This window comes from Microchirus variegatus, assembly GCF_963457635.1.
Source record: "Microchirus variegatus genome assembly, chromosome: 13".
In the NCBI taxonomy this organism is placed as follows: Eukaryota; Metazoa; Chordata; class Actinopteri; order Pleuronectiformes; family Soleidae; genus Microchirus; species Microchirus variegatus.
Window position 1 is genome coordinate 12,975,446 of NC_139814.1, and position 60,948 is coordinate 13,036,393.

A 60,948-nucleotide genomic window follows, 5' to 3' on the forward strand; every position below is an offset into this window, starting at 1 on the left:
GACTTTGCTTTACCCGTGACTCACACTGACTGGTGACTTGTAAAGCAGTTGTTTTCAGTGGAACTGAATCATTAGACTCAGTTAATGAAAAAGATTTGTTCACATAATTCTTCAGTACTTTCTGTGTGACCGGAACACAGTCACTGAACTGAACTACGGCTGAGGGGGTGGAATTCATCTCGCCATCGCCAGCTTTCAGCAGTGTTCAGCAGATTTTAGACATGTCTGTGCTAAATGTTGGAGTTTAACGCATGTTTTCAGGAATTTTAAGTCTCTTTAACTGATCTTTTGTTCTGTTTGGTTCTTGTGTCGGGCGTCGCGCTCGTGCCTCTTCCTGTGATGACACACTCAGTCTGATGACGTCACATGTAGTATCGGCTCAGCTCGCTAGATACCAACTTCATTTGTGGACCATTTCATACATCCATCCATCTATTATCTCTTATTATCTACTGCTTTATCCTCCACCACAGGGTCGCAGGGGGTGCTGTGCCTATCTCAGCTGACATTGGGCAAAAGGCGGGGTACACCCTGGACAGTTTGCCGGTCCATCACAGAGCCACATATAGAGACAAACAACCATTCACTCACACTCTCACACCTACAAGCAATTTAGAGAATTTAGACCAATTCACCTAATCCCCATATTGCATGTTTTTGGACTGTGGGAGGAAGCCGGAGAAAACCCACGCACACATGGGGAGAACATGCAAACTCCTTGCAGAAAGGCTCGAACCCAGGAACCCGGCTCTTCTTGCTGCAAAGGCAAGAGTGCTAACCACTACACCAACCGTGGGCCCTTGACCATTTCATGTAATTAAAAAAAAAAAAAAAAAAAAAGTTCAGTTAGTGCTGATCCAGCAGTTTTTGAAGTATTAATACACACATACACAACATAAATTGATAAAGATGATGAAGTTTGGAGTGACAATTGAAACATGAAACGCAGCAGACAGTTATTCCGCTGTTAATTATCTCTTCCAACGTTTTACATGCTGTTAATTTGTATTTCCAGCGACGCTGTGATGTGAAATGTTATCGCTGCCTGGATCATTTTCACGAGGAACGTTTACTGGAGTGACACCGGGCTTCGCATCCAGTGTTTGTTAGTTGAGTCAACATGAGCACTCTGCTGAGGTTTGGGAGAAGAGATCATGGTTTCACTTAAATGTTAACGAGCACATTGCGCTCGGAGTCGCGCAGTGAACGTTTGATGTGCTGAAACAAGACGTTGTTTGCTTGATTCTAAGTGACATGCATCCCAACAATTTAATAATGATGTTCATCCTAAGAGTTTGTTTCATTTAATGACAGATAGTGTGTGTTATGTCGGTCCCTCATTAAATGTTATTTAGGCTGATTTCAAACACTTTTTTACTCTTAACTGTTGCTTTGCTTGTGTCAGAAGTTGAGAGATGTTCAACTACAAGAGTCACAGCTCTTGAATAAGGTTGTTTTCTCTATCATTTGTGTTTGTTGGATCGCACCGCCATCACTTAAGCATCATTAGTAACTTTTGCTACGTACTTCACCATGACAGACACTGCTCTGCAAACCTGTGATCGCTATACCTCCAGCTTCAAATGTCAGACCCACCTATCATCAAGCGTTGATGTGACGCACAAACACGTAAAAGATACATAAAACCTGTCCCACGCTAGAGGATTTTCAAATCTGACTTGATTTAAAAAAAAAAACGTGGGAGACCACAGACAAAGCGAACTTTGTAACCGATCAATGTTTTAATTCTGAGAAAGCACAGACTACATTGATCCAGTCAAGGACCACACACTTAGGGATGTCAGTGAGGAGATTCCAAGGATTTGGGATCTCACAGAAACCCGCGTGATTTAACGTGACTTCAGAATGTAAACAGACATGGAGTTGGACTGACTGTGTTGTGTGAGCGATGTTTTGTTGCCGAGAAACGCAAAAAAAGCTGTGGATGAAGTTCAAGAAGACGGAATCGACTCGCGGCAACATCCTTTTTCCCCGACAACTCGCTATCATTGGTTATTGCTTAGTTCTGGTCACGCCCCCCTCAGATGATCGATGTTTAGTCGTGTAAATATCAAACATGTTTAATACTTACAATATGAGTCTGATTCTTCCGATGACGCTAAAATCTCGTCTGTTAATCCCTTGCATTACAGGATAATTTTGTCAGATAATCCGCCCACGATTGTCGGAACGGCCAGATCGGGACCGAAATCTGGCCAATTATTCTTGAGTGTGGGGCAGGTATTAGGTAATATACAATTGACGCTTTTCCATTACATTGTGCCGGCACAGCTCAACTCACCTCAGCACTGCACGCTTTTTTGTGGGGGCTTTTTCATTAGTGATAGTACGTGGTAGTTTTTTTTTAGTACCTGCGCTGATGAGGTTCCAAGCGAGCTGAGCCGATACTATGCGTGATGTCGTCAAACTGCCGTCCACTGATTGGTCAGAGAGTGTCGTCACAGGAAGAGGCTTGAGCGCAACGAACAATGCGGAGTCGTAGATCAGTTAAAAAGTAGTGCTGGTCACGTTAACGGCTAAAGTAACGCTAAACTTTAAACACAGAGGCACACATACGCAGTACGCCGCTACGTTGGTTATTTGTAGCGCTTTTTGTTTAATAAACAGACCGCTCCAGTTCGACTTTAGGTGTGGTAACGTCGCTAAACTAGCTAACGGAGCTAACTGGTAAGCGGTGCCTGGACTCCGGTACCACAGCACGTAAACATGATGTCTTTCTGGTCAGTTGTCATAGAAACGTGCCATGCGTTAACGTTGATGCCGTTAATGAACACCGTTAATGTGGCCGGCACTATTAAAAAGACTTAAAAATCCTTAAAACTTGAGTTTAATCTCCAACATTTAGCGTGGAAATGTCTCAAATCGGAATATTTAACACAAGGACTGGTGTATTTAGCGACAGCACTGCTGAAAACGTGCTCAAACTGCTCAATCGTGAGTAAAATCACAACCTTTTTAGCCGTAGTTCAGTTCAGTGACTGTGTCACCGTTCTTTGGTCATGCAGGAATTACGGAACTAATCTTTTTAATTAACTGATTCTAACAACTGCGTTAGAAGTCACTAGTTGCGTGTTTGTCGCGCTACTTTCATGCAGCCGTGCTGTGATGACTTCCACTTCGGAAAAAACCAACCAAACCGCGTAGAGTCGAGCCGTGCCGTGCCGGGACCATGTCGTGGCATTAGCGAAGTGATGTATGCATGGACACGAGTACGAGATGGTCGTGATCTGCGAGCGCGTTTGAAGCATGATCACACTGTTCTGGATCGCCCGTTGTGTGTCACACACATCATGTCCTCGCTCTCCTCACCACTCCCACACCAAATTCAATACTTTCTTTCTTCTAATCACACACATGCAATCGTTATGATTTGGCGTGCGTGTTCCTCTCTTTGTCTCTCTCTCTCTGTTCCCCTTTAACTTTGCTTTGAGTGCTTCTCGCTTCTTTATTTCTAACCCCCCCCCACCACCACCACCACCACGCCCCCCGTCTCCGTGTCTTTGTCTCTCCTCTCTGTCTCGCTCCCACACTCCTCACACACAACAAACACACCACCACCCTCTTAACTTCTGCCCAGCTCATAATGCCGTGCCTCATGAGAAGTATGCATCAATAACCACAACAGTGCTCTCGCACACATGCAAACATACACAGCGAGGAACCCGCTGTCGCCCCGAAACACGCTCCCAAATATTCATGAGAATCACTTAAAAAAGCTACAAAGCAAATATGTTTGGTGAAAGGCAGACATTAAAATCTGGGGTCTGGAGTCGCTGCAGCAATGTCACAACTTTGATTTCCACGGAACCTCATTCTGTCAAGTGCCTTTGATTCCCCCGCTCCCTCTTCTCTTTCATTCCCTTTGTTTCGTAAGCGTAGTCTGTCATTAAAAATTATCGAATACCCCTGGACCTGATCACCGTGAAGGCCTCAGGTTTCTGTAGCGTCAGCGCCGAGCGCTCCGGCTGCCCCGACAAAGCCTTTCCTGTGCCTGTGAAAAATCCAGCCTCGGTCTATTTCCATCCGCAGGGTCAACAAACATAGCGTAGAAAGTGCCTGATGCAAACATAAACAACATGTTTTCATATGGCATGGTCCAGAATACCGCAAGGCCCTCGACAAATAACGAAAATAGACGTTTCTGCAATCAAAACATCTCGAGGAGCAGAGCATGTGCACTCTTGGGAAGGATGTGTCCCTTTGTGTAAGCGCTGTGTTTGTGTTTGCAGGGCAAAACACACACACACACACACACACACACACACACACACTTGTGAGCAGCGTGTGTTTTGTGTGTGACACAAAATCACATTGACATTTAACCTATTTTTGTTGTATTTGCTGAAATGAAGACACTAAATCGACTCATTTACCTGCTCACCATGAGGTTTCGGTGGCTGCTCATTGCTTCCTGTTCAGGCCGTGCTCCAGTTTCCTGTTCGCTATGAACTACTTCCTGGTGACAGAAAGCTTACTGGGAGTTTTGTGGGACATGTTTTTTTTATTTTGTGTTTGTTCTGAACCAGGGGTCTGCAAACCTGTGGCTCTTTAGCTCCTTGTAGCTTTTCTATTATTATATTGTTTACATCTCTTTTAATCATGCAGTCTTTCCAGGATCCAGGATTTTGTAGTCTTTTTAACATATTTATCTTTTATTTTCATACTTATATATATATATATATACTCTCTGTTTTCTCTATGAAAACCTGTAATTGTTGAAACTCTCAATTGCAATTGAATTTGAATTATTTAGAGATCAGGATGAGTGAAAGTGAACATTTTGTGCGTCACGTCCAACGTCTGTGTCGAATGTGATTTTGAAAACCAACCCGAACCTGAGAAAAATTGTGTTTGAAATACGGGGAAGCCATTTGGAGTTCTTGTCCGTCTTTGGAATTCACATATTTACTGTACGCCAGGCACGTTTTCTCAATCATGAACAACATAAATATTGCCAAATATTGCTTTATTTATTTCATACAGTGGAGTATTAGGGCCAAACTGAAAAGAACAAAATATTTGGTCTTTTGAGAACAAAACAATGTTTAAAAAAAGTCGTAATATCGTAACATTATGAAAAATAAAGTCATGATATTATGAGGAAAAAGGTAACATGACAAGAATTTTGTTGATTTTCCACAAACAATGGAATGCCTCAGTAATTCAGTGTTTAATTTCCTTATTGTAGTTCTTATATTTATCTATCTATAGTATATTTGTATAAAGATCTGTTATTATCCTAATTTTATTTTGGTGGAGAGGCGACAAAAATGGCTCTTTTCATACGAAAAAGGTTAGAGACTCCAAACGTCATCTTATCATAATCTGTATTTTTACACTATCGTTATTGTTTCATTCTGTTTCGCTGATCATTCTCAGCAGAGTCGTAATAACCACAGAGAATTGTTGACATTTGAAAAAGAAAAAATCTCTTCTGACACGAATTCTGGAAAACACAAGCATCATGTAGTGCGGTCATCCCACAGGCTGCTCTGATTTATTTAGAAGAGTGGGGGGAAAAACAAAAGCTAACAGTTAAATTATTGCCAAAAGTACAAATCCATCACAGTTTACACACTCAGGTTTGAGCTCCTCCATCATCACTCGTGCACAGGAGGGAATTATTACACTTTCTAACCTCGTATCGGTTTCACTCCTGTTGGTGAGAACTGTTTGTGTTCCTCGTCTTGTCACCGTGTTCCCGGCAGTTACAAACAGACGGACGGACGTTCACCTTCAAGTGCAAACGTTTGAAACATTTCAACAAATGTATGACGCAGCTGCTTTAACCGGAGAGATTAGAGCCGCTGTGAAAGTGAAAGTTCTAAATAATCACGTCGCGTTAAAACGCTGAAGACAAACTTTATTACAGGAGATGAAAACATCTGCAGACTAACTTTGCTTCACATGCTCATACAGATGCAGGTGGAGTTATGTGTGTGTGTGTGTGTGTGTGTGTATGATGGTTATTCGTGTGTGTGTGTGTGTGTGTGTGTGTGTGTGTGTGTGTGTGTGTGTGTGTAATCCATTCCAGCCGTCTCCCCTCCTTTCCTCTCTCTCAGTCACAGGCCTGGGAAGCTGTCGTGGGGGGGATCTCTCAGAGCGTTGCAGTGTGTCTGTGTGTGTGTGTGTGTGTGTGTGTGTGTGTGTGTTTGTGTGTGTGTGTGTGTGTGTGTGTTTGTCTAGCAGACAGCTGTGTGGACGGCCGGGAGCAGCCGTTACAGCAGGGACACCCACCCACACACACACACACACACACACACACACACACACACACACACACACACACACACACACACACACACACACACACACACACACACACACACACACACACACAGGTTCATGCAGCTGTCCTTTTAAGGACTCGTATTGATTTAAATTCATTTGGACAGCCTATAATCAAAGTGTTAACCCTAACCTTGAACCATAACCAGTTACTGCCTAATCCTAACCTTAACCTAACCACAATTCAAATGTTAGCCCTAAAGTTTCTCAGAAATTAGGTTTCTTAGGTTCTGGTCTCCGTGAGGACTACTCAGAGTTTATGCCGGAAAATGACCCTAACTCTAACCTAAAGAGGGGACAAATATAGGGAAACACACACACACGTTTGCATAGCATTCGTTGTGAGGACGCTCATAGACATTTTCCAGCCCTTTATCGGAACCTTAACCATCACAACTAAATGCCTAATCCTAACCTTTAACCTTGACCCTAACCTAAACCTAATTCTAACCTTAATCCTTAAAACCAGGTATATACACTTTTTTTTGGTCCTCACAAGGATCCCCATACAAGAACACGCACGCACACAAACACACAGTCGTCCATCCCATCATACTCTCACCACTTTCTTCTTCTCAGTAAAGAGCGATGTCAGCTGTGTTTGTGTGTGTATGTGTGTGTGTGTGTGTGGGCGACAGAGGTGGGGGTCCAACCACCACCAGACGGTAAAGCGGCAGCAGTGACCTCTTTACCAGTGCTGCCTGTCCGTGTGTGTGTGTGTCCGTGTGTGTGTGTGTTGGCCGACACACAGTCACATTACATGGTTGACTAAGTGTTCATGTACCATATAGCATCTTGAGCATGTCAACGTGCCTGCGTGTGTTTATCTTTACATCTGTGTGTGCGGGGGCTGAGTCAAGACAAGTGATGTGGAAAAAAAACAAAAAAAACAAGACCAAGAGGTTTGAGCAAGAAGAATGGAGGACGCAGTCAAAAAGTAAATGTATGTCTTGCAGCTTTCCGTCATAGTGGTCAAACAGTCCGATTGTGCAAAAAACGTATGACTCGGCCCCTCAATCCATTTCATGTGGCCCACCCCTTGATATCAACGTGTTTTATAATATCGAGTTATTTCTGTATATTTTTATTTATGAATAGATCAAAAATACTGTTCCATATCAAAACAAACACTTTTATTTTAAAATTATGTGAAATATCGTAGTATATATAGTATTCGTTTCTTTTTTGTCTTTTTTCTCAAAAAGTGACCTTTTTTTCCACTTGACCGGCCTCCTACTGACCAAACTAGACACTCAGCGACCCTGAGGTCATTTAAGTTTGAGTCTTAAATCAATATTTCTGTCTGGTTGTTCAGTTGTAAGTTGATTTGCGGTCATGTTTAGCTGCGTTATTGCATTGTGATGACATTGTTAAACTCCAACTTCTACCACTTTATCCTCCACGTGAGGGTTGCAGAGGGGAGGGCGTTGGTGCCAATTATTGTTATTTATTTATCTTGTTTTGCTTTTTATTTCTGACCGCCAATTCTGATTTCAAATCTGATTTGTGTCACTTTAGTATGTGGTCCTAGATCAGACATATATCCAGTATAAGGCTATAGGTGAGAACAGTCAGATCAGAATCCATGTGGCTTTTTGTCACTAACTTTGTCATTAACCTGCACGGCAAAATCAAACAACAGTGGAGGGGAGTGTCATTATCTAGAGCAGTGGTTGTCAAACTCTTTATACCAATTACCATCTGAGAAAATATTGAGCTCTAGAATGTTAAAATAGGCCGAGGAAAAGTTAGCTACGGACTTTTCGCAGGATTTATTCCCATAAAGATAATTTGATAATTCTCTCCTCATCCTCCTCTTCAGACACTGGTAAAGTGAAATTAGATTAAGATGGAGGGAGAGATAAGGTGACTCTAATTATCAATATTAGTATTATTTTTTGTGATTTGTTTCATTTTCTTCACAAAATTCCGATCACATACCCTGGTAGATGCAGTAGAACAGTTTCCCGAACCACAGTTTGGGAAACCAAGAAGCTAGAGCTAAATTTCCACTCACAAATGTGCTGTGATAGCTTCCATTCCTGAATATCCGCTTTAGGGGGAGGAGTTCAGTAAATCTACATCTTATCACATCTTACATCGTCACTGTTTTAGTGCTGAGTGATGTCACAAATATGATGTTTTGTGTTGGTGATAACGATGCGTGTAAAAAGGTGTTTATAACATGTGTTGTTACACATGTGAACCATGAAATCCGCTGTGTCATGAAACTAATTTGAATCAGATTTCAGAATCAGAACAATGTGGCCTATACGTCTGTGAGACGATTCAACACTGAGGCGGTGTTTCTCTGCTCCAGCTATTGCTCGGTGTGGGAGTCTGTGGGACAGAGGGAAGAGCTCGACCCCAGTGTTAGTGCTGGTCCGGCCATGGGGACCCAGTAAAAACAGAGCTGTCAGTAGCACTCCTGACTGTTAGGCTGTGTGTCAACCCACAGACCAAATAAACAGCAATCAGTGCAGCACTAACCACTTACACACACACACACAAACTGAAATCACTGCAGCCCCACACAAAGCACAGAGGATCAGCGTGCATGCACGTGTGCGCTCGCACAAACACACACACACACACACACACACACACACATGCATCCATCCATGCTCACAAATACATACACACGTCACTCACAAGTCCAAAAGCAAACACGGCAGGGAAGTCTGTCTAATTAATGTTTTGAATCTGGCCTCTGAGTGATGTAATGACAACACGTATGTCACGCTCTTCCCTCTCTCTCTCTGTCTCTCCGTCTCAGTCTTCCCACAGAGCTGGATTTGACTCGACCGAAGCACAAACTTACACCGTGTTTCGCCGTTGAGCGCGTCACGTGTTGTGTAAACACGTGACGCGCTCTCCTCTGTGTTTTCTGCTGTGTCATATTATTGTACGAAGAAAAGCCTTCTGTATGTATAAATCACAGGAGCTCATTTCTATAACTGATGATGAGCTCGAGGCATCATGTAGAAATTACAGTGCGCTTGTTTTGTTTCTCTAATTGAAAACAGTGAGATTTGAAAAAAAAAATTGGATATACTGTTGAAGTGATTCAAGAACTGTTAGCATTGTTACGTCCACCACCAGCGCTGTGTTTTTGGCATTGTTTGTCTGTTTGTGAGCTGCATAACTTGAAAAGTTAAGAATGGATTTACATAAGATTTGGGGAGATTGTAGGTTATTGTCCATGGATGAAATGACCAGATTATGGTGTTAATACGGAGATAGATCTGGATTCAGGATGTCTCGTGAGATGGCAAATTTATTTGGATTTATTTATATAGTGCAATTCATTGCAAAGGGATTTTAAGGAAGCAATTGAAAATGTATAAAAACAGTCAAACGTATGGAGAACATGATGTGCATATGAAGCATTGAAGATGGGGGGTGTAGTGACACTGTGGGAAATTGAATCTTTCAGATATGATGTTGAGCAAATAAAATGTAAGCATCAAATGTATGTATTACATTATATTGTCTCTTGCCGTACAATTACATCCACAGTTTAATCGAGCTAAGGCCTTAGTCAGACTAAGACAGGCAATCGGACAACGTCTGACTCCGCCTTCGTAGGTGGCGCTGTATCTCTCTATAAGGTAGTGTGCATTGAATCAGTTTCCTGTTGACCTACCAGTTATACATGTTGATCGTGATACAAATTAGATGGAGCATGGCTCTTGTGTTTGTTGTCTTGTCTGAAGCAAGACCCTGTAGTCTCCTACTTCCGGGTCAAAGACCAGGGAGGACATTTTGGTGCGTGCGCAAAATGCCAAGTCCGACTCTAGTCCGATTAAGTGTATACATGCAGGAATAATCGGACTATGAATCACATTATCTAGGTATGTTAGTCCGACCAAGACTGGCTCGATTTTAGTCGGACTAACGTGTTTACATGACATTAAGAAAACTGTGTTATTGTCTTAGTCTGACTAAAATAGGACTTGCAGATGAATCCACTGAGTCCTGCGCCCCTTGTATTATACAGTCCTAAATATTGCAGAACTTCATTATTTCTTTCTAAGGCAATAATGTGACACCTTCGGTTACCATCACCCTCCTTCGCAGCACAGATTCATGGCAGCGCTTCAAAAGCTATGATGAAAACTGTTATAATTTGTTTTTTTTCTTTTGCACTTGAGACCTCAAGGAATTTCTGGACAGGGTGTGCCACATTTCCACACAGGCCCCATGCACAGCGGCGGGATCAGACATCACAAGTCCCAACTACTGTAATTCATCCGATTGTTTCGCAAATGTCTGCTCAAAGCCTCCGAGAGGGAAGAGACAGACAAAAAAGCTCCCAAGATCCCTCTGTGATTGAATAAGCACAAAGAGGGATTGGTTTTGTCGCTGCCATAACGAGCCTGCAGATATGACTGAAGTGGTCGCACAGCAGACACACAGACAGGCCAGAGAGAGCGAGAGAACGAGGGAGATGTAAGAAGAATAACAGATGCTGGAGATGAAAGAGCAGCCAGGCCTTCACTGGAGGGGTCTGTCTCACAGATACACACACACACACACACACACGGAAACGCACACACACACAAAACACAAAAATAAACTCTTCCCATGTGTCTTTTGTTCTCCTTAACAAACACACTTCTCTTGTTATTTAGGTTTTAAAGGTGCTGTAATTGATTTATTTAGACGATGTCATTACGTTGTCGTAGCTTGAAGAAAACAATATTCACAGTGTACAGGACATAGGGTTTATGCACACGATGCACGGAACATCATAGGAACACTGAGGTCTCTTGAACGACTCCCCTCGTAACCACTTTACAGCTTTCAATTTGATGTCATGATCTTCCTCATCAGATTAAGTTACTTTTGCATGTTAAGTGTAATATAAAAGATCTACTTTTTATTTTGTTTTAAAAATTCGAAGCCAAAATGTAGAGAATATCAAATATAGGAATAAATAGACGCTGCAAAAAAAAAGGAACTCAGATAAGAGAGAGATTTAACTATAACTTTGACAACTTTTTAGTCAATTTCTCATGCGTACATTTGTGCTTTTGGTTTCATAAAAGGCCAAAATAAGTGTTTCTCAAAGCTGTGGAGTTGCACATTAATGCCAACATGTGGTTATTACGGTAATTTTACCTGCGCTGTTGCGAGTCACAATGTTTGTGAGAGAGGAAAGATTTGGAAAAAATGCATGTGCATAGTTTCCATTTTTGGGCCTGTTTTTACACATACAAAGACTCAATTTTGTTTTAATTGTAAATGTGTTTTATAGTGTTTTTATATATATATATATATATATATATATATATATATATATATAGGGTTAGTGCAAGTGCCACTGAGGCCAAGTGCAAAATCTGTTCATGTACAGCTTTTCGTTTTTCTTCATTTTACATTGTTAATACACTAGTTTCACATGGAGTAAATTGTAAATAACCGCCAGAAATTGGAAGTTATTCTGGTAAAAAAGAGTTAAAAAGTTAAAAAGGTCACTTTTACATTTTACTAAGCCAAAATACGGAGAATATCAAATATAGGAATATATAGACAATGCAAAAAAAAAAAACTCAGATAACAGAGATTTAACTATAACCTCAACACATTTTTAGTCAATTTGTCATGTGTACATTTGTGTTTTTGGTTTTATAAAAGCCAGAATAAAAGATGCTGAACATTGCTTTTATACAGACATAAATAATTTTTTACTCTAATAGACAAAAAAAGTAGAATATTTCCCACTGAAATGTAAAGGTCAAGGCCTACGATGGGGCTGGATTTAGCTATTTAGACTATGAGAAATGTTAATCTGGGCATTACACATGCTTAGCGTCTTCCTTCCCCCGGAGACAGTGAAAGCGTAAAAGTCATCTCAGCTCATCCTTTTCCCTGCATCGTCACTGCTGCTGCTGCTGCTGCTGCTGCTGCTGCTGCAGACAGACAGACAGGCAGACAGGGCACCCTGGTCACGGCACGACAGGGCCAACCACTGGGATCTACCATTTCCGCTGGTGTGTCTCCCGTCGCGGTCGCTCCACTCCTACACACAGACAACAACCGCACACATAAATACACACCACTGGTCCCCGCTGCAGAGATCAATTTCACAGGATCACACAGCGAGCTCTGGTTCCCATGCACTCCTCACGCGCTCTGCAGACGTAGACGGTTCCTTCACACAACCTGACTCCTGACCCGCCGTCATTACCGGGGTCAGAGGAGCAGCAGCCCCTCACTGCAGCAGCTCACTCCCAAGACTACAGAGACACTGACAGCTTCTTTTTTGGGGGGGGTTCCATTTTTTTTTTTTTTAGGCCAAATGTCAAACGTTAAAACATGTTTCAACTGTTAAGGCTCGTTATCAAATTAGCGTGTAAAGACGAGTGATTAGGCGCCTGTGTGCGTTAGGAGTGTGTCTCTCTCCGTGTGTGTGTCTGCATATTTGACGATTTCTTGAAACCAATGTTGTTTTCCGTCTCACATTGAGACATACCTTCACATCATGCACAGAGATCACACTGCAGCCATATCAAAGGAGCCCGATTCGCTCTGTCTCACAGCACAAACCATTAACTACTTGTGCTACTCGTGACTCCTGTCACATGCCGGCAGGTTTTTTTTTTCTTCTTTCTTTAATCCCTTATAATCTGGTTCTACGTGCTCTTCACCAGTAGATATGTTAGTACTGGACACAATTCACTGCACAGTTATGTGTATATATGGTGTTTGACTTTGTTATTTAGTTGCATTTCTGTACTTGTCCTAGTGTATAAGCACTATTGGGAGATTAATTTGTTACATGAAGTTTGTCCAACTCTGCTTTGTTAGATAATATTAGACATTTCTGATTTGACCCATTAGGTCAGAAACACATCGTTAGCTGTCATTCCCATCCATTAACGTCATAAGATTTAAAGGTCCCATATTATGCATAATCAACTTTTTAATCATTTAAATTTTGGACTCTGGAGGCCCTACCAGTCGGCAAAGTGTGAAAAAAGATGACTCACTCATGTTTTTGTGGTCCTCCTCAGTCTAAGTACAGGAGATAAAACGCGATGTTGAATTCCGCACTCACTGGGACGTCACAATGCGATAAATTCCTGGAATTGTCTCGCGGAGCTCCGCTTTGTCCGCAAAACATGCGAGAGCACTGACGAGGGCAACGGTATCCGAAAACCGGAAGTCCACGAAAAGTTCTATTCTTGGCTCCACAGTGCAGCACAGAGTCCTACACAAACTTCCAGCCTCAGAGGATTTATCTGTCCAGTGGATAAATGTTATATATGACGCCAATGTGCCTGCTAGAGCCTGCAAATGATCACTTTTCCAAATGCTGACTGCTGTTAGCTCCCAGTAGCCTCTGTCGTTGATGTAATTTCCTGTTCCTTAAGTCTCGTTTTACTTTTTTAAGGTGGAGCTAACGAGATACTACAAAATAGAGTGTTTTGAATAAGGCTGTTTTGGCAGGGTGATTGAACTGCTGTGGTGCTTGTAGGGAATGTATGTGAATGAACTCATATATGGGGTAGTAATTCATCTCCCACTCACATTAGTCCAACTAAAACTGAACTTTTCAAATACCTTTTAACTTATTATGGCCCTGGTATATTTCTGGTGCGTCACATATCGCGGACCCTGGTATACTTATGCGTCAGGGTCCTGTAGTACCCCACTTCCCCGTTGGGTGGTGGTACAAGTCTGGATGCAGGGAATGGGACGCATTCCTACCAAAGAAGAAGAGAACGATGCTTCATCTCCCTGAGACACGCCTGGTTCGAGCGGCTCACAGCTGAAAGGTCCGTTGTGTAGAGGAGTCGTGGTGTCAGCCGGTTCAAGGGTCACCAGGTCGCGGCTCAGATGACTATCCTTGGCGACTACTTCTGTTGTTGTTGAAATGTTTTTTCTGCTTGGTGAACGGGGTTGATAACACTAATTCATGTCATGTGCACGATGCGCATTGCGTATACCAGGGCCTTTAGTCTGACTTTGAGAAATTCTGTTTCTTAAAGCAAAACAACATGAGGCGACGGTAGCTTAGTGGTAAACGACCTGTCTTTCAACCTGAAGGTGGTGGTTTCATTCCCGGCGCCACGTGTCCTTGGGCAAGCCCCGCGTTGCTCCTGACGGCTGTGCTGGCAGCGTGTGAATGGGTTTGAAAGATGAGTGATAGAAGATGTATGAAAGTGTGATTGAATGGGTGACTATATAGAGACAAGAAAAAGACTAGAAAATCACTCAATAAATACAGACCATTTACCAATTCTTTCTTTTTTTTCTCCTGTCATGTAAATGTCCTGACTGTTCTCCAAAGCCACTGAGCCACTTTAAGTTTGACTGGGTCAATCTAAATAATTACCTCAAGCTCAGATGAAAGTTAAATAACTGCCTTTGTTCTCTATGATTTTTTTTTTCATGTACCGGCCACCCACCAGGAGTTTCACTGACTCCAGGAATGAGTCACACCCAAAACCCCCCCCAACGGCCAGTCCACTTCCCACTTCATCTCCAGATTAAAAGTCAGACAGCGCTGATCATGACACCCTGTGAATACTCACCAGCAGGTACGTCTGCCTTTGTGAGTGCAACAAATGGGGGGAGTCTGTCTGTTCTGTCTGTCATCCACCTGTTTAATTCATATATCAAATTCACCAGACTGAGGATTAAAGGACCATTTCAGAGATCAGAGACGTGCAGATGAGGGAGGAGGAAAAACGAGGTCCTATTCAGATCCGAGTTACTACGAGTTTCCTGTCGACACTGTTCATGCATATTGTTAAAAATCTATACCAGGTTGTCTATTGTAAACAAAATAAATAATTGTAAACTAAAATACTCGCACTAACACACCTACGCACAAAAATGTGCTCATTGAAATCCGTTCAAATCCCTATTTTTGATGCGTTGTGAGAAAAACTTGGCAATTTAAGCGTTAAAAACTTTAACAATTAATTAATATTTGATATGTTTGATGGTTTAAAACTTTAAAAAAATAAATAAAACAAATACAAATGTATACAATTTTTATGACCACATTTTGGTGCTTTAGGTGTGTTAACGTGAGTATTTTATGAAATCTGACATTGCAAACAAATGCTAATCGTTCACATACGCCAGGCTGCAATAACAAAACCTAAAATAATTTGCAGTTTGCATGAAGTATATCGGAAATAATTAATTGAGTGTGTTTTTTAGAACATACAATCAAGGTGCATCAGGACAGAACTTGCCAATTTAATTGTTTAAAAGATTTTTTTTTTTTTTTAAATGTATGATGAGGACTGATGCTGTGTTTAAAAAAATGTATAGAATTTTTAAAAAGTGGGTGAAAAATCTACTCCATCTCCGTCTCCGTCTCTCTGTCCTAAAGACAACATTCTGCTGTCTTCGCGGTGTAGTTTGACTCCTTCACTCTGCGTCGCTGAGTGATGGAGAGACGGGAGAGAGGGAGGCCCTCCAACATATCCCATAGGGAGAGAGGACAGAGACGAGTGTCAGTGGGTCAACTTTGACACATCCTTCACTTCCTCAATACACACACACTGTGAGACGCCTTCTGTGTTTAACCCTGTGCCAAAAGACGAGAAAAACACAAGTCAAGAGGGGTGGAGGAGAAGACCCGTCGACTCTCAGGGCAACTGATGGTGACAGACGAGGCCAAACAATGAAACCATGTCCCCCCCACCTTTGTAAAGAACAACACTATAGTATCCCTCTCTCCTTCACACACACACACACACACACACACACACACACACACACACACACACACACACACACACAGCGTCCCCTCCTGAAGACACACACATTCAAAAACACAATGTTAGTCTCTCTGTCTCCCACACCACCCAGTCTCTCTCTCTCTCTCTCTCTCTGTGTGTGTCTTTCTAAGGCACAATGGTCGGGTGTCACACATGTCTGGTGCATATTTAGCCATCGCTTCCTCTCCCTGTCAGGGGAAACAAAGTTAGTCCTTCCTCGGGGCTCACACGGCTCTATTTATAAACAATAACAAGGCTCGCCCTCCGCAGGGTTTCACCAGAGAGCGACCCAAACGTATTGTTTTGAGCGGACGAACATCTGTCTGTGGCTAACCTGCAGACGCCGCACAGCTCACTGTCTCAAACGTGACTCACGTCTTTCAAGACTCGGTTTAGCAACAAAAAAAAAAAGCCAAGAGTAAGCATGTTACATGGGAGGTATTTCCACACTCAAAAATGTGTTTTGTTTATCGCTGCTACTCGACTTGTGCAGGGCGATTTTTTTTTTGTGCTGCGTCTGCAGAGTTTGAGCCAAGAAAGCAGTTTTCATGTTAAGCTGCTGCAGAGAACGATGCATGTGCTTGTTTAAATATAATATAAGAGCTATGACACAGCATGCTGCACATGCAACCTAGCCAAATAAAAACTTAAAGGGCTGTTTCACCCATTTTTTTCACTTGGTCAAGTGAAGGATAAATGCTGCTGCTGTTTCAATTCTGGAATATTATTTATTTACTTATTGAGGATTTTTTTCCTTTGAAGGAAGTGACATTGACTTTCGACTAATAGTCTTTTTTTTCTTTCTTCAATCTTAAATTCATCTATTGTTTTTGGAATGTGACATGTGTCTCTGAAAATTTGTTTAAAAAAAAAAACTGGTGAAGTGCCCCTTTAATATAAACTTTATTTCTGTAGCACATTTTAAAGCAACCTCCACTGACCAACTATCTCTACATACAATACAAACACACAAAAAAAGCTGAGTATGTAGAGAGAGAGAGAACAGGTGAATCTTCAGGAGTTATTTTATAATAAAATTCCATGGTCTGAGTCGCTCTCACATATAAAGGTAGGCTGTTTCACAACCACAAAGGCTCTATTACCTCTGTTTTTGTAGCTGTGAAAGTAGCTAGTGCCTCATTTAACTTGTTAAAAAACACATGAAGAATTAATATTATTTCTTTCAGATGCATTAAAAAGCACCATTATGCAAACGTTTTGCCTTAAAGGACGGCTTGAAACTTGGTTTACGCCAAGTCAGTTTTATTAATTATTAAAGTAATACCCCGCCCTTAGACCCTCTGTCCTTAGACCCTCTGTCCTTAGACCCACACTTTGAATAAGTAAAAACTCCAAAACCCTTGTACATGGGGGGGAAAATGGAGGAGAAACCTGAGAGGATGGACAGACACACGGACAGAATCAAGTTCAGCAGATTACAAAGAAAACATCCAGAGAGAAGAAGAAGATAAGAGACATTTAATGACAAATATCATCATCATCACACTTATCTTCAACTTCTCATCCAGGCTGTAACATCATACCTCTTGTCCCAACACCATCTGGGATTGCCTCCAGCAGTTGATGAAGGGCAGATGAGGATAATAACCAGTCTTGTATAAAGTAATACTTGAGTAAAAGTACAAGTATCTTACCAGAAAATTACTTTGGTAGGAGTTGAAGTCACTTTTTATAATATTAAGTAAAATTTACTGACTTCAGTATCAAAAGTAATTTTCTGATATAAAATGTACTTATGCTTTAGAAGTAAAAGTACTAAAGGAGTAGGGATTAAGCCATAAAAGGTTGTAGGTTAAATTCCTGGCTCTACTCGTACGTGTCCTTGAGCAAGACACTTAACCCCATGTTGCAGCGTGTGAATGGGTATGAAAGATGTATAAATGGCTGAATGGCAAAACTACAGTGTAAAGCATAGTTTTCATATTTGAACTGTGGCGTTGAAGCTCTGGAGTCATGTTAACCTGTGACATAAGAATAAAGAGCACATACATAGAGACATAGAGTTTAATGCTGCACTGACTTGAACTTGGAAGAGCGCCGCTTCTTTCTTTCCCACTCCAGGCGCTAAATGCCTGTTCTTGTAACCGGTGAGTGGGTTGGACGACCTGCCACAAGTGCCTCGCTGAAAGGCAGTTGGCACTTTCAACTGTCAGAATCAGTCCCAACAAGTTCAAGAGCAAAGCCAAAGTGTGACTGCGCTAAAACCAGTATTTGTTTCTCAAATCCAGAGAGCAAACCTTCATTGTATCAAGAATTCCTCCTGGAATTTGGCTTTTTGTGTAGTGACGAGCACTTAAAGAAGTGTGCTCAGCAAATTTTTCGTGGTGCTGATTCAGCGTTTTAAATGCAGAATATAAATCGTCACGGTTTGATCTTCAAAGCTTTATATTTTTTCATGATTTCGAACATTTTTCATTTGTTTACATAGTGAATAAAGTCGTTTATATTGTTAATGAATAGAAAACTATGTCTAGTTTATGTTTCTTTGCTTTTTTAGAAACAAATGCTAACATTTTTTACTTTTATGTTATTGACAAATAGGAATAAACCATACACAGAAACTTTAGTCCAAGTAAATTAAAGTAAATTATTTTTTATTAACTAATGTATACAATATTATTAATTGACATGTTTTTAGACTTAAGGGTAAATTCTGAATTCTTGAAATCAAGCGCAACATCTTCATGTGTGATGTTCCTATGAACGTCTTTCTGAATTTGTGGACATTTTGCATATTTTGCTCAATGGTTTCCGTGAAATAAACACTGTAAAACACACAAATGCCAACTGAAACCTGAACAACAAAACAAACAAATGCTCAAATGTTTTGTTAAATGTAATTCTTCCGTTGGAAAAAAAACCCACCCACGACACTGGGTGTCGCATCCAGCAGTTTTTAAGCTTTAGCAGGACTTTGTTTGGTTAAGGATTAACTAAGAGTTCCTGGACGTGATATCAACACCATTTATCAACGTCACTCTGTCAACACGGCGGCCTCACACCATTTACACTCGCTGAAGTCATGTAGAACTACATAAGCCCTTTGCAGGAAATCAAATCCAAACAAACTAATACAACAAAACACCCGGCGACATGTGGAGCATTGTGCTGGTGTGCAGAGGGAAGAATTACACTCAGTGCTCAAAAATAAGGACCGTTCCCTGCGTCGAGGTGCATTTATTTGTGAAATATCCCTTTAAAACAACTTCAAAGAACACTTAGCTTAAAGGTGCATTATGTAATAAATCTAAATCAACTGGCCATAAAATCCTCCTAATATGTCACAGAGACTCAGGAATAATGTTCATATAACAAACTGAACTCACCAACAACAACAGTACAGACAAAATATTTGCATTAAAAAAAATATTTTGCAGACTGCAAATCATGTTTTGGCATGTGGCGCCACCTACCGCCGTCTACCAATCATTGCAGTCAGTAGAGTCTCAGCTGCCGAGCAACCACGGGTTGCCAGTTACGTCAGAAAACGAAACCTAAAAGACCTCGGTATTTTAGAATTTGAATGTAGTAACCGTTTTTGGCCACATTCTTACATATGGCGCCTTTAACATTGACAGAGCGGAGTTGATCTACACCTGCACTGATGATCTGTAAGTGGAAGAAACTGAAGTTCACGTCTGTTTACGGTGAGAGAGAACGAATGAATATCAGGTTCAAGACCAGATCTCATGTTAGTTTTTTAAATAACCGCGTGTGTGTGTGTGTGTGTGATAGGACCCCGATGCAGGAAATTAACTGATTGAGGAAAGGAAAAGACAAGGGAAAGATTCAATCCAAGAAGAAGTGGAAATATGTGAACACAGGAAATTGAATGTGAAAGAAAAGGAGAAAAGAACACAAGAGGAGAGAGCGGAGAGCAACGGAGGTGAACCCTGATTGTTTTGGCCCGGAGTGTGACTGACTGGGTTTGGTGGCCTGATTCGCCGCGGCAGAAGAGGAGGGAGGTGGTGGTGGTGGTGGTGGAGGAGGTGGAGGGGTTGGGGATTTGATAATGTCGTGTTGCGGGCCCTCACCTTCAAAGGGCGGCCCCTGAAAGGCCTTACTAATCACAACATGTGATGAGACCGGTAGAACAAAGACAGCCCGGCAGAAAATAACAGCGTGGGAACTCTTGGTGAACTTGAAATACAACAAGAGAGCTCACCACCACCCCCCCCACCCCATCCTCCTCCTCCTCCTCCTCCCCCATCCACTCCTCCTGGTTTTACACACACACATACACACACACTCATACAGCGCCAGAAACAACTGTGGATGCACACCTGTGTTTATTATGACAAAGGCCTCAGGTTGCATGAAGTGTGTGTGAACGTAGCTCACACACACACACACACGGGACATATATAATCATTCCAGTGAGTGTGTGTGAGTGCATCTGTGTGTCTGTGCTGCCGTAAGCTCAGCCTTGTACAACAACAATAAGATGAAAACAGCCCTAAGTGCTTCCTGTCATTCATAAGAACCAAAAAAAAAAAAAAAAGGCAGCAGCAGCAGCAGCAGCACAGCCTGCTCTCTGTGATGACTATTACTGCTCTGATAAGGATTGCCATATTATTATTGTGTGTCTGTATTCATAAAAAAGTTTGTGTTAAAGTGTTTTAATTCGTGTCGCAATATCGTTCCGGTGTCTTGATGAGTCTCGGTTTTCTGTTTCCTCGTCCACGTTCACATCCAAAGCGCACGTTTCCTCGCCCCTCGCTCACCCGTCGCCCTCTGCAGTTTGGACGACGTGTGATGGCGTGATGATTTATTTTAAAGAATGACCTTCGGTGACATTTTGAAAACCCTTCCCCACACACGCAGTTTTGTGGCTCGGATTAAGAATGTCATCGTGCCAGTAGCGACTGGTTTCAATGCGGACAATGAAACAATGACAACAATGCCTGTGCCTTTGAAATGAAGTTGTTTTCATCGTCGCTTTAATCAAATGTAACAGCAAGCGCTGCAATAAAGTTCAAGTTGATTAAATTCCTGTCGGTTGAGTTGTTGTTGTTGTTGTTTCGTGACACAGATGATGATATATGTATGTTTTAATTTGATTAATGACGTATGTAAAACTCCTTCCCTGCAGAGATTCTTATGTAAACAGATAAAACTCTACATGCAAAGGAGTGTTTTAATATATTACACTTAGAATAATAAGTGTCAGACAGAGTGATATATATATATATATAGATATGTTAGATATAGACCTACTAAAATAAACGTTTTAAAGTAACTTTTACTGTACTTAAGTATCAAAAGTAATTTTCTGATATAAAAATGTACTAAAGTTTTAGAATTGAAAGTTTACCATGTTAGCTCAGCACTCGTAATGCAGTAAAAGTTGCTAGAAATACAAATAAAGTAAAGTACAGATATGTGAATTTTATACTTGAGTACAATAACAAAGTATTTGTACTTTGTTACATTACAACACTGACCAAAAAAAACCTTTAATATGAATCTGCCGGCAGAGCTGCCTCGGCGGAGGTCTGTGCTCTCTGAGTGCTTTTCTAGTTAATAAAATGTTTCACTGCACATAAAGTTGTGGTGGGCGCGTTAGCGGAGGTTAACGTTAACATTCAACGCCGTTTCCATGACGACTGACCGTAAAAAGATGCGCGTGACGTCATGTTTACGTGACTCCGGATTGTTAAAATGAGTCTCTAAAGTAACGCTGAACTTTAAAAACAGAGGCACACATACGCAGTACACAGGTACGCTGGTTATTTGTAGCGCTGCTCTTTTCCTTTAATAAACAGACCGCTCCAGTTCCACTGTAGGCGCGCTAACCGGCGCTAAAGGAGCTAATACAGCTAATGGAGCTAACTGCTAAACTGTGCCTGGACTCCAGTGTCACGGCACGTAAACATGACGTCACACACGTCTTATTCCGGTCAGTCGTCATGGAAATGGAGTCATGCGTTTAATCTGCGTTAACCTAGTGCCCAGCACTAACATAAAGTCTTACAAGCTAAATGTTTGACAAATGATGATAAAAATAATCGCTTGGTAGAATTGTTCTTATTGACTAAAGAGTGTCTATAAAAGTTTTTTTCCAGAACAAGGGTATCTTGTTCTTGTTAGTAAATATTTATTTTACAATGCAGGACGACCAATGTCATGATTATATTATGGTAAATATCTTTTTGTGTTTTTTTTAAATAATTTTTAATATATACTTTGAGGTGGATTCACAATCACATTTCCTCTATCTTTGTGACTCGTTACTACAAAATCAAATCAGAAGAAGAAGAGTTGGTCTGTATTTATATAGAGCTTTTCTAGTCTTTTTCTAGTCTCTAAAAAACATAACTAGTACAGAATATTTGCTTCCTTACTCACATTTTATAAATGGTTTGCCTCGAAAGTTATGACCAACATCATCAGTACCTTGAGTCGAAATATGGATTTCTATGGATTAAATGAGCATTTCAAGCATTTTCAACTAAAAATATTATTTTTCAACTAATTTTGTTCTTTATTTTTAATTCAGAAATGTTACGTATTACATCTTTAAGTCATATGATGACTGGACGACTTTAGATTCTTTATAATAACAACACAAGTGTCTTTTAAACATGAATCTCTCCTATTATCTGTGTGTGTGTGTGTGTGTGTGTGTGTGTGTGTGTGTGTGTGTGTGTGTGTGTGTGTGTGTGTGTGTGTTTTAACTCTAACTGTGGCCACATGTGAGACCCTGCAGGAGACTCTGCAGCTCCTGGCGCAGTAATGTGAGCCTCATGTGTACACAAACACAACCAGCAGCTCTGTCATATTATTTGGGGAGTGTGACCATTACAGGAGCCACCGGTCCTGTGGCGGTGATGTGGAAACATGCGCATGATGCTCTTTTGTTCAAGTCCTTGAAGTCCCCACTGCGTCTTGAGCGCGCATGAGGTCTCTCTGTGGGGTAAGATTAGACTTGTTGGCTTCCTCTGGTTGCGGCAGCGCTCTCTGTCTCTCTGCTCCCGGGCTGAGTTAGTATTGGATTACAGGTTCACACGCTCGCTCGCAGACCGCCCGTCGCCCCGACCAATTGCTCCATTCATTCCAGCGCCGGAGACGGCCGTCGGCCTCTGATTGGTTATCAGCGGCGGTTGGGGAACTTTCCCACGGCCAGCGCGTGCTGACAGCCGGCCAGCCACTCCTCATCACCACCGGGACATACACAGGGGGAGGAGGGGGGAGAGAGGAGGGAAGACGGGGGGCGGCGGTGGCTGTGGTGAGGGACGCACAGGCACGGACCGAAAGTCCATTGGACCACTGTCAGTTTCTCCAAAGATCCTCTATCGTCTGAAAGAGCACTCACTCGCAGTCTTGTACAAAGTACAAAAAGGGTTTGGGCCCAAATGACTTTGGTAGAAGTTGAAGTCACTTTTTTTACTTCAGTAAAAGTCTTAAAGTATATGACATTCACTGTAAGTATAAAAAAAAATGTTCTGATATAAAATGTACTTACGTTTGAGAAGTAAAAGTATTTAAAAAAAAGTGAAGAATGATTTGTTATTCAACATGTGGGTTCAATTCCTGGCTCTGCAAGTCTGTAATGTGTCCTTGAGCAAGACACTTAACCCCATGTTGCAGCGTGTGAATGGGTATGACAGCTCATCAAGACTATAAAAGCTCTATATAAATACAGACCGTTACCAACTCTTCTTCTTCTGATTTGATTTGGTAGTAACGAGTAACACAGATAGTTAGAGGAAATACAGTATTTGTACTTTGTTTACATTACAACACTGCCCACTTACCTGATAAGTGTCAATCAAACAAAGTGATATCTACAGTACAATATATTACAGTTTTTCCAACTTTATAATTGGAAAGTTGGAAAACTGTTCTGTCTGCAAGGTAAACTGGAGCAGTCACTGTTTTTGTTCATGATACATTATTATACATTATTATTATTATTATTATTATTATTATATTACTTAATATACACACATCACAAAAAAGAATCAAAACTTCCCCTTTAAATTTGATTAAATGTTCAGAGAACAAACACATTTTTTTTATTTATAAAATATATATATTGTATATAGTATAATATTAATATTTTACCCTCAAACAGTTATTCTTTTGACAGGAGTAGTTTTAAATGTGTGTTGAGTTTTACATTTTCCTAAACACCGTCAGAGTGAGGCGTCTTCACTTTTCGTCAAAGCTCCTGAGCTCGAGGCCAAACTGCACTGTCAGTCAAACCCTCGGCCGCTCTGTGATTGGCTGCTCTGCTCCCAGGCCCCGCCCTCTCTGGTCGGGAGCAGCGTTGAAATGACACCGTGGGAAAGCTGTGCGCTACAAACACAGGCGCTCGGGGCAAACTTGGACAGACCCACGTCTGAGAGACACGGAGACACACACACACACACACACACCCAGGCACTCACAGACACACACACACGTATACGAACTGAAGGACTATCACTGAGGACGTGTCAAAATGAAGCGGAATCACGACTTTAGCTCCTCTGACAGTGAGCTGGACGAGACCATTGAGGTGGAGAAGGAGAGCGCGGACGAGAATGGGTGAGTTCTCTTCTTGGCCTTGAAGTCTATCTTTTAATTATTACTCTTATGTGATTCCACGTAAAGGATTGCGGAAGCGGACACCGTTGTTGTTGAATTTGTACCAAACGAAAAGTAAAGTCAGAGACTGAACCTCCGTGTGCTTTCATCTCTTTAAGGAATATGAGTTCTCCTCTGGGCTCCTTGTCTCCTGCCACAACCACTCAGGTGCAGGCGAGGAAACGGCGTCGAGGAGTAAGTTTATTCTTTTTTATAAATGTATAATAACTGTGAAGATGCAGTGGGAAATGTCGTTATTGGTGTCTCCATGCAATTATTTAGACAAATAACCCGGATTGTTTGTTATTTTTCCCACAGATAATTGAGAAACGGCGCCGTGACAGGATCAACAACAGTCTGAGTGAGCTCCGCAGGCTGGTGCCGAGCGCCTTTGAGAAACAGGTCAGTCATAATAAACAACATTAAATAAAAACAACTCAGTGAAGAGTTAAATAAATAAATAGTTCTAATTGTGTACATTTGTTTTTGTTTTTGTCTAAAGGGCTCAGCCAAACTGGAGAAAGCAGAGATCCTGCAGATGACTGTCGACCACCTCAAGATGCTTCACGCCGCCGGAGGCAAAGGTACATGTCTGAAAATGATGATTCACCTGTTTACAGAGCAGCTCTCACCTGGTGCTTAGTCTTTCAAAGTAGAATAATGTAGAACTCTGAGTAAAATAAAGCATTGTAGAATATGTTGTGATATTCAGGAGCAACTTTTTTCCCTTCATGTATTAAGAAGAACTCATAAATAATATACAGCAGAAACATAAGCTCGAGTGTAGAGTTATGTTCAAGAACTTTACTTTATTAATCCCTGGAATACAGACAGTGTTTAATGTGTCAGTTTGAAAGAAAATAAGATTAAGGATTATTTTCTTTTTGTGTGTTTTTGAGGACATGAGGGAGTAACTGTCAGGAAGTGAACATCTCCTTTTATGTTCTCTTATGGATGAATGATTATGAAAAACCTAGAGTTCTTGAGGCAGGGACACGACTGCAACTGTAATTGTTTATATATATAAATCCATGAGGGTTAGGCACTTTTTTGTGTGTGACACGTAAATAATGAATGAATCAACCAACGTTGTCTACTCTCCCACGGTTCTAAAGCTGTGGGCACATTGAATCATGTCAAACAGAGCTCCCTTCACTTCTGGAAAAACTCGTTATGTGGTTGATGTGAGCCGAAGATTAGCTGATTATTATAACTAATCAAGTGTTTGTCTTCTCCCCTCAGGTTACTTTGACGCTCATGCCCTGGCGATGGACTACCGTGGTTTGGGTTTCAGGGAGTGTCTGGCAGAGACGGCTCGTTACCTGAGTATAATCGAAGGCCTGGAGAGCACAGACCCTCTGAGGATGCGTCTGGTCTCCCACCTCAACAACTACGCCAGCCAGAGAGAGGCTCACTCGGGTTTGAGTCACCTGGCGTGGGGCTCTGCCTTCGGATCCCCGCCTGCCCACCTCGCCCACCCCCTCCTCCTCCAGCACCAGCACCAGCACCAACAGGGCGCACCTTTGGCAGCTTTACCCCGCAGCACCACCAGCAGCCCGCAGACGCCTCTGTCGTCCACCTCATCCACATCATCCACTTCCTCCTCGCCGTCCTCGTCCGTCGCAGAGACTCACGTAGCGGGCAGACGCAGCAGCAGCAGCGTCGCCACCTCCCACTCGGATCAAGGCCCAATTCGGGTTCCCCCCACGACTGTCGCACCGACCACCGTCCTGCATCCGGCTTTGGTGCCGTCATCGGTCTCAAAGCTCTCCACTCCTCTCCTCTCCTCCCTCTCGGCGTTCCCCTTCCCCTTCAGCACCTTCCCCATCATGTCCCCCGTCACCGCCATCAGCCCCCCCACCGGGACGTCCATCGTGGGGAAGCCCTACAGACCGTGGGGTATGGAGATAGGAGCTTTCTGACTGAAGTGAACACATAGACTCTACTCTACCACCCAGCTGAGCTGGACTTTCAAGGACAAGACTTTATATCAACTAAGAAAGTACTATTTTTTTCTATGACTTCCCCCACTGAGGATATACATAGCTATAGGAGTTTTATTTTCTTGCCAGTGTATTGTGTTTTGTGTAGAAGAAGGAAGGAAAAACAGGCAGTGAGGAGGGAGAAGTGCAGCGACTAAAAGGCAACAGGAGTGATTTATTGTGTTGATTGATCTGTGTTCCTACCCCCTTTTTTTTTTTAAAGTTTCACCCACTGTTTTCGTCCAATCAGGAATGGCTTTTCCAGATGGTCAAGCAGTTGCCGTCCGTCAAGTTCCTGGGTGAAACTGTCCCCGCCCCCTTTTGTGTGTCCCCCCCTCACATTCTGAGCTGACACACACACACACACACACACAGAGAGGGCGTAGGGCTTGACGTGGTTTCAGCGTCTCCTCCTTTTGACAGCATTTTATGGGCTGGAATAACCGGAGCCAGGTGTTTTGTTAGATTAAACAGTGGGAACAGAAGTTATCGACCAGCTTGGTTGAAATAAACGTAACCATGATTTACCCACAGCATCTGAAGTTGAACTGGTGCTCCATTGTTCAAGCGCACTTCCTTCCATCCTGGTCCCTCTCTACAGTAAATTCTGTCCTTACGCAAAATGAAGCTTCACATATGTTTCACCAGGTTTTTACCAACTTGCACTGTTTTGTTTTGTTTTGTTTTGTTTTCTCATGTAAATGATGTTCGGGGCGTCCCTTGTGCTTGCTCAACGCGGCAGCATCGTAGAGCTTCTGCTCCATTCATCAGAGCAGCTGCAGTTAAACAAGACCAGAACAATTCAGTTTGTGAGGAAAAATCCTTGCCTCCTCATTTCCTCCAGATATTTCGGTGTCTCCTTATGGACCTCACTGTCAGATTGTGTATTTTATATTTGTACAAAACGCGAGCGAGGACTGACGGATGACAGTTTTCATACTTTTCAAAGCTGCTGTCGGTGGTAATGATGAAAAAATATCCCTGTAATAAAGAGTTCTGATAAATCACAAGTGGCTTCGTGTGTATATGTGTGTGTGTGTGTGTGTGTGTGTGTGTGTGTGTGTGTGTGTGTGTGTGTGTGTGTGTGTGTGCGCGCACTTGCTTGTTTCTCTCAGTTTGTGCACAGGAAACCATTAACAAGGAGGGGATATCCTGGACAATAGCAGCCTGGCTGGCCCCATGTGCTTCGTGGGAACTGGAGGAGGAGAGAAGGTTTGAAGGAGATGAGGAAGAAGAAGAAGAAGAGGGGAAGGAGTTGGGCATAGAGTCAAAGATGGAGGGGAAAGAAATAAAAAAAGGAACAGGTGAATAAAGGAGACGGGAGACTCGCAGAGAAGGAGGAAGTGTGTTCTGCGTTCGGAGAACAGCTTTGAGTGTTTGCCATTGTTTCAGTCTGCACCAGTTGCACTTTCTGTTCTCTGCTCCTACGCACACACACACGCACACACACACACTGTTTCTGAGTGAGGCAGGGCCAGGTCATGACGTCATCGTCTCTGCAGCCAAAACCACCACACCAGAGGACCTTTTTTTTACGTGAAGACAGCTTGTCTTTTGTCTCCACCTAGTGGCCATTGCTGGCACTTTCTGTAAAGTCATGCTACAGAATTGTATCTGAATGCAAATAATCGTATTGGATTATTATGACTATTATTAACAAATTACCTTGTAGGCATTATTCTAATAAAATGGAGCTAATTTATTGTGTCTTCAATCTCTTATAAACTGGAGAATACTAAATACTAAAGACAGTTTGAAGGCATTTAGTGGAAGTGCAAGGGAAGTGGGCAATGTATGTAAAGTATGGGCAACAAATGAGTATGATTAAATAAACTGTATTTTATGATTGTTAAGCATCAATATGTTGGACAGTTTCGAATCTGGTTATCTGTCCACTGTTTAGTATCAAACTAAATAGATTTCAACGTTTATTTTTTCTCAGCTATCATCTATAAGCATATAGCTCCCCCTGCAGGACACCGTCACAGCACTGGACAGCTCCTTCCTTATTGTGTTAAATGCAATTTGCATACACAATATCTCATGTTAAATCCTTGTTTATACTGTAAATATCAAGTCCATCCTGTATACATCCTGGTAACTGTCTATAATGTGCATTCTATTTAAACTTTTTATAGTCGTATTGTTAATATCGTTATATATTGTACTTTCACATAATGTGGAAATGCATGTTTGTTATTTATTATCTTTATCTTGACTCTCTTTGCCGTAAATTTATCTTATCTTACTAATGTTATCTTTAGGTGAGTGATGTCAGGAGCAGAGGAGGAGCAGGTGAACTGGTGCTGGAGTTTGTCAGCTCTGACAATCCATCAAATATCATGAAAACAACTCAGCATCCAAGGACATAGTAAAGCTTTTCACTGCTACAAGGACGTTAAGCTTCAATTTGCGGCACCATTTTCTGCTATTTTTGAAGTTTAGAGTGTTTATTTTTCCATGACATGTGCCTGGCAGCCAACAACACCTGGAATCTCAGTAAGTCACTTCTCATTGACTAAATGTGGAGAACTCTTAAAATAATGAATTTATAATCACACATGGTTACTGATTATCATCTAATGTGATATATGTTTTTAAACATAAAGATTGCTTTAGTGTGTGTGTGTGTGTGTGTATGGCAAGCGGTTTGAGCATTAATTCGATATCCTTTATATCATACTTAACTTCCATGTACTAGTAAGCTTTTTGTCCTCACTAGTAAGACAATTTGGCACACTAGTAGAACTACTAGGGTGCACTAGTAGAATGACTCTGTCTTACAAGTAACACCTTTTCCACTACTAGTGCTACTTTTGGCCTACTAGTGCGCAATCAAACCTTACTAGTAACCTACTGAGCTGCACTAGTAACACCACTAGGCCCTACTAGTAGGCATGTGTCACGCACTAGTAGCCTCCTGGACCATACTAGTAGCGCCAAAATGCCCACTAGTAGCACCAGTAAGGTATGTTACTAGTGGCCATAGTGTCAACTAGTACTACTGGTAAGGTGTTTTGTCCTACTAGTAGCACTAATAAGGGTCCAAATTATTCACTAGTATTACTAGTAGACATTTTGAGCCTCACTAGTAGTACTTGTAAGGTCAAAAACATTTAGTCTCTTTACTATTACTACTAGTGGGTACTTACTAGTACTACTAGTGGGCATTTTGGCGCTACTAGTACTGTCCAGGAGGCTACTAGTGCATGACACATGCCTACTAGTAGGGCCTTGTAGTGTTACTAGTGTAGCACAGTAGTTCACTAGTAAGGTTTGACTACTAAGGTATGTCTTAGCTTACTAGTACTACTAGTAAGTACCAACATTACCACTAGTAGTAATAGTAAGAGACAAACTGTCCACTAGTAGCACTAGTATGGTGTTTTTGACCTTACTGGTACTAGTATTGAGGCTCAAAATGTCTACTAGTAATAAAAGTGAACATTTGGACCCTTACTAGGGCTAACTAGTAGGCCAAAACACATTACTAGTACTACTAGTGGGCATTTTGGTTCCTATTAGTAGTACTAGTGAGGTCAAAAAGCTACTAGTAGGGTCCAATAGGCTACTGCCTTCTAGAAGGGCCTTGTAGTGTTAGTAGTGCAGCACAGTAGTTTACTAGTAAGGTTTGATTGTGTACTAGTAGTCCAAAAGTAGCACTAGTAGTGGAAAAAGTGTTACTTGTAAGACACAGTCATTCTAGTAGTGCACCCTAGTAGTTCTACAAGTGTGCCAAATTGTCTTACTAGTGAGGACAAAAAGCTTACTAGTACATGGACCTTAAGTCTGATATCAAGGATATCGAATAAATGATCAAACGGCTTTCCATAGTGTGTGTGTGTGCGTGCGTGCGTGTGTGCGTGCGTGCGTGCGTGCGTGTGTGTGTGTGTGAAAGAAGTCACTCTGAGCCACTTTCATTCACTGAACCCCAAATCTTTATTAACCACTGCTTGCTCACAACGATATATGTGGAGAGGGGGAAACACACAAATGGACAGAGAGATAGAGATAGAGATAGAGAGAGAGAGAGAGAGAGAGAGAGAGAGAGAGAGAGAGAGAGAGAGAGAGAGAGAGAGGCAGGTATGACAGTCACCGTCTGACTGTGCTGAACATCTGTTTCACACCGTGACTGTGTCGGTTTATGCTTCACCTGGTCAAACATTCGGTCATCTATCCGCCTGATCTGAAACACACGCTCACACACACACCCACACACACACCCACACACACACCTATGGGCCTATACCGTGCATTCGCCAGGGTTCAACCTCAGGCTTCAAACACCCGCCTGGTTACAAACTGTTCGCATACTTTAACACACTCGTATACACCTTTGACAGATGGAAATACTGTGTTCATGAATGATTGGGTGGGTGCGGTGGTGATAACCTGTTATGGCTTAAATAACGTTGTTGCGGCTTTTACAGTGTATTGGAGTGAAGGGCGATGGTTTCCAGTAGGCGCTGATGACGTTGAGCTCTACTCTAGCCTCGATATGAGACGCAGAGAGGTGTAACTGCTTTTGTTTTTTCCCTTCAGTGTGAGATTCACAGTCTGATCTAAGGAGCTGTTGCGATGGTGCACTTAAACTGTGTTGTATATTGTACAGTAACACATGGTTGAAAATGAGACCGTGGGCTTGTTTGTGAGAGATATAAGAGGCTTCCGCCATTGGTCAGGGATGTTCTATTAAAATTCCTGGTGCCAGATGGACAGGGTTTAGCCCCGGCTCCCCCTGAGCTCTGTGCTGTGATTTGAATAAACGCCTGCCCATGTACAGTAAAGAGCGTGTGAGTGAGTGCTTCTACGGTATGTATATACATAGAGGGATGAAGAGGCTGCAGGTGGAGAGGAGGATGAGGAGGATGAGGATGGGCTCATTAAATGCTATAGTGTTCTCCTGTGGCACAGTCACCATCTACCTCACAGGAATGGGTGTGCAGCGATGGCTCGCAGTGCCCACAGAAATGCATCCTGTCCCCTTTCCCTTCTGCCAACTTCTCTGCACACGTCCCTTCACTAATTGGAACGCTGGCAAGAGCCGTATGGAAAATCACTCCAACACGGATCCAGGTTTTGCTTCCAGATCTAAGGGGGGGGGGGGGGGGGTAGGATGAGTCAGCAACCTCTTGCAGGGACAAGAGGGAAAGGAGCCAGGATGCAGGAAAAACCCTGTGAGGACCCTGCGAGCGTCCGCAGCAAACATCAGCTAGCTGTCAAACTCACGACAAACATCTAAGCCTGTTACCACACAAGATAAACTGTAACACAAGAAAAAAAAAAAAGATTCTCAGGCTGAAATGAACCAACGGAAAATGGTGGAAAATGAACAAATCATTACATCCATATACAGAATATGCAGCGAGAAGAAACTTATATATAAAAATGGCACACGGCAATCAATACTTTTGCTGCTTGTATCATACTGTATATAACAAAAAAAGAAGTATTTACAAAAAAAACCAATACCCACTGTCACTTTTTTTTTCGTTTCTTTTCATTTGAAACAGAGCAAAAACATTCTTTTTTTGGGGGGGAAGAGTGGGCGGGAAACATGAATTTTCTTTCTTTTTTTTTTCTTTTTAATCATTTTTGCATTTTTAGTTTTCCACTCGAACCCTGTGAACCTCCCACTGTCTTGGGGACAGTGTCTCAGGCTGCGGTAGTTTCATGGTAGTATGACAGAGTATGGGGAGGGGGAGGGGGGGCATTGAGAAATATAGGGAAATGTAGGATAAGCTGGTGGAGGTGGGGAGGGGAAGAGGGGTTGGGTTGGTTGGTGGAGGAGATTTTTAAGGTGGAAAGTAGGAGCTGTTGGGGTTTCTCATGCGGTCAACTCTTCTCTCAACTCCTTGTTCCTGCGCACCTCCTGAGCATGCTTCTCCTGGAAGAAACACACAAACACATGTGTTCTTTTCCACATACTTTTTTCCTTTCTCGCTGCAGCATTTTAGTTCTTTTGACCTTTACGCCACTCGAGTATAAAACGTTAATATATAGCTTCTGTAGTTGTAGTATAGAACTACAAAAGAACATGGTCTTGCTAATCCATTGAATCCAATCCAACTTTATTAGTAAAACAACTACAGTGGACCAAAAGTGCTGTACGGAAGAATAAATAAGACACGACTTGTATTGTAACATAACAATGAACGCTCATGAATGACTTCAAAGCAAGGCCTATATAGTCATTGATCAAAATGCTGCTTAAAAATTATGCAATGTGAACATTTTAATAAATAACATTCGAGAAATAATCTAGATTATCCTTCAGATTACAAAAAATCTGATTACACGACTGAAAGAAAAACGACAGATATGCGGCCATAATTATTCAAATTATATGAATACTAGCAATAATGTCACCCATTTAGAGATTTTTTTTTTTTTTAGCATTGCCCCATGTTATGATCACCAGATTTAGAAAATAATTTGTTTTTAATACGATAAAAATAATTAAAATGTGGGATATATATATACATACAAATACGTATAGGTATATATACATTAGGGCTGGGCAATATATCGAACATTTATCGTTATAGAAATTTATGACAATAATCAACGTCATTTTGCCATTATCAATACATTCGATAATTAAAAAAAAAAAAAGCAATAAATAAAAAATAAATAAAAGTTGTTTTTGGCTGTGTTCGTAGGTAGGCAGGCTACCTATATGTTCATGTCCCTTTAAGACACTCGGACACTTATATCAGGCAAATGGTCAATTATGCAAATTAGGTGATGACGTCATTTAGAAACTTCAAATTTATCGTTATCGAGGTGAGCTGCTCAATATATCGTGATATTGATTTGAGGCCATATCGCCCAGCCCTGATATACATAGATGTTATACATATATATATATATATATATATATATATATATATATATATATATATATATATATATATATATATATATATGTATGTATGTATGTATGTATGTATGTATGTATGTATGTATATATATATATGTATGTATATATGTATGTATGTATGTATGTATATATATATATATATATATATATATATATATACGTATGTATGTAAAAACTCCCACTCACCCTCTCCTGCAGGCGATCCATCAGCGCGGCCATGTAAGCCATCCGGTTCTCCTCGATCTGCTCCATCTTGTACTGGAGCTTCTCCTCGGCCATGCGGCTGAAGTTGCTGTTCTCCTCCATGGCCTTCAGCAGCACGTCACGCTCATGCTCCCGCTTCTCAGCCAAGGCCCGGAGTACCTGTGCCTCCTGGGACTGAGGAGGAGGAGGGGGAGGAAGGAGGAGACAGAATGAGTCAGGGAGAAAGGTGTCCATAGAAAGAGAGTGATTTATTACATCGTCTTTATTTCATCATATTTATTCAAATGTAGTGAGTCCAAAACTGGTCATAACAGACTTTCTCGCCTTGTTTTAATTTATATAATGAGCTGTGTGTTTGACCTACATTATTGGACATCTGGTGTTACGATCTTTTATTTGCCAAACTGTGTTATTGATCGGGTGATTGGTTTATTGGTGTGTTTCTGGATTTGTCAGCTGCTGGACTGACTCTATCGACATGCAAATCAATGCAGAGATGCAGGAATAAGCCAGCGTAGATAAACCAGTGTAGATCTCGCAGCTGCAGTAGTCGTCAATGTGACGCTCAATTGACGAGAACAAACCGGACATTAAATCAGATTTGTCAATTAGTCACGGAGAGTCAGGTATTCCAGGACTAATATGTGGCAGCTGTGTGTGCGCTGATAATGACTGGAGACATCCTTACTCTCCTCCGGTCCTCAGCTGCCTCCAGTTTCTTCTGGATGTCCTCCAGGGAGAGGTCCCTCTTTGGGGGGCTGGTGATGCAGTGGTTGACATCAGACACGGGGGAGGTGGGCTTCAGGATGACCTCAAAGGCCTGGCCTGAGGCCCGCTTGTTAATGGGCTTGATGTCCATGTCTCCTGGTGTGTAAATCAGAGAGGGAAACAAGTGAGGAACCACCGCAGATTAGGCTTTATTCAAGCATGCCGCATAAATGTGATGATAAGTGATGATATGTGCATTTTATTACCTTCAAAGTCACCCATGATGTTTTTGCGGGTCTCGGGGTACAGACAAGAGCAGATGAGCGAGAGAACTGAGATCTCCTTCATCTTCTCTTTGTAAGCTGCGGAGGAAAAGTGAAGCATGACTGTGTGTGTCATTAACCCACTAACATACAGACCTACGACACATCATTAACCCACTTCTCGCTCCACATGAGGTCCTCGATTGTCAGAGGAACAGTTATTCATCACTTTAAAGAATGTGTGGAGGAGCTGAGATGCTCTGGGTTCTGTGGAGATTTCGTGGCCGTTGTTTTCACTGCGCCATGAGCAGAGCAGGAATGGATGTGTGTCCTTGTGCTCGTCCTAATTTCCCCCACCAGCAAAGATGCTGCTGCGTTCCCCACAGGATCCACCACACACCATTAGCTATGCATTTCATTTCAGGCTATTATTTATTTACGTGGCCAGACCATCTCCCTACTGTCTCACAGCTACTCTCTGCCTACATCCAAATAAAACAACACAGGATTAGTTTATGCCCTTCAGGTAATTTGGGCTGTTTCTCATCTTCACTGCCCGTGGCTCGGTAGCCCGGCTATTAGCGGAGGATTTAGCTTATCAGCATCGCACAGAAATATGAGACTGTGCATCCCGCGTTCCATTTATGGTGCAAACAGCTAATAACAGTGGAGCAAAGTTGGCATCGATCACACAGGCTCTGCATTTGGCAACCTGCAAACTGCTGAGCAGGAACTAAAGGACAAGGTGCTCCGAAGAGCAGACAGAGAAGAAAACAACCACCCTTGTCTAACCTTGATTTGTTTTATCCCTGCACTTTTGTCACCTACTTAATATCAGCTCCCTGCAGGGAAAACGGCAAAAAAAAATAAAATATCTGCAACACACTGCACATTGTAAAATATTCTGCTTCTGCACATGGCTGCTCACTTCTGTCAGGGTGGTGCTGATGATGCCTGCTGCTGCAGATTTCCATACCCCAACACTATGGCATAATCCATCACTGAGAGCACAAGGCCTGCAGGGCTGAATGTGCCTCACTGACGGATGATTTACAGTAGCAAAGAAAAAAAAAAAAAAAAAAAAAGAGATTTACTGTGAAAGAACTTCTCCACGGTGGGGTTCAGTGTACAGTCAGATTAATCCAAATCCCATTTCTTACTCTTATTCCCCACTTTCTCTCTCCATCTCCCTCTCTCTCCGTCTCACTTTCTGCCCTGCAGACTGGCAGACGCCACATTAATGTGATCAACTCTCAGATGGAGTTCTCACTACTCTCTGATGGCCTTGTTAACCCTTTCCCCCTGAGGAGGAAGTGGAAGTGGGTGTGCGCGCGCAGCACACGATAGTGATGAAAGAACACCGCATGTGGAGATTGGGAGATTGGGCTGAACAATTAATCGAGTATAGAAGTTAATAATTTTGATGCTATTTCGTGTGGCAATGTGCCATTCAAGGAGGAGTGTGTATTGAATAATATGTTGTATTAAGTTGGGGGTTACTTGGAGATATTTTACCCACATCTTTTAGCCTCGGGTGGAGATAAAGGCAGAGTCTGGTGAAAGATGCTCACGTGAAATGTCAACAAGGGAAAGGTGAGGAAATGCTCGGCGTAAGTTGCAGCTAACAACTTTCTGATGACAGACGACGACGACGACGCGGGGGAGAGAAGTAGAAGTAGTAATGCAAGCAGCTCCCAGTGGGACTTTGCCGCCGCCATCAAACAGCCCCAGGGAAGCTGCTTCCACCCTAATGGAAGCCGCCACCTCAGGTGGATAGCACTTTCGTTTGTAATTAGTAGACCACACCATTTCTGCTGACAAGAGGGGGGGAGAAACTGAGCTTTTGGAGGGTTGTCACACACACACACACACTCATTAGCTTGCTGTGTGCACGTCAAGACACCCGGCAGCCATTTTCTCCCACACACACAAGCTCCACCACTTGACAGCTCAAGACAAATCAGTGGAGCAGGTAATTTGGGTTAAGTGCTTATGGAGCACATGAGAGGAGACTCTTGTTTAGTGGTTGCCAGGCTCTGGTCGCAGCCTTTTCTCTGCTCAGCAAAACCTTATTTTCATAATTGATTGCATCCTTATTGGAAACTGGCCCAGTTATTTGATCAATGAATTGATTAATTGTGCCTTTTTTTTTTTGAATGTTACTATCAAATTCAAAATTTTAAACTTGAAAAGGCTGCAATGAAATGGTTCTGTTTTGTTTGTTTGGTCTTCTACGCCAACTAAAGTGGATGTTGCAAACAATCTATAAGTTGTGATGCATGCATTAGAGTGTAGTTAATATTGCATGCCATTGCTAATTCTCCATCTTGTTTCAATCTCTAAGCTTTTCTATATTAAAAATATATAGCATATACAGTATGGAAGCACAGTTTTGTTTACCCCAATTTGTTCCACGATGAGTTTATCTATATCCTTCCTCTTTTCTTTTTGTTATCTTGGAAGAAAAACGCTCACTGTGAATTTAAATTGGAGCTCTGCTCTCTGATGCACGTCCTCTGAGATATTGCTTTTATATCCGTATTAGAAAAATACTGATTTCTCTGCAGTGGGGGTAAAAAAAAAAAATGAAATTGTAACTTTATTACTCCGGAGAGCAAATATCTTTTCCCTCTGTAAACGCTGTGGTAATAAGCTCACTCCCTGTGGATCAAACTCATAAAAGTGATAAACGATTCCTGGATGACGATCTGTGCATTCCCCCAGCAGCGAACACAGATTCAGGCACAGATTTTATATCAGAATATAAGATAAGGCAGATCATCGTTCATAGGCGACACCACACTCTAATGCCTCCACTCCAGCTGGCTGGTTCCAACCAGTCAGATCTGAAACCTGGCTTTTCAGGGACCTGCTGCTCTTGTCCCAGTCATAGACACACAGCCTGCAAACTGCACTTCCTCTTCCAATCCATCAGTGACAGCACAGATCATTTGTATCTACTGAACCTCCTCCTCCTCCTCTTCCACGAGCATCCCTCTTCCCCTGCAGCACATTCTGCATCACGTCTTCATTTCGCCTTTTCACTCTCCCATCTTCTGCCTATTTAGTCTCCCACGCACTCTGCATCCATTGGGAGCCCCAACAGCACTCTCTTCTCTCAGCCACAATCAAAAAAGTACAAAAGTGGAAGACATATGGAAGGTTATACACAAACATAAAACTATGACCTTGTTTATCACGGTGTTTACTGTCCTTCTGGGGTCTATAGCTTCACAGCAGCTTGGCAAAGGCTGTGTCAGGCTCTTGCAGGCCCTTTACTGCAGGCCCACATGGCAACTACATAATTACACAATTATGGCGTTATCACTGGAGCAGAATTGGCTGTTAAAGTCAAATGTTACTGCGCCCAGGTGAGCGGGGGCAGGTTCAATCATTCGAATGATGTGTTTTTGTCCCCGTGTGGAGATAAATGACTACAGATGACTTTCTATTAACTTAAAACACTAATCAAAGGTTTCTAAATCTCTGTGTGATGTTTTAAAAGCCAAACATGTCTATTGATTAATCAATCAGATGAAGGTCAGTGCGCCCAAACTGCTGAATGAATAAAATATTAAAACATCACAGATAAAACGTTGTCAAATTAGGAAACAGACAGACATAATTGAACAGATAATGAGTTAATTGCGCACCATCTCTGCTGGAATGACTGTCACTTCTTCCTCTCGGCTTATTTTAAAGAATAGTCATCCAAACCAGTAATGAGAGCTGCACTGATCAATGAGACGCGCTGATAAATCAGCATGAAATATGAGTCTTTGAGGCCCACGATGACAATAGTGATTCAGATGATAAATATGGGAAATGTTACTCATAATTTTGGAAATGACTCGTTGCTTAAAGATTGATGGTATTAGAATATGAGGCACTGTTGGCCCATGTGTACAAAGGAATTGATTTCGGAGCAACCGGCTGAATGACCACACCTAGATAAGACAAGACTGCAAATGTGGATCAGGTAAAGTGGTATAGAGGCCTTAATGCATATGGGAATGCGTCCGAGCACTAGTTTGCTTGTCTGAGGACTTACTAGTCCATTCAGTAGGATATGCTTTATAAGAGCTCCACAAATCTTCACATAGATACACATACATGTATACACAGGATTATTCTGCTGTATTCTAAAAGTATAATTGGAAAAGTCAAGGTATTTTGCATCTTATTATGAAGAATTTCCAGTAAAGAGTCCAAAATGAACTCGGTGGCCTGATGAGTGCTAACTGGCACGATGATGACTGCTCTCTTTCCGAGCGTCTGCTCCCATCTGCCCATCCCATTCTGCCCGTCCACAGCTCAGATCACAGAGCAGAGAGGAGGAGGAGGACGAGGAGGAGGAGGAGGAAGAAGAAGAGGGGGGGAATGAGTGTAACAGCTAGGGGTTTAGTTGCCGGTGTCCCTCAGCGCATTCGCCATGCAGGACTTTTACCGCTGTCTGTCTGCATGCACCTCCATCAATCAAGTGCCAAGTCGAGTAGAAAACAAACACTCTGTTCTCTCCCTTTCAAGCCTGTGCACACACTTATTTCAGAAGTGTTAGTTATCTATGGTTGGTCTTTTTCCACAAGCCCCTGAAGATCACACGAGACATTATAGGCCTCAAATAATATCAATAAGGCTATACAAAATATAGCCCAACATGTTTTCAGTAGAAATGAGGGTCCCTCCCACCTGCTATAATACATTTTTTTTTCTGCATCACTCTACTAAATAAACCCACCTACTGTGGCCTAATAATGAGGCATTAAATAAACACACATAGGCCACATTTGACAGTCGGTAATCCTCCTAACAGGATTAGAGACTTATAATCCTAAAACGACATTTCATCACCATGCAGTCACAGGATAAATCCTTCCATCGACTGGCAAAAGGATCTGAATAAGGATGCTCTGCTCCCCCCCCCTTGCTCAACCTCAAAAATGAATCTGCAGAAAAGCTTCTTTTTTTGGGGGGGGATAAGGACATTTCTCACAGTGAAGCATTTCACAGCTATATGAGAGCGGCGGGCTTGAGCAGAGGCACCGGGGATGATGTTGGGTGGGGTCGCTGCATTATGCTGCACGGGCTGTGAGTCAGGCAGAGAGAGGCAGGTGCGGCAGGCAGCGACTAAAATACTGCTGCTGCTTCTGCTGCTGCTGTGTAAGGGGGGAAAATGCAAAAAAAAACATCGCCTTAATTGTGTCCACATGGATCCATTTCTCCTTCATTCCCCTTGCTTTAATAAATCAAGATGCGTCACTGATGTGACAGATTGGATATAAATGATGCACACTGCTCATTATCCCCTGCCCCGCTGAGGACATATACATATATATGTATATAAAGAGTGTTTTAATAAGCAGGTAAATCTGGATTTTGCTGCAGAAAATGAAATAATAAAAACTTGCAGGGGAGTTTGACCGCTCCCTCTCATCATCATCATCATCATCATCATCCCTCAGCAGCCTTTTGTGCCATGGGTGTCGCCACAGCATCGCAGCAGCAGCATCCTCAGACCTGCGACGCCGCTATATCTCAGGGATATATACATTTATATATATATACATGAAGTGCAAAACTCACCGATTGCTGTCTTTGCCATTTTTGTTCGGTGGTGTCGGGGCGGGTTGGCCGGAGGAGTGTGCGTCGTTTTGCTGGATGCTGTATCTCAGGGTGGAGGAGCTGCTGGTAAGGCACTGAGTCAGCAGAGACGAGAGATGCTGGTGCGCCTGGTGGTCTGGTATAGGGCTGTGTGAAGCCAGCGCTAAATAACCAGGACGTGATCGGAAGTGTCCTAATCGGAACCTTCACAATAAAAGCAAAAGTAATAGTCATAATTAAAAACAACAACAATGGAGAATGACATGGGTGTGTCCTGGCCTGTGGGTCACATTGCGTTGAAGCTTATGTAGAAAGAAAAGATTAAAACCCCACACAAAAAATTATAATATTATTTATATTAGCGGTGGCACAATATGGTATTGGATTAAAATTGCCAGGTCACATGACACAAAAGAAAATAAAACTTTAATATATTTCTCTTAAATCTTTTTACCTTCAATTATTATTCCACCCTGTGTTTGCAATTTTAGTTTATTTTAAAGCTAAAAGAGGGTTTTAACCTCGTCATTCCGTAGCCTTTTCCTATTTTATTCCACCCCATGTTGCATTTTACTGTTTTATTTTCATCGTTTGTTTTATTTCAAAGTTAAAAAAGAGTATTTAATTTTTGACTTTTCCTTTTCATCTCATCCTGTTTTGTGTGTTATTGTTCTATTTGCATCGTTTCTTTTTAAATTTAAGTTATATTCCTTGTATTGTGAAGCGTGTTGAGCTGCAATTCTTGTATGAAAGGTGACATACAAATAGTGTTTATTATTTATTTATTTAGCAAAATCCAAACTCCTCAAGCCAAAACAGTTGCCTCCTGATCCACTGTATGCAGGGCGACCTACCCTCCCTTTTTCAGTCTGTGGAGCAGACAAGCTTCAGTGACGTGTTCTATTGTTTGCTCCTCTCCACAAGCACACAATGGGCTGCTGCTGCTGCCCCATTTGTGAAGACTGACCAAGCAGGGGCCATGTCTGTCCACTCCTGAATCCACTGAGGGTTGACCACTGTCTTCCTGGGAGGTTGTTGCCAAGGATGTGTTGAGTGGTTGACTGACAGCATACATGTTTGTTTGGACTGGATCCTTGGACTCCCACTCCGATTTCCAGGCTGACTGGGTGGTGAAGTCGGCAGAAGTGGTAACACAATCGGACACTGGAAAGCTACTGGAAAACATGTTTTTATAAACGTTTTGTAAATACTCATATAAAAAGAAGCACTATAATGTGTCCTGTTTGTCTATAGGGTGCAAGAAAGTCAGCGGGTAACATCGCAAGACCAGTGCCATGTTTTTTTAATGTTTGTTTTTCCCAAAACAGTGATATTTTCTATTTTTTGTCTGATTATCAGCTTATTTCTTATCTATATATTTTTTATTTATTTATCTTCAATACCACACACTTGACACTCGACACCCTAAATGTGACTTACAATGACGCACCATGCATTAAAGGACCTTATTTTGAAAGGTGTAAACCGGAAGTCTCGCAGCACAGTCTGACGCCGTTGACGCTGCTACAGTAATGAGCGTTTACGTGCACTGGGTACCACAGTCGCGCCTTGACGCGCCTCTCCAGTCAAAGGCCTGAACCAAACCACTGTCCATATGATTATAGCAGAGTTCAGACCCCACTTGAGAACAGTGGGTGTTTCCCCTCTTTGTTTCTCTATGGAGATGGCCGCGTTCCAAATCTACTGTCTGTCCATGGTGCTGAAAGGAAGAAGGAGTCTAGACTAGAGCAAGGGCACTTTGACAAAACACCCTTTTCTGATCATATACGGGTTTGATTGTTCCTTGTACTTCGTGTAAAATGACAACATTGTGGAGGATGAAGGCTGAAGCAGAGGAACTGGTTGCCCCAGTCTTTGTGTGGTTTATCTAATAACGGTAAAATAAGGGCCTCCTTAAAAAACTACATGTAAATACAAGTACAGGCTCACACCACATCGAATTATACCAGTTCTTATTTCTTTCACAATGCAGAAAATACTGGTGGTCAAGGATCTGGCAGATGATAAGGTGGAGCAGCAACCAGCAGGTGGCAGCAAATCTCAGGTTATAAAGGGTTGGAGAAAATAACTTCTTTCAAGACCCATTTGTTGTGTATGACTTGCTCATTTGACTGTTTTATAGTTTTCAGCCTAAATTGAAGGCTCCTGTTGGCAGTACAAGGATCGTCATCAACGTTTGACGGGAAAACAAACAACTGACTTCAGTTTCTTTACACAAAATATTCATGAACGATCACAAAATACTTCAAATGAATGAAGACTGGAAAAAAATACATTGCCTACCAACAGGAAATGCGTTGGTCAGTTATACTCAGTGGCGTGCACAGACATTTAGAAGGGCAGGGGCCAAAATGAAAAGGGCACCTACTGTGCCACCTTATGGCAGGCATGTGCTTTCAGACATACATGGATTAAGAGGAACCAAAGTGGGAGGACATTACTCTGCGTTACTCAGGCGGAAGTGAACAACACCGGCACTTTTTCTCTATGTTTCCTCCACTTCCCGCTTGTCTGAACAACAGCTGCAGCAACATTTCAGGTCCAAAAAACAATTTTTTTGTTTGTTGGTTTGAACGCGCTGGTCAGTTCAAAATCACAGAGACGGGCATTCTCTGTACAGCACTGAATATGATTTCTCCTAACGACACCCTTTGGTACATGTATGGGCAGTAGGGAACTCAATCTACCAAAATGGCACCCTTTTTGATTGGAAAGACGCCCAAGATGCAAGGGCATCTCATAGGGCACTTCAACTTTTCTCCACTAGAACGGCACTCCTTATTTAAAGTGTATATTAAAGACGGTGGTTGAATGACCTACCGAGTGCTACCAGCAGAGGGACATCCCTGTCAATCTTCAAGAAGCTCTTGAAGATCAAGATCTTTGCACCAGCAACCCCTGTGAGTGACTCTCACATGGGGGATAAAGTGGCCCTGTGCACGCCACTGGTCAAACTTATTAGTCAGTCATTATAGGTGTATTTCATTATTTTTATTTCAACTGCATACAACATTTTATTTAAAGGTGCCATATGTAAGAATGTGGCCAAAAACCGTTACTACATTCAAATAATAATAAAAAAAGAGGTCTTTTAGGTTTCGTTTTCTGACGTAACTGGCAACCCATTGATAGACGAGATTGGTAGACGGCGGTAGGTGGCGCCACATGCCAAAACACGATTTCAAAACATAAACTTGCAGTCTGCAAAATATTTTTTTTAATGCAAATATTTTGTCTGTACTGATGTTGTTGGTGAGTTCAGTTTGTTATATGAACATTATTCCTGAGTCTCTGTGACATTAGGAGGATTTTATGGCTAGTTGCTTTAGATGTATTACATAATGCACCTTTAAAAAGTGAGTCTAAAATAATCAGCCTTGTTGTTAGTATTTCACAATTGTTTGACATTTAATATTGGCGCTTTACCCTGGCCTCTGATTGGCTGGCTCTGCGGATGTTCGTTATTGAACCACAAACACTATCTTGACACATGTTAATGAGCCGGATACCTGCTTGACCGTATCACCGCTCCGTGTGTAGATCCGTCCGCTACAGTGCGCACTCATTAGCTAATCATAACGGTATACGTATATGATGGAGAGACAGTGTACCTGTATACCTGTAGCTGCCGTCGCTTTTATTCACCGTTAATGTAGATGTTATTGTACGTTTTTGTGTGTTATTTTCAACTCGGACTGGCAGCGGGTACTGCTGCTGCTGCTGCTGCTGCCACCCTGTCTCTGGTGGTTTATGAGGAGGAGCTACAGAAGCAGCCGGGGAACAAACAGGGAAACTTCACTGAGTTCCACTCACACACACAGAGAGAAGAGAGAAACGCGGGCTAACACTCAGCCTCTTCTTCCACGAGAACTCAAGAAGAGGCACCGCGGTGAACGGTAAATATAGTCTTTCTTCAGTCGTACATCTTGGAGGACATTCGTAGGTCAGGACGTGGTAGAGAGATGCTAATGTGCCCCACATGTGTGTGTGAGTCATATGACGTTAGCGTGTTCCTCAGCAGCAGCAGCAGCATCCTGTCTTCTGCGTTCACACGTGTAAGCTAGCTTCTGGCTGTTAAGTGCCACATTTCGCACGCTTGCCTCGGACACTTGTTAAATGGACAACAGTGTTTGGTTATTTGGTTTTAATGTTAACGTGAAACACGCTCCTGTCAGTCTTCCTTGGGCATACTTGTCCCATGCTAATGCTCTTACCAATTCCACTGGTGCTACATCAGTGACCGCATCTGAGCGGAATGACACCAAACGGCTGTTCGTAAAGTCAAATAGTCATTATAAATTAATTATGATAATAGTTAAATGCTCATTGTTGACGTACTGTGTACATACTGAGCTGAGACAATGTGACCTCAATGTAGTTAACTGTGCACATCTCCATCCTGTTTGCAGTCAGCAAGTTAGCCCGCATTAAAAGAACAAACCGTTTCTTCAAACTTAAATCGAGTTCTATCTTTTCTCTCTGTTCCCTTTTCTTCTAAAAATAATAATAAAAAAACAAAACAAGAAGGTGCCATCGTGGAGATTATAATCCTTAAATCCTTAAGTCTTAAATAAACTAATGACACACAGACCAGATGCTAGCTAATCATTTCATTGGTGCCATAATAGGACACACAGCATGTCCCTCAAAAGGTCATTCCCCCTGTGTTACTGTAGAGATAATAAATAAATAAATGACCAATCAAGGATACAGGCAATGTATTTCTGCCTCTTAAAATCATTTATACAGTGCCAAATGTCTGCAAGTATTAAGGAGTAGTTAAAGTTGTTGTTTTCTAAAAAAAAGATGGAGTTGTATGTGGAATAGCCATGTTGGGACACTACTGTTGGGACAGTAGAGGAGACAGATTTTTAGCTGCATAACAAATGGCACGTCTTGCATAACCAGTGCCTGCTCAACTCTATCGTATAGTTGGAATGTGTTTGCTGATTTCTCTTGCTGTTAAACAACCTCTCCTGGCTGGACACTGACGTTTATTGACCTGCCCACTGTCTCACAAAGCAATAGAGAATATCAGCACTTAATCTCACAGAAGCTGATGGACTACAGAGTCACACCTGTGGATAAACAACCACTGTGTGCCGTAATCTAAAATGTTCTCAATGGACTCTGGTATGATGAATGAGCAGTTTACAAACCTCAGTGGAAAAGGCTGACTCTCTAAGAACATATTCATAAGATATCTTAAACCTGAGCACGTTTGTTTCCCCACTGAGTGTATATGTCCCAGGCTTCGAGGGTTTATACCGATAACACTGAAAAAAGGTCACTTGTTAATGCTTTATCTACTGTAATGTATGTACGTTTGTAAGACGATATGTTCCAGTTTTTCTTGCAGATTATCGTGCCAGTGACCAACTACTTGATTTCAACAATGGCTTTTGTAGGATAGACAGGTTTTACTTCTCAGTGACACGCCCATATCATTATCTCATCTTTTTTCTTGGTTCATGTTTCATCACCCTGTCTATGGCCTGTGGTGCGACCAGGAATCGGCCAGTCCCCTTCGTCACGTCACGCCACGTCACCGTCCAGTTGAGTCTGAAGCCTGTAAATCAGAATGGGTGCCGAGGGAGACACAGCATCTGAGGGCGGTAGTGTCCGGCTGCAGCAGGAGATTTCCCTCCTCCATGGTGTATGTCTCATTGTGGGAAACATGATTGGCTCGGGCATCTTTGTCTCACCTAAGGTAGAAGCCTCTGAAAAATTGTATTGGACCGATTTAAATGTATTTCAAGACTGATGAATTATTGTTTTGATCGCAAAATGTATGCTGCTGTTAAGCATTTAAGATAATCCTTCCCACAGCAGGGAAGTTGGTTACAGCAGCAGAAATATAACATTGGTTTGTCTGATTGGCATTGTTCAATGCAACTTTATTTATTGCTATGGGGACAGTTTGTTGCAGAGCAGCCTGGAATTCATGTACAAAACATTTAATCATGTAAACAAATAAATGGCTAAATAGTCAAGAGCTGGAGCTTATTGTGTTGTAAAATGAAAACTACACCAAACATATTATTTTAGTTCTCATGATTTGTGCTGCCTTTCATGTGTCTTGTATACAGTACATGTATTTTGTTTTAACTGTATACACATTCTTTACCCTTCAGGGCGTCCTGATGTACACTGGCTCATTTGGCCTGTCCCTGGTGGTGTGGGCCATTGGAGGGGTATTTTCTGTGTTTGGGGCATTATGTTATGCTGAGCTGGGGACAACCATACATAAATCTGGGGCGTCTTACGCCTATATCCTGGAGGCCTTTGGCGGTTTCTTAGCTTTTATTAGGTATGCAGTTTCACTCTTATGTGTTCATTGTCTTTTAACATATATTCCTTGCTTCTCAAGCATGTACAATACTTGGAACGGTAGTTTGCCCAAAATATTCACCATTGATCACTGTTGTTTTACTAAATTGTAGCTGGTACATTCATATGCTTTGTGGTGATAAATATGTAACAATACCTTTTTTTTATAGACTGTGGACATCACTGTTGATAGTAGAGCCAGCCTGTCAGGCAGTGATAGCCCTGACCTTCTCCAACTACCTCGTCCAGCCTTTCTACCCTAGCTGTATAGCCCCATATGATGCTGTCCGTCTCATTGCTGCTGCCATCATATGTAAGTTTACACCTGTACTTAATGCAGTTGCATTCTCTATTTAAGCTGCTGTTAATTGGAGTGTTGGAGGACATGGGCCCACACAGGTTTTCGTGTTCGTTTTGGGAGTTGGGGTTTGTTCCCCATCATGCACTAGCCATGACCATGTACAAATCATGGGTGAAGGGTTGGGTATATATTGCTTCTAATTTGGTATAAGTGCTTTGGTGGCCCTCACAGCACATGATAATATTTAGAATATTCATGTTTTGCTTTTCAACCTATACAACCTGTTTGGTTTGTTTACTTTACAGATCTGTAGGCAAATAGTTTGTGTGAAAGTCGTGCATGCATGATGATGTTGTTTGATCAACAGGGCAAACTGCACGCTAGAGGTTATGGATAGTTTTTTTTTTTCTTCTTCTTCTTTCTTGTTGAGTCAATTATCGGTTCAAAGCCCCATCTGGTCAAGGGCTTGGGTGCCCCTGAGTAGGGATGTCACAATTAACCGGTTTTACATCAAGGTCGGCTAACTGCAAGAATTTGAAGGATTGCGGTGGTTGATGTAGAGGGAAATCACTCAGGGAAGTAGTAATCCTTTACACCCATCCAGAAAACACATGAAGTCTGCATGTAAAGAAATGACCATGGTGTCCTAGTTAACGATGGGCATCAGATCTGCAGAGCCTATCACTGAAATGTTGCTGCTAATGGTTGCAGCGCGTCCAGCGTGTCCCAAAATCTTTGGGATAACCATCCTTCTTTGAATGCTCAAATAAAAAAAAAAACTTAATTGTTAAAATGTACTGAACTGACCCAAAGCTGTGTAACTCCTCAGGAGTAAATAATCACCCAAGTTCACAGAGAGTTTAGACGGACACATGGAGGGGAGGGGGAGGGACTCTGTCAGGTAGAAAAAAAAAAAGTGAAAGTTCTCTGTCATATGATATCTCACATCCAAAAGGTAGTTCTCTATGTAATCACAAATTATATAGTACTAGTGCAGTGCCCATCGGAAGTATGTATTCCTATAGTGGGGGCTGAAGAAGATTTTTCTTCTTGCTTTATAGATAGATAGATATCATTCATGTGAACTCAACTGTGCTCTTTCTTTCCCTTTTCTTTTTCCTCCATAAAATTATATACACCAGAAAGTAGGTTGCTTGACATTGGCTTAATTGCCGTTTTCTCAATTTGTCTCTGTCAGGTCTGTTGACTTATGTGAACTGTATGAAAGTGAAATGGGGAGCCATCCTTCAGGTCATCTCCACTGTAGCCAAGGTCTTAGCTCTCATCGTCATCATTATTGCTGGCTTGGTGAAGCTGGCACAAGGTAGGAACAACTGCATTTTCACTTTCCAATTGTTTGTATGATTTATAGCACTGCTGTTCAGGAATGAATCAGTTTCAGTGGATGATGTTATGCAATATTATGATGATGATGATGATTTAGGAGAACTGAAACAGTGATATTTTATAGCAGTTATTTTAATATTATATTTAATATTATTATTTTTTAATGTTAATAACATATTCGTTTATAAAACCATTAATATGCTTATGTTTTGGACAGCACACTATCATTGACTCTTATACTAAACGAAAACCAAACTCTAATTAATTCAATAAATGTATTTACTTGAAGGAGCTTTATGCCCAGACTAGATCAATACATTTATTAATGTCTTATTTATCCGTTTCCTGTCACAGTTTTAATGTGGGAACCATTTCAGACAGTATTCATCAACAGATGGCAAATCTTATAACTAACTAAAAGCTACTATTAACTTGTAATGGTTGTAAAATTGAAGTGGCTTTGTGCTAGCATAACACACCTGAAAGCTAAACTGTCAGCTGTGAACTTTAGCTCAGTTGTTTATTGAAATTGCTTGTATTTCCTCCTTTGGAAGCAAAACTGCTATTGCACTTGAGGCAACAGTTGTTGGTTGCATAATTTCTGGTGGAATATAATCAGACTTTTGAACGTTTAGCTCTTTCCACTAGGACTCAGTAGGAGAGGGTCTGTGTTTGTGTCAGTTTGCAACTTATGTGTGACAGACAGATAGCAAACCGCCTCGCCTCCTGAACAAACGGGCAGCAGGCTGGGGCTGAGACACACACAGATCTCTAATCTCTCTCTCATTTAAAAAAAAAAATACAGTTTGCAGCACTGTTGGAGACTGTATATGAAATAATACTTGAGTCTATAAAGTTTTTGTAAGTGGCTAAAACTTGAACCGTTGTTCCCGTGTTAATAAACCCATGTTTTTTGTTGTTGTAGGTTTTGACCAGAACTTTGAAGACTCTTTCAAAGGGTCCAAGCTGAATCCTGGTGACATGGCTTTGGCCCTTTATTCAGCACTGTACTCCTACTCAGGCTGGGACACACTCAACTTCATCACAGAGGAAATCAAGAACCCAAAGAGGTTTGGAGAGCGATATTTTCCAAAGACGTTCCACATCAAGCAGAATTGTTTTTCATTCCTCTTTATCATTTATTTAAATTCATAACTTGAGTAAAGTTTCTTGATTGTGAAGAATATCATTGTATATCTGCCTCTCAATCAGTAGAAACGTGTGTTCACTCTTCGTATCAAACTGAGTGTTTTTAAGTCAATGTAATCTACTTTCTCTTTTGATGTTGTAGGAATCTTCCCTTATCCATCGCTATCTCGATGCCTATTGTCACTGTGATCTACATCTTGACCAACGTAGCTTATTATGTGGTGATGGATGCAGACAAAGTACTCAACAGTGAAGCCGTTGCTGTGGTGAGTGTCTGAAGATCATGAACTCACAGTGCAGTCGTCGTACGCAGTAAAAACCTGTCTATGGGTTATAAAGCTAATTAGTACATCACAGGACTTGACAGCATCTGCTCAGTCTCTCAGGAGCAGCAGGTCTCATTTTTCCTTCCTGTCTCCTGCAGTCATCTCTTTCAGTCTGGCTGAATGCCACTTGCACTAATATCTGGTTCGGCACTCGCTCTCGGTTATTTGGGACTGTAGGAGTCGAGATGATGACAGGAACCTCATTTAGCTAAAGAGGTTAGCGCGCCACACAGGAACATGGGAAGCTGATGTGCTCAGTGCAGAGTTGTATTTAGGCTTGTTGTCAATGGTATTTGATTATCTTTTTTGTTGGGAGTATTTAGTTTAATGCTTCCAGTGATTCCATTTAACAGTGTACTGGGTCTGTGTGCTATTGAATTTACAACGGAGTGATACAGCAAGTATTTTCATGTTTTCATTACTAGATGTCAGATAAGTTTTTGATGTACATTTGCTTTTAGTGAATGATGACCTTTCAGTATTGAGTTGGGCTTTTTACTCATAGAATGCTATCATCTGTAGCTAACCTTATAGCACTTGGCAAAATCTTTTTCAAGGCATTTTGTCTGTGCTGGAGACTTTTTTCTGAAATCACACTATATCTAATGTGATTGGTTTCGTTCAAGTTTCCTCCAAAATCAGATATTCAAAGAACTTTTTCTATTATAATCTACGCCATCCTGGACTGCTGTACATTATCTTCATTTTGTGTGATTTAATATCACCTAATACATCATTCATAATTGTGGACTAGCATTAGCTATAAGTTATGGTTATTGAATTGGTTAATATAAAAGGCCTGCTTTGATACTTTATTGTTTGAAATATCGCCTCATGTGGTCAAAAGCAGAGTGTTTATCAGAGCTGTTTCCTCACAGGGGACAGTGCCCATTCTATTGAGTGTCTTGCCCCCAAAAGATGGGTTTAAGGGAAAACTTAAATGTTTACAATTAGTTTAGATTGAATAGTACGCTGACAACACATGTTTCTCTCATCTCTCTCCGCTTCATTTGTGTCTCTGTGGCTGCCAGGCCCTGAGTGGCCAATCGGGAGAATTCCCTGTGGGACACTTACCTGCTGTGCCTGGGCTCTGGTTGGAAACTATGTAGAGTGCATGTGATGTTTTACATTGCACAGTTGTGACACAGCAGTGCAGCTTCAGGATTGGAACTGAGGGGAGCATACGCACACACACCCCTCCAACACCGATAAATTGGGCCAGTGCATACGCCACAGCTGCGGAGTTACGAGTGGTCATGTGACGTTGCAATTTAAAGGAGGAGACCAGAGACTGAAAAAGACCAGAGGGGGTGGAAAGGCAGGGCTTGAGAGAAAGAGGGGCCTGGAGGATGATGTGGTCAAATGTAGCACGTATACCAACTTGTATTTATGCGCTATATAACAGCGAGTCAAGAAAAAGAGAAACGATGATTGGCCCAAGCCTTTAAGCAGCTTTAAACTTTAACTCCATCTCGGAGTGCTTGACTATTATTGATACAAATGTAACACTAAATCGGTTTATGAGCTGCAATTTGCAAGTTTGTCTGCCAAGTTAATGGTAACACACATTTTTTTTTTCTTATTGCTGGCATAAAGTATAATCAGGATGTGAAATGCAAACACTTTGTTTAAATGTTTCTGCAGACTTTTGCAGACGAGGCGCTGGGCTGGGCTCGTTGGCTGATCCCTCTGGCTGTGGCCATTTCTTGTTACGGAGGCCTCAACTCCTCTATCATTGCTGCTTCCAGGTCAGTAAACACACTTCAATAACGTGACCCCGTTTTAGCAGTGCAGAGTTGCTTCATTAATTGACCCTTTAGTCTACAAAAATACTCTTAATCTTAATTTATGTTCTGCTGCAGGTTGTTTTTCGTTGGTTCCAGAGAAGGCCACCTACCTAATGCCCTGTGCATGATCCACATCAAGCGTTACACTCCGATTCCTGCCTTGCTTTTCAATGTAGGTATCGCTTATTTTAGTGGGTTTTGAAGACATACTTCCTTCAATTGATGAATTGGTGTCCTCCAGATTACTGACTGAATGCATGTTATTTTTCTTTAACAAACACTCTTCTCTTTCCAGGGTGCCATGTCTCTGTTGTTCCTGTCTGTGCCTGACGTTTTCCAGTTGATCAACTATTTCAGTTTTAACTACTGGTTGTTTATCGGCCTCTCTATTGCCAGTCTGATCTACCTTCGTTTCAAAGCTCCTGACCTGCCCCGACCTGTCAAGGTAAATAAAAAAAGAGGAAGTTTGAATGTCGGTGTGTATTTTTTTTAACCGTCACTTTACCTATGAGTGGAACTGAGCAATAGTCAGGGGAAGAAAAACATCTCACAGCAGTAGGTCAATGTCAGAGCATAGAGAGCAAATTCATCGTCAGTCACCTTGAGGAACTTCCTTTACATTTTACCAGACATGTTTCCAGAGTGGTGTTTTTATGTCATGGTTGAAAGAGGATGGATGGGTTTTTGGCTTCAACTTGTGATTGCACAGGGTAATGTCTGTAGGAAAAGAATATAGTGATTCATTAAAATACTGGTTCTGTAAGCTTCAGCTCCTGAACTGCAGTAATTTATCTTTGTAGCTGGAGGCTACATGTTTTGAAATTGAGAGGCTGAGGCCTTCTTGTGTCTCGTCTTAGCTGAACAGCCATAAAGATACTTATCATAGTTATTGTAATGTAATCAGAACAAGACTTTCTTTATGGTTGTTCATGTAAAAGGTGATAACCCTCCTCTTTAGTGCCATGTCATTCAGTGTCGGATACCAGATGTTATATTTTTGCTTATATTTGACATAACTGAGTGGTATGTGTTTATTGTATAGAAGAACCGAGGTGGAGCCTTGGATCTGATAAGTAAGATTTAAGCGATCCAATAGTACAAAATGAAAACTGTTCCTGGAAATGGAAAGTGACTGACACAATTGATTGCACAACTGTCATTGTCAATGTTTTATTTGATTTGTGTGACTGTGATTAGTCAGAGGACTGACTGTCTTGGGCTTGTGGTTTATATTGGTATTTGTTTATGTAATCGTTTTAATCTTGCTACATTTCTCCCCCTCTGTCTGTTTGTCTGCCTTCTACCTCACTCCTGCAGCTCTCTCTGTTCTTCCCAATCACTTACTGCATATGCACTGTATTCCTGGTGGTCGTGCCTCTCTACAGCGACACCATCAACTCTCTGGTCGGAATTGCTGTGGCGCTGTCTGGCGTACCCGTCTACTACTTCTGCCTCCACTTGCCACAAAGCTCCAGACCAGCCTTCCTCAGCAAAATACTAAGTAAGAGTCTTCAGGTGATATTGTGATGCATGTCCTTGTGGGGGTTTTGTCAGCATAGTGGTCTTGTAAATAGTTTCTGACTGATGTATACATCATACAGATAAAATGGTATTGCGTCAACTGAAGTTCCCATGAGGATAGAAGCCTCATTGTGCAGTTCACAAAAGCGCAGTTATTTACTGTAAGTACAGTACATTTCTGTGTTAAATAGCTTACCAATCTTTCTTACGCTGTATACCCTTGCGCACAAGTGACTCTTATTGTTAGATAAGTAAGCGCTTAAGAGGGATTGGGAATTTTTAGTGTTTTAAAGTTCAATGTACACTCACACTATTAATGAATCTGTATCTCTGACATGCACTCACTGTGCTGCTGTACCCTATGTACTTTAAGGTGTGACTTCAGATATGGTATTCTGTATACAGTGCCTTGGTTAGAACTTGGAGTGGTTATGAGTCACTGTTTCATTACTTTTCTATTATTCTCCTCTGGCATCAATAACACATGTTCTCCCAGAGAACTGCTGCTCACTGGATGTTTCCTCTTTAATTCACTCCATTAAACCCCAGAGATTTTTTTTTTATTTATTTTTTTAAACCAAGGCCTTTTATTTAGGCAAAGTGGCACACTGAATAGGTTTTGGCTTTTTGTTATAAGAACTCTACATCACGCCAACAGTTTCATGTTGCATTCAGTTCACAACAACACAGAGAGTAAAGGCATGTGGCCTATTTTCAAGGAAAGAAATACATTTAATAATGAGTAGGTCATATGTAGTGCAATTGATAAGAGTTAACCATGAAGCTCATTGTTGTAAGAGTGCAGCAGCACCTTGTGTGTGCGCAAGCATGTGTCCTGTGAAACCTGTGAAGCTGGTGACCGGGCAGAGCAAATGCTACCAGAGTTACTTGGGACACAAATGTGTTTAGTTCTTGGCCTGTGGGTTGAAGTAAATGCCCAGACTCCTCCAGAGAGCAGAGTGTCTGTGTAGCAGCTATAGCTCCAGCCCTGGATGTGGATCTCCCCTGTGCTTTCCAACCACATACTGTAGCCAAACGGGAACTTTAACACTGGGTTGGCTAAGTTTGGTAGCATAGCATACATGTACTTGTCTTTAATTAACGTAAAAATAAATTCTTCCTTCCATTATGGATAAAAATAGTATATTTCCGCCTTCTTTTGCATCGCCTTAACCAGTGAGGAAGGCTTCCCTCTCTCCTTGGTCAAAAATAATTGTAATAATAGTATGACGGTGCTGCAGCTTGTTCATCATTTTTGGGATCTACAGGAAAAAATCCAAAGATCAGCATGTTGTTCATGAATGACAGGTTTGGCGACTCCTACTGTACGTTAACATGTACCGAAAGTGGCCTGTGTGAGGCCCCCTGGCAATTCTGTGGAGTTCATCCTAAAACCATAAAGGTTTATCAGATGTCTGTTTTTCCATTTCCATTAAGATCATGTATTTTCTTCCCCCTCTTTCTACTGTCATTACAGATAAGATCTCTGTTATCACCCAAAAGCTGTGCATGTGTTGTCCGGCCTCGACCGACATCGACCTGGACAACATCGAACCTGAAAAGATGGAATGATGGAAGCGAATGATGGAGGGACTCTGAAGGGTTAAAGAACTAAGAGAGATGATGAAACGAAGAAAGAAGCTGTGGGCAATCAGCATTTAGACGAGTAAGACTTGAATGGATTTAAAAGAGAACATTTGCCACACCTCTGCTCCTCTCACGAACATGCCGACACGAATGAGAGAAAGATTGAATTTGATTTGTACACGATGACCCTCCAGCTCACAGCACTGTTTGAGCTGCACTTTCACATGGTGGCACAAGACGCAGGGTTGGTTGCACACTGCCCATACACTGCAACAAACACACACACACACGCACATAAGCTAACCAGTGGCCTTAGAGTGACACTGCAACACACAGAAATGGATGACCCGGGTCAGAGTGAGTTGACTGGGGATTGACTCATGCATAGGAGGTTGTGTAGGAGTCGATGCATAAGTGTTGATGGTGTTAGCTGATGCCTTTTGTTTCATCCTGAATTTTCAGTCCTTTCACTCAAAATCCTTTTGTATTTCAGCTGTTGGATTAAGTCTTTTTTTTAATTGAACCGTGTAGCCACGGGCCTCGGTTGGCTAATAATAATAATAATAATAATAATAATAATAATAATAATAATAATAATAATAAAATCACATTCAAACACAAAAAAAGCTGCAACTAGGGGAAAAAGGTTAAAAGCCCTTTAGATTAGTTTAAACCACTCAGATTTATCTTGGGACTGCTCAAATCCATCCTGAACCTTTCTTTAAACAAATAGTTTAGGGTTTATTCACCCACAACTTTAAATCTAAAAAATACTGGTGTAGCAGCCAGAAGCTGAATGCAGAAAGTGCTATGATTGATGACAGTTTTGTACATTTAGGATTTGCTGCACATCTACCTTGCTGATTTAAAGCTTTAATCTGATCTGTTGTCATAATGATGGACCAAAAGAACACAATAGGTTTTGTTTGGTTTTAGTTTAGGGAGTATGCCTCAGAATGAGTTTGTTGACTCAGTACTTCTGTCGACTCACGGTGTTCTTTTTGACGAGTGGTAATCCTGTGGGATTAAAGGATATTGTTCTGTTGTGTGGAATGAGAACATATTTAACTTATCTTGCTTTCAGCCAAATCCTTTGTTTGTATCTTCAGGGCTATGTTTGTTTTCTGGTGCCTCCTAGTGGTAGCTAAGATGGACTTCCATGGACCAGCAGAAAAGTTTCCCTCCACCAAGTCTCATAGGAATGTCCATTTCCAGCTGGTGTTTGTGGAGTTTTCATATGCATGCATTTACACACATTGATGGAAGGTGTTGGCGATGTCTAGAATGATTTTAAAAAGGTTTGAGTTCATATGTTATGACTGTCTAGATTAAGCACATGTCCCAGATGAGCAGTCTGGCTTGTTGTCCTTCAGAGTAGGATCTATATTGATACATACCTCAGGATTCATCTTGCTGATGTGCACAAATTGCTGATTTTTGTCGATTTATGGTTTCACTCACTTTTGTCTTTAGTGTATCACAGGTGGGGTATTTACATGTGATGATGTCTAGGTCACCGTTCTTGGACCGTTAATCCACAGTGCATAGGTCTTTAAGAGGATGATAGTTGTGATCCTGTTGCAAAGTGAGAAAAGTAAAGCTATAGTGTGTAGAACAACAAGTGGGTTTTGTCGCCCTTATCGACCGTAAGTATGTGCCTTCTGTGATTGTGGTCCGCCAAATCTCCGGTCTGTCGTAAACGTTTTTGTTTTGTCGGTTTGATTTTGTTTTCAAGTCGAAGGTTGAGTAAGTTGGAAATGTTCAGGACTCTGGTTTTAACTATATTTAGAGTCTTGTCTTAACCACTTTCATAACACCATCCAATAGAAAATGTGGTGTAAAATGTTGCTTTAACATGCATTTAAATGCAAACCAGTCAGCTGTTGTGTTATGTGCCAAACATATATACATATTTATATAAATATATGCAGTGAAGAATATCTATTTCCATTTATCGTCATGTTATGAATTGTATACGCAGAAAACGCACACAGGACTTGAACGATGCATTTCTTTGGGTACCAAAATTCTTCTTTTTCTGGTCAGGTTGATGTTTGTTAGCCAAGTTGTGTATAATTGTCTGCTCCGTCCATTGTTTTTATTTATTATTATGTTCTAGATCTGCAGGACGTGTGTGTATGCCCAAACTGAGGCATGAGTGTACTGTGTGTGTGTTTTTATCTCAATAAACGCACTTAACAGGAAGTGCATTGTAAACACGTGACTCTGACTTGATGAACATTAACATGCTTTTGTGTGTTTCTGCGTTTTGACCCGTGTGCAGAACCACATGCCAAGACCCTACAGCTGCTTTAACTTAGAAATTGTTTTTCATTTGGCATTTCATTTCATTTTCACTGGGCCTTTCTGCTGCGAGTTTGCATGTTCTCCCTATGTGTGTGTGCATGGGTTTTCTCTGGGTTCTCTGGTTTCCTCCCACAGTCCAAAAACATGCAGATTTGGGGATTAGGAAATTTAAATATTGAACCTGTGGCCCTGCGATGTACTGGCGACCTGTCCAGGTTGTCCCCTGCCTTTGATTTGAGTCATGATCCTTTCACTGTTCTGTCAGTCTCTCATTGTGATGTAATCCTCATTCATAAAATGTTGAATTTAAAGTTAGTTTTTTTGGGACAATGCTTAAAGAAATCTTTAATCTAATAATAATGTCTGATATTGCACGTGTGCTCCAACAGAAGCAGCCAGACTCTCCCTGAACAGCTGCCTGTGTGTGTGTGAAATAACACAGCTGCTGCAGCTCAAAGTCTCCTGATGACATCTGCTGAGTTGCAGTGTTTTGGACACACACAGTTTTGTATAGAAACAGTTGGAAATGGCATTGTTTGAAATGTTTGCTTTTTTAATTTGCTTTTCTGTTTTATAGTAAACGTTGGACACTGTATTTATTTAGTATTGTTTTTTTGGGTGTCCACACTGAAACTATCCCTGGCATCTATGACTGACCTCCTCAGGTGACGAGCAAAGCTGCTTCTCCTGTCTGTTGCCTCCCTGGTGGCTCAGTGCAGAGGCATCACGTTTCACCAGGGTGTGGACTGTGCTTCAGACGCTGCCAGTGATAGGTGCTCCTTCCTGTGGCGAGGCCTGACTCTGTCCCCCTGCACAGAACTGCTGGAGTTGGGTTCCACTGATTCATGCATTAAAGATAAAGCAGTGGAAGGGGAATGTAGCCACACTAACTAATGTATCAGCAGCTCTCTCCCTCTCTCTGTTTCTCTCCCTCAGAGCAGGACAGGCTGTCGACAAAGTGAAATGTTATAACGAACAAAGGTCCAGGCTGCTGTGTTTGTTGCCTTGCATCACTGATGCTCTGGACGGAGCGTCTGTCCCAGGAATGGCCAGAGGAGCTGCAGCGCCGGTCCTCGATGGGTGAGTCGCCGTCGCACGCTGGCACCTGCTCGGCATCATGGAGCTTCCCCGACGCTTGAACTGGACACGGAGTCGACCCTGGAGGCCTCATGTCTACCACAGGGAATTCACACGTAAGTGACCGTGCAGTTTATTCACTGTGCATTAGTTTTATTGAGTCTTTCCTTATACTTCATATTATAAGTGTTTTCTGTTGATTTGATTCAGTGCTGATGTCAACCTGAGAGTCTCTGGGTGAGGTCATCCACACTGAGTCAAAGCCAGGTGTTACTGACTTATGCAGAGTCTGCTGCTGCTGCTGCTATGAGATCATCCTAGAGCTGGGCAATATGACTTATAAATAATATCACAGTATGACTTGATATGTCTTGATTTAGAGGATTCTTTCTCTGAGCTCCTGAAACGTTTTCTCTTTAAGGTTTGTGCTTTTCACTAATGTATTCCTTTACCCTTTTGATGCTTATTAAAGGATATTTATGTGAAATATGATGAAAATTCTGCTCTCATACATAATTAGGCTTAAAGTTAAAGAGCCAATTTAAAGGTGCCATATGTAAGAATGTGGCCAAAAAAACGGTTACTACATTCAAATTCAAAATACAGAGAAATCGTTTTTTTCTGACCTAACTGGCAACCCGTGGTTGCTCGGCAACTGAGACTCTACTAACTGCAATGATTGGTAGATGGCAGTAGGTGGCGCCACATGCCAAAACATGATTTCAAAACATAAACATGATTTGCAGTCTGCAAAAGGTTTTTTCAATGCAAATATTTTGGCTGTTGTTGTTGGTGAGTTCAGTTTGTTATATGAACATTAGTCTCTGTGACATATTAGGAGGATTTTATGGCCAGTTGCTTTAGATTTATTACACAATGCACCTTTAAGTTTCTTGTATAGTTTAATGCCAACGTTCAATATCAGTTCTGCACCTGCCTTTAAAACCATGAAGACATCATAAATGACAGTATCTAAAATCTAAGACGATTGATGTATTGCCCAGCTTTAGAATATCCTCATGTGTTTTCTGCTGCAAATAACCGCTCCGATTTATCGTAAATAATATATTTCACGTCCCTCCTCCTTCCCCATATTGAGTGGTCCTTCTCCTCTTCCTCTGTGTGTGTGTGTGTCGGTTAAGACCGATGTTAAAGTGAGATATTGCTCTTGTAGAAAGATGATTCATCAGGCTGCAGATGAGTGACATAAACTCTTATATCTCCACCGTCTGCATGACTCATAAAATCTGAGCTAATGCCACAGCCAGAAGTGAAGATTTACACGCGAGGCGTCACTCGTGGTGATCTGCATGATGGGAGGATTCACTGGATCACATTCTTACCCGTTTTTATACACAATAACAAAACAATAGACATTTAAACGATCCTTGTTTGTCAAACACAGGGAGCCGAACTGAGAAAAACAAACATTGCAGGGTTTTTGAGGTCATGTTTTGCGTCGCTGTGGTTAGTTTTGACATTTTGAGGCATTTTATGTCTTTTGCCTTGCTGTGTGTGTGTGTGTGCGCTTTTTGGCTGGAGTTGTTTTGTGTCTCTGTTTTTTTTTGTGTTTCTTTGTCTTCATTTTGTGTGTCTTTGTTGTCGTTCTGTGTCTTCCTGTGGACGCTTCAGTGCATTTAATCAGATTGATCGGTGAATGTTTAATTGAAACAGCATCGGTGTTGGTTGTGTAGGATCAGATTGTTTTGGAGAGCGAGTAGGCCCTGGTGTCATTTACTGAGGGAAATCATTTCCTGTCCCATTTAAAGAGTTTGTTTACTGGTAAAATATTTGTTTGCTGTAAAGTACATGACGATTGATTAAAACTCAAAAACACCTGTCCTCGCACACACGTCCTGCGTTTCAATCCCACAGGGAATCGGTCAATGTCGTTTTCTAATCGTTCGCTCTGTAAATGTTACGTCTAACTCGTCATTAAATTAGGGCCAATAATTCAACAATATAAAAATCGATTCAGAGTCGGAGCTGCAGCGTCGGCAGAGACCGACGGCTCTGCTGTAATCGCATTGATTTTTCTTGCAGTCGCTTGAATGTTCTGCTCGTGCAGACTTGTTTATGGCAGCAGCGTCGCTCCCTTTTTAAGCACTCGAGACCGGATGCTCTGAAGGTTATTGATTATTTCTGCGTCAGCTGCACAACTGAATATTTACACAATAAGAGGATGCAGGTTCTGTGGGTCACTGTGGTGCCAAGGCCACGGAGAAGCTGTAACTGTGCTTATATGCACCACTTCATTTTAACGTTTTCTGGAGCGACCCTTTGTCGAGCTGCAATAACCGCTTTTAAGCTTCATAAACCTGTGACTGTACAGATTTTTGAATGGAATTTATTTTGATAAAAGAAAACACGGATGGAAAACTTAGCATAAAAAGTGAACAAACAAAGAAACATTGCTCAAAAAGGAACAGGAGGAAGTATATACTTCCCGTTCTCACTATATTCATCTACTGATTATAGCCAAAAAAAAAAAAGTAAATCGAATAAAAATAACAATACATACAAAAATCTTCCCCTCAACATAACCTTTTTCTTAAGTTTAACATTCCTCTTAAATTATAACCTCTCTCCCTGTCACAAAACGGTAAACATTTTCCCGCTTTGTACATAATGTGCGTATTAAATTTAACCTGACTTCCACATTTTTGAGCCCTTGTAGATAAACAGTTGATGTGTTTTGAAAAATGAGTGAACGTAGGTTGAGGCTATATACTTTAGGTCATATTACTTACTTCCTGATCAGTAATATCTTTGTTTCGATTTTCATAAATACACTCACTGGCTTCTTCATTAGATATTATATGAACCAAGTCTTCTGCTGCTGTAGCTCATTTTCACATTTCACACTTACTCTTCTTAAGTTTAAGTTGCTGGCCATTCTCCTCTGAC

The 60,948-nt window shown here is 41.6% G+C and overlaps 3 protein-coding genes across 3 annotated transcripts; 2 read left to right on the forward strand and 1 right to left on the reverse strand.

Annotated features, from left to right (window-relative positions):
* The first annotated feature begins 24,495 nt into the window (after positions 1–24,495).
* Positions 24,496–27,600, forward strand: hey1 (hes-related family bHLH transcription factor with YRPW motif 1). Its single transcript, XM_083899320.1, has 5 exons — positions 24,496–24,608; positions 24,767–24,842; positions 24,966–25,049; positions 25,150–25,231; positions 25,890–27,600. The coding sequence occupies exons 1-5, from the start codon at positions 24,523–24,525 to the stop codon at positions 26,567–26,569; spliced, it is 1,008 nt and encodes a 335-aa protein (XP_083755446.1). The 5' UTR covers positions 24,496–24,522; the 3' UTR covers positions 26,570–27,600.
* Positions 27,601–32,456: 4,856 nt separating this feature from the next.
* On the reverse strand, positions 32,457–34,808 carry stmn2b (stathmin 2b; the record flags this gene model as incomplete). The annotated part of the gene is made up of 4 exons (XM_083899487.1): positions 32,457–32,516; positions 33,699–33,890; positions 34,405–34,580; positions 34,691–34,808. 4 exons carry the CDS (start codon positions 34,806–34,808, stop codon positions 32,457–32,459), a joined length of 546 nt encoding a protein of 181 aa, XP_083755613.1.
* An 11,082-nt stretch (positions 34,809–45,890) lies between these two features.
* On the forward strand, positions 45,891–54,642 carry LOC310935852 (Y+L amino acid transporter 2; the record flags this gene model as incomplete). Its single annotated transcript, XM_083899827.1, has 11 exons — positions 45,891–46,019; positions 46,444–46,619; positions 46,810–46,952; positions 48,139–48,264; positions 49,213–49,357; positions 49,579–49,702; positions 51,407–51,510; positions 51,625–51,721; positions 51,845–51,994; positions 52,867–53,050; positions 54,548–54,642. 11 exons carry the CDS (start codon positions 45,891–45,893, stop codon positions 54,640–54,642), a joined length of 1,473 nt encoding a protein of 490 aa, XP_083755953.1.
* Between the last annotated feature and the right edge of the window lie 6,306 nt (positions 54,643–60,948).

Excerpts from the sequence above, each read along its gene's own strand:
- hey1 (XM_083899320.1), top strand. The coding sequence starts at position 24,523 with ATGAAGCGGAATCACGACTTTAGCTCCTCTGACAGTGAGCTGGACGAG. Across the intron at positions 24,609-24,766 it reads GAGAGCGCGGACGAGAATGG|GAATATGAGTTCTCCTCTGG; the intron begins GTGAGTTCTCTT and ends CATCTCTTTAAG. Across the intron at positions 25,050-25,149 it reads CGAGCGCCTTTGAGAAACAG|GGCTCAGCCAAACTGGAGAA; the intron begins GTCAGTCATAAT and ends TTTTGTCTAAAG.